Source organism: Mus musculus, chromosome 7, assembly GCF_000001635.26.
Source record: "Mus musculus strain C57BL/6J chromosome 7, GRCm38.p6 C57BL/6J".
Lineage (NCBI taxonomy): Eukaryota > Metazoa > Chordata > Mammalia > Rodentia > Muridae > Mus > Mus musculus.
In genome coordinates, this window is record NC_000073.6 from 73572976 (window position 1) to 73645064 (window position 72089).

Sequence of the window (72089 nt, forward strand, 5' to 3'; positions counted from 1 at the left end):
GCAACACAGAGAAATTCTGCCTTGAAAAACAAACAAAAGCTGGGCAGTGGTGGTGCATGCCTTTTAATCACAGCACTTGGGAGGCAGAGGTAGGTGAATTTCAGAGTTCAAGGCCAGCCTGGTCTGCAGAGTGAGTTCTAGGAAAGCCAGGCCTATACAGAGAAACCCTGTCTCAAAAAACCGAAAAACCAACCAACCAACCAACAAACAACCAGGATGAACAGCCTCGGGAACAGAAATACACAACTTAATTGGGCTAGAGAGATAGGTCAGTCAGTGGAGTGCTTGCTGCTCATACATGACAGACCCGGGTTTGGATTTAGCACTCTGGTAGCAACAACAACAAAACAACACACACACACACACACACACACACACACACACAGAGGGAGAGAGAGGAGCTTTTCAAGCCACCAGGTACATAGGCAGACAAGACAATTACACACATAAAATAATAAATAAATCTAAATTAAGTAAAAAAATTTTTTTTAAGTAACAATCTCTCTCTACTAAAGAGATGAAACCATGAGTTGTGGCCCATACCTGAAATCTCAGCATTCAGGAGTAAGGACTAGACAATGAATGCTAGCCCTGGCTAACTACTGAGTTTGAGGCCAGCCTGGGATACTTGAGACACTAAGAAATTAACAGAAAACAAAAACAATACATGTGTATATCATATCACCTAGCCCCTACCTTATGTTCATATGTTTGTCAATTATACCTAGATGAGATTTAACAGAAACAATAATAGAGACTGGGGCTGAAGCTAGAGCTGGATCCTGCTGGGAGCAAGCAGAAGGGGCATCCTCTCAGAACTACCGGTTCATTTGCAGAGTTCATTTAATCACAGGGAGAAACTAAACTCGGGGTCCCAGGCCCGAGGGAAGCTGGGGACTTCCTTACAGCTGAAGAGCTTCTGTTATAAACAGCTGTTGGGGTCCAGACATCTCAGGGACAACTTGTAAGGAGACAGTTATTTGAGTCCAGCCATCTCAAGAACAAGTTTTCCATCTTGCTGGCAGGATCAAACAAGTTCATGTAACCAGACCTAGGAATGAACACCTATCCCACTTCTCCCAGTATTTTCTTAATTGTTTGCTAACTGGTAAGGAATATAGAAACTGCTGCTATCTAAAGCAAGGCACATAAGTTATAAAAATGTATAACCATTTGCCTGCTATGCCTTAATTGACTACATGCAGCTTGCCCGTTCCTTTGTTCCCTTATCATTCTAAAATTCCAGGCCAGAGTCCAGGAGGGGACCTGGCTGCAAAAGCTGAGTTAGGACCTTGAAGCTAGGTGCCTGAATATGGCCCAGTCTCCAACAGGTACTCCCTTGCTGAACCCATAGTGTCAAAATAACATAACACTGCAGCCCCTTCCCCCTGCCTTGTGTTCCCATCCTTTAAAGATGTTGTGTAATCTCCCTTCGGGGACCTGTTTCAGATTGTTATGAAATATAATACCTCAAGGGGCAGGGGATGTTACCTGGCTAGGACCATGTCAAAATATACCCGTGAAAAATCACACCATGAAACAAATCTGCTATAAAGGAGATTTATTTGTGGGGAGGGAGGAGAGTGTGGGGAGGGAGGAGAGTGAGGGGAGAGTGTGGGGAGGGAGGAGAGTGTGGGGAGAGTGTGGGGAGGGAGGGGAGTGAGGGGAGAGTGTGGGGAGGGAGAAGAGTGAGGGGAGGGAGGAGAGTGTGGGGAGGGAGGAGAGTGTGGGGAGGGAGAAGAGTGAGGGGAGGGAGGAGAGTGTGGGGAGGGAGGAGAGTGTGGGGAGGGAGGAGAGTGTGGGGAGGGAGGAGAGTGTGGGGAGGGAGGAGAGTGTGGGGAGGGAGGAGAGTGAGGGCCTGGAGGAGGGGTAGGAGCAGACAGACAGATGGGAGCAGAGCCAAGAGGACAAAGAGAGGGGACAGAGGACAGGAAGGACAGACAGCCAGGAACACATTAGAAGAGGGAGAGTGAGTCAACTGGGGTGGAGAGTAGTCCTTTTATGCACCAGGCCACCTGCACCTGACGGTGCCAGGTAATGGTGGCATATGAGGACATAAGCCCTTGCTAGGAGTCTGGGAGGACCTTAGCCGAACCGCCTATAAACTGACGTTTCTCTCTCTCTCTCTCTCTCTCTCTCTCTCTCTCTCTCTCTCTCTCTCTCTCTCTCTCTCTCCTCTCTTTCTCTCTCTCTGGTTTTTCAAGACAGGGTTTCTCTGTATGGCCCTGGCATTCCTGGAACTCACTTTGTAGACCAGGCTGGCCTCGAATTCAGAAATCCACCTGAATCTGCCTCTCGAGTGCTGGGATTAAAGGCCTGCGCCACCACAACCGCCCGGCTCTCCCTTCTCTTTCAATGAAAAAGTGAGGAGCTAGGGAGGGGTGATGTGATGGTGGGGCAGGAGTGCGAGCACTGTGTTCTTCAGATTACTTCCTGCTGACAGGGGGGGTGGTGGTGATGTCATCAATGGGAACCCTGAGAAAGTTGGGAAGCTGGCCAAGACCTGGGAGAGCCAGCTGTTCATGCTGCCCAGGAGCTGTTGATTAGGAAGGTGCAAGCCCAGTTGGAGCATCTTCGAGGTTAGACCAGAGCACCTGTGAGTAGCCACCCTCCAGCTGCCCGGGATGCAGATTTCAAGCAAACAACTGGACTCGGCAGGATTCTGGAAAAGACATACATATAATATATAACTAAGAGCAGAAAATAAAGTTAAGTAGGATAGGGAGAAAATTGTTTTTTCCTTAGTTATACATCTAAACTTTTAGGCCAATGGTCTTGGTAGCTTGGGAGGGAGTTTGGGGAGGGGGGGTTCGTCCCCAAACTAGAGAACCGGAGAGGAATCTCACATTCTGGAATAGGCAATAAGTGAGAAACGTACGCTATTGATGGACAGGGGTACTTACCTGGAGTCCATTTGACCCGTAAGAGGTGGATCCAAGTGGATTTCCTGAAGCTTTTTAAGTTTACAAAATGATAAATTTGGGGCATATTAAATGTTTGTAGTCTGTACTGAAATCCATATTATAGAGAAAGGTGGTAGACGCCATAGTTGTGTCACAGTAGAGGCTTGGTAAACAGTTTTGGGTTAAAAGCACGAGCGCCCTTTAAGATGAGCTCAGGGGAGACAGAGAGCCTCTGTGGAGCAAAGCAGCTTCTTCTCTATGCAGAGGGTTGGCTCTATGCAGAGTTAGCACAATGAGAAATGCCCTTAAGTTTATGCTTAAAAGACAGCCAAAGGAAGCTTACAATTTTGACCCTGTGACTATGAGAATGGAGAGCGCGGTGGGATGTTGTACCAGAGTTAGACAAATAACATATCAGAACTCCATCGATCAATGTTAGACCTCCGACCTTTCTGAGTCTCTAATACAACGGTCGCAGAGCGAGGGGAAGAAATCAGAAGCATTTCTCATTCCTTGTGCGTGCCTTAAATCAGTTTCTTATCACCAGTTAGGCTTTCACTTGCATTTACCAACCTTGAAACACATCCTTAGACCCTAAGACTCTTTCTTAGCTCCTCACAGAGTGCGCTTTCACACCCGCAGACCTTACAGAAACTTTACATCTTTTTTCCTATCCAATTATTCACCGTGAGTGAATGGGTGGTTGACCAATGGGGGCAGTCCCTGTAGAGCACGTTCCTTTAGATAAAGGAATAGTAAAAGTTACATCTGAAACCTGTTTGACATGAAGCCCGTGAGCCAGGCAAACCTGCTTGCTTTTCTAATAAGAGACCTGGCAGTTTTAACTAGCTAATGAATTAATTAATGATTGACATGGTGGTAGACTACCTTAGGGTAACGGGCTACTTGCCTGTTGTTCTCTAGCTGTCAAGCTATGGCTAGCTTAGCCCTCAATGTGATCAGAGACCTGAGCATAAACCTTTTACTTTTTTTAAGCTTCTGTCTCTGTCGTGAGTTTTCTTGGCTTCTACCCCGAAGCCAACAGATCCCCCAGGCTCTGGGAAGCTCTCATGTGCAGGAACTCTGGGTCATAGCATTGCAGATGATATTGAACTTTTGATCCTTCTGCCTTCTTTTCTCTCCCCCCTTGCACCTCCCCCCCCCCTTCCCCTTCCCTTCCTCCTCCCCTTCTCTGAGACAAGGTCTACTCTGCACCCCTGGCTAGCCTGGAGCTTGCCTCAATTATCCCAGCTCTGCCTCCCAGATCTGGGAGTAAGGGTGTACACCCTGTGCCATGCCCAACTACAAGTTTCTCTTATAGAACTCTGCAACCGGTTTTTAGGAAGAGACTTCTGAATCAAAAGGAGACCGTACATGTGATTTTGCTCAGTCTTGCCAAATTCCCCTCCAAAGAGCTGTGCCTTGCCATACTCCCACTGGTGTCTCCTGACTGTGTTTGTTTTTACATACATATGGTACTCATGCATACATTCAGATAAAACACTCATACACATACAAAATAAATAAATAAATAAAATAAATCATCATTGTGGCCCTTCTGTCCTCTGAAGTATACATCAAGCAGATGTAGTAATCTTTTTTGTTTATTTGGAGTGGGAGAGGTTCCTTTTGATTTTTAAAGACAGGGTCTCGCCAGGCGGTGGTGGCGCACGCCTTTAATCCCAGTACTTGGGAGGCAGAGGCAGGCAGATTTCTGAGTTCAAGGCCAGCCTGGTCTACAAAGTGAGTTCCAGGACAGCCAGGGCTATACAGAGAAACCCTGTCTCGAAAAACCAAAAAAAAAAAAAAAAAAAAAAAATCAGGGTCTCATGTTGCTCAAAATGTTGCTCCAATTTGCTATGTAAGAAGGTCATAAATTCAAAGTCATTCTTAGCTACTTAGCAAGCTCAAGGCTGACCTATGAGATAGGAGAATCTGAAACGATTAAAAAGTTACTCTCAGGAGCTAAAGAGTGAGCTCTCTTAGCAGATAAGCTGAGAGGTGAACAGGTCCAACGCTGTTTCTTCTCCCAGACAAGAAGCAGAAATAGGACAGAGGTGGCAGCACACACCTTTGACCCCAGCACCACAGAGGCAGAGACAGGCTGGTCTGTCACTAAGTCCAAGGCCTGCCTGGCTTACAGAAGTTCCAGGGCAGCCAGAACCAAATAATGAGACTGTCTCAAAAAACAAAACAAACAACAAAACTGAAAATAGATTCGACCCCTCCCTGACAGTCCTTGCCAATGGAGAATGGACCTCTCTCTTACTCATCCACAACTCAATGTTTATATAAAGTATACTCCATTGCCAAAGAAGAGCATGATGCTCGCCTCTCTCCTCCAGCACCTGGCCAATTGCCACTGTGGAGCCTCACGTCTGATTTAGTGCCACCCGGCTAACTAAAACCCCCAGCCCTGCCCTTTCCTCCAAGCAGTGGGTGTTCAGCCACAGTCACACGTCCTACATCTGAAACTCTCCCTGTAAAGACAGTCAAAGCCATACATAGTACACTTCTAATTCCTAGAGTGGAATTCACTGCCATCCAAGGGTTAGAGCAAAGGTATTTGTAAACTAGCCTCAGGAACATTCTAGCAGTGGCTGCGCTCATACGTGAGTACTATCAACCTATTATATTTACTAAAACCCAGTAAGTTGTCTCCTCACAGAGGAGGGTCTCTAAAGCACAAGGTAGGGGTCTTTTAGGAGAAGAATAGGAAACTTCAGATATGAGGGAAGAATGCCAATTCAAGGGGAAGACGAGGAAAAGACTCATTTCAATACCTGTGGAGGTGTTTTGTAATTATGATTAATATTTATTTTTTCTTTCCTTTTATTTTTTTTTGTTTGTATGTTTTAGTTTTTCCAGACAGCATTTCTCTTTGTAACCCTGATTGTCTTGGAACACTGTAGTCCAGGCTGGCCTTGAACTCATAGAGTTCCTCCTGCCTCTGCCACCATGGCCCAGCTGTGATTAATATTTCACTTTTGACAATTGACTGGTTCTAAGTTAAAATCATCCTCAGTAAGTGACATGATGTTGCATGGACTCAGCTGAAAGCTGAGAGCCTTAAAGCAAAACCTGAGGTTTCCTTAGAAGGGAATCTGCTTCATGATTAATGTGGAAATTCTGCCGGGGGGGGGGGGGGTTCTAGTTTGCCCTCTACTTCGTATATTATCATTTGTTGATGTTTTTAATGTTTTTGCTTGCTTTTTTCTTTTGAGACAGGATTTTATTTACTCTAGACTGGACTCAAATTTGCTTGATAACAAAAAAGATAGATCTTACTGCTTTCACCTCCCAAACGCTGGAGTTATAGGCATGGGTCACAGTGCTTCCGGTTTTCGATTGGTGGGTGGTCTTGGTTGAGCCGGTGGGTGGTGTTTTTATTTTCAATGCTGGGAACCTGATGCTACTGACTGCAAAACCATACCACTTGATCTTACCAAACCTCACAACTACATAACTGATTTCTTACATAATCTCTCTCTCTCTCTCTCTCACACACACACACACACACACACACACACACACACACACACGCAAACGCACACACGCGCACACACACTGACTATTTTTCTTTGAAGAATCCTAACTAATATAGTCAGACTCATTCTTAAGCATGGTCAAGAGAACAGGATTTGTTTGCATAAGAGACTGCCAGTGAACTGACTTGTGAGCTATAAATAGCATCATTAGCAAGCCTCCTATCTGGCAGTAGGGTAAACAGAAAGATGGTGGCACCTGACAGCTGGAAAGGGTTTAGAAATTGCACTGATAAAGCAAAGGCCTTCTAAAGACATTTAAGGTGCTACTTTATAAATAAATAAATAAATAAATAAATAAATAAATAAATAAAATGTATGCACAAATACATATACACAATTGTGTGTGTGTTTATGTGTTTGTGTATTATTAGGGTGCATGTAAGTGCTGGTATTTATGTATAGTGCACATGTGGAGGTCAGAGAGTAATTTTCAGAGTTGTTTCTCTCCTTCCACAAAGTATTCTGGGGAACTTATATCATTGGGCTGTGTGGCAAAAGCTTTTACCCACTGAGCCATATTGATGTCCCTAAGATGCTTCTTAAAGCTATTAATACAGGCTGAAGATGTGGCTCAGTGGCTAAGAGCACTTTCATGCTCTTGTGGATGACCCAGATTCAATTCCCAGCATCCACATGGCAGCCTGCAAACAGCTCTAACTCTAGCCCAGCACCACAGTCTAGTCTCTGTGGGCACAAGACACGCATATGGTGAACAAACATACATGCTGTACATGTAAAATAATTTTTTAAAATATATAGTTCAGGGGCAGGGGTACAACTTAACAGTAAAGGACACACTTAGCTTGTACAATGCCCTGAGTTCAATCCCCAAACTAAAATAATAGATACATAGTAAGTAGAGCAATAATACCACAAAGCTCAGATCCAAAGATGGAAAAGAGTTTCAACTTGTCTTGACCAATAGCCTTTTAGGAGCCAGGCATACATACGAGCACATATGTCCAACCCTAGGGCTTAGGAGAATGGAGTAGAAGTTCGAAGCTAGCTGGGTTATTATGTTAGTGAAACCCTGACTCAAGAAAACAAAAGTGCTTAACATGACGGTGCACTAAAGCTTTCCAGTAGTCACAGGCAACTGAACTGATCATAACGGCAGGTGAGGAGCAGTTTGTGGATACTGATCAGATTGAAGAACTCTGCCAGGACTGTGTGATATGCTGAAGATATGGACCCTTAAGTAACAAAAAGAGGATTTGCTACACACACATTCAATTCAGTGTTTGGGGTTACTTATCAACTCAAAGAGTTAATCCTAAGGAACATGCTGTAAATTAAGAATTAAGAAAGGGTTGGAGAGATAGATGGTTCGTCAGTTAAGAGCACCGACTGTTTCTTCTTGAAGACCCAGGTTCAATTCACAGCATCCACATGGTAGCTCACAACTGTCTGTAACTCCAAGATCTGACACTGTCACACAGGCATGCACTTAGGTGCATATAAAAATAAATAAGTTTTACAACATTAGGAAGAATCAATCCACCTAAACAAAGTCAGAAAAATGGCAAACCAAAGGATTTCTGAGCTGGCTCATCAGGTAAGGGTGCTTGCCCCAAACTTTATGTCCTGAGTTCAATCCTTGTAACCTCTATGGTGTATGGAGATAAGCAACTACTGAAGATTGTTACACACACACACACACACACACACACACACACACACACACACATCAATTAATCAAACAAACAATGTATAGGAGAGAGGAAAGAGAAAAATAATAACAGAAAAGAACAAGGTAAACTAGATGAGAGAGGTACCGCCTCAAGACTTATAAAAACTATATTTTGAGCAGTGCACTGTATTCTCAGCAGGGCATTGGGGAGGGAAAGGCAGGAAGTCCAATAGTTCAAGGCCAGCTTCAGCTGTATTCCAGCCTGGAATGCATGATACCTTGTCAACTGTATTCTCTTTTATAATTTATATATGAAAGTATGCTTTAAATTTATAATGCTGAATATTTTCCTTGAGAAAGATTAAGTTGTCTTTATTGGTTTTCCTATAGCACACCAGTCTGTACTAGGCAGTGTGATATATTTTATATTCATAGTTTCTGATCTCTAATACAAGACACATCCTTACATAGGTCAATCCTGGAAGTACCATTTAATAAAAAATAAAAATAAAGCAACAAAAACAACAAAAACCCCTCTGTTTAAATGTTCTTTGCAAATAGTTGTAGTGTCTGTTTCTTTTGTAACAGATTTACTTTAAAAAAAAAAAAAAAAAAGTATGTGTCTTGAGTGTTTTGCCTGCATGTACGTCTGCTTTGAGCAAGCCTGGATTGTGAACTGAACATGGGTCCTCCGTAAGAGCAGCAAGCTTTCTTAACCACTAAGCCATCTCTCCAGCCTCCCCCCCCCCCACCCGCACCGTCTGTAGTGCTTTAAATGAATAATGATATCACGAAGTATACTATCTCTAGGCTGAAGCAATAAGTACCTCTGTTTGTAAGACATCAAGCATAAAATGACTCAAACAACCCATTTTGTCTGTATAATTAATTCAACATGTTTCCATGATTTTAGGAATTATTGCTTTCTGGGGACTCAAAGTATAAAATTAAAATGTTAAGGTTGTAATTTAATTCCTGGCCTATTGCCGTGATATCCCATTTAAAATAAGACATGCTCTCTCTCTCCTCTCTCTCTCCCTCCCTCTCTCCCTCTCTCTCCCCTCCCCCGTGTGTATGTGTGTGTGTGTGTGTTTGTGTATTGGGGGTCAGTGCAGACTCACATGCTGTCCCCCCTTTTCCACCCTGCTTTGGACAGGGTGTATTTGCTGTTTTCAACTGTGCATATCAGGCTAGCTGGCTGAGCGCTTTGGGAATTCTCCACTTTTCCTTTGCCCTTAGATTACAGGAGCTCACAGAACGCATTCAGCTTTTCTCGTGGGGTTTGGAGATTCAAATTCAGGTCCCCATAAATATATGTCAAGAGCTTTAACCCACTAAACTATCTTCCCAGACTCATATAAGCTTTTCTTGCTTTCTTTCTCTCTTCCTCTTTCTTTCTTTCTTTCTTTCTTTCTTTCTTTCTTTCTTTCTTTCTTTCTTTCTTTCCTTCTTCCTTCCTTCCTTCCTTTCTTTCTTTCTTTCTTTCTTTCTTTCAAACATCTATTTCTTTAGTCTGAGGAGGGGTGCATGCACACATGTGGAGGTCAGAGGACGATTTTATCTGAATCTGTTCTCTCTTTCCATACTCTGGGATTCAGGGATCAAATTCAGTCTTCATAGCAAGTACCCTTACCCCGAGAGCCATCCTGCTTACTATACCCCCCCCGCCCTGCCCCGCCCCCCCCCAGCCCCCATTAACTTTTAAGAGAAAACAAGGTTGTATATTGTAGCACTCAGGAGGCAGCAACAGTACCAAGGGCAGCCTGGTCTACAAAGCAAGTTCCAGGACAGCCAGGGCTACACAGAGACTCAAAACAAAAACAAAAACAAAAAAAGTCGTGAATGCAGACTTCCTTACCAGATCAGTGTCTCATCTGCCCCCCAACCCCACCCCCAACTTTTAATGGAAAATAAGGTACAATATTGATGGTTGAATTTTGGCCTGGTACTCTCTTAATAAAGTTATAGCCGTGCAGTTGTGTGGGAGCATTAAGCAACAATATCAACAGCAGCAACTACTTCAACAATCTCCAGCTGACTGACTGTAAGTAGAAAGTGAAGTTTGGTCTTTCTCAGATGGGTTCTTGAAAAGAAACTCTTAAGTAGGTTATCCCAATTTCAAAGGCAGGGAGATGAATTATGGATGAGTTGGGTGGATTGGAAATGATCAGATAAAAATGCAAAATTTCTAGGCCAAAACTAATCCAATTAAATCAAAGCTCAAAAGCTATGCAACACTAAAGAGCCCATTTATTAACAATACGAAATGGAATTAATAATCGTAATATCTGAAGAAATCATTACAGCCAGCAAGAGAAGATTCCACCGATAAGTATGTGAAGGGCTTGCACCAGTTATTTCTCAAGAAAAAGTTACATGCGTGGCTTCAAACATCTGAAAACAAACCCAGGCTCATCAGCTCCAGGGACGCAAACGACAGCAGCAGTGGGCTTCTATTCTCCACCTGTGGACTGAGCAAAGAGAGAGAAACAAAACCAGAATGACGAAAGTGGCTGTAGGAGCGAACGCTGGGTGGAAAACACTTAGCAAACCACACCAGACTCCGACCTAGCAGGACCATGTGACTCTCACAAGAGAAGACTTGGATCACAAGCACATGCTGTGTCATATCAGGCCTTTCATCCCAGCCTGGAGAGTTTGAGCCTGGAAGATCCTGAGTTCTAGACCAGACTGGGCTACATGAGACCCTACCTTCTAAACAAGTAATAAATTTGTAAAAATAATATCAATAGAATGAGAGAGAAATTGAAATGTCCTGTTAAGGCAGAAGCCAGGGGGTGGGGTAGAATGGGGAGAAGGCTCAAAACAAACAAGCAACAAAATTAAGTTGCTTCACTTGCAAGTTTATTACCTCTCTCTCTCTCCCTCTTTTCCTTCCCCCTTTCTCTCCCCCTTTCACTTGCCCTCTCTCTCCCCTCTTCTCTCTTACCCCCCCTCTCTCCCCTCTCCGCCCCACCCTTTTTAGCTGTGACATCTTTAATTCTTCAACAGTCAATGTGCCTTTATCTCTTTTTAGATCTTGAAGAAGGAAGGACATGTTTTGAAGCTGGCACCTGGCTTACTCTAGGTTTCCTTCGATGGCCAGTAGCCATTTCTTTTCGGTCATTTTCTACTGAAGAGGTTAGCTGGCGTGCTGCCAAGAGGAAGTGTACTACAGTTTTCAAATTTCAGCTTTTGTTTTCATATCTCGTTTGCTCTCTGCCAAGCTAGAGATTAAGAGGGATGCTGCCCCATCTGCTTTGGTTACTATAAAAGAGCTCAGGAATGTTCCAGAACGTAGAGCCACTAGTCACTATTGGATATAAAGAACAGAGTTGACAGGAGGTGGGGCACAGTGAAGGAACTACATAAAAGCTCTGTTTTCCTTTCTGAGAGAAGCAGGATGGATTTGTTTTGTGTTGATAGCAGGCCTGCGATGAAAAGGCCAGTCTAGACAGAAGTCTAAACAAGCCTGTTCCCGGTGGGGGCTGGCGCTTTGCCTCGGTGGCTAAAAGCACCCACAGCTCTCACAGAGGACAAGAGCTCCATTTCCAGCACATATATGGTAGCTTGTAGCCCACGATAACTCTATCTCCAGGGCATCTGATGCCTCCTGCACCGGATGCATTCTGACCTCTGAGGCCCGCTGCACATAGGGTGCATAGACACATACCTAGGTGTGCACATGCATGTGTGAGCACACATGCACACACACAAATTAAATGCAAAAGAAAAGTCTGTTCCTGACTAAAAATAACTACAAAGCTGCTCTAAGAAAGCCTTGTGATGGAATCTTTCCCAGCTTGGTTGGAGGTGTGGCTTGATAGAAAAGCCTTTGTTTGCTATGAAACCAGGGGGCCCAGGTTTCATCCCCAGCACTATGGCACACACACACACACACACACACACAGAGAGAGAGAGAGAGAGAGAGAGAGAGAGAGAGAGAGAGAGGGAGGGAGAGAGAGAGAGAGGGAGAGAGAGAGAGAGAGTTAACACTCCTATCTGGTTGAAGGAGACTTAAATACAAACATTTCTTTAAGGAAGAAATTCCACAGAGTTAATGAAAACAAAAGTTAGGCTAGCAGGATGGAAAAGGGAAACACGAATAAACTCAGAGTTGAGACGCAGTTAATAGTGAGTGAATGTAGATCCACATGTACCAACTGGGAAATTACAGACTCCCAGCTGCCAACCTGGGTCAAGAAATCCAGGAAGACAGCCAGGAAAAATCCAGAGGGTACTCGTAGCCGAGAGGGGGCATGCTTTGCAGTACTTATCTAGGCCTCAGTGTTGGTCCTTGGTTAGGAGGGGAGTGGGGGCAGGGAGAGGGTGCGGTGCGAAGGAAATGGAGGAGAAAGAAACATAAAGACTGAGGAGAGAACGCTCGCCGTACCATGTAGGCTTAACAAAAGTTTTAAAATAAATTAATTTAAGATGAGAGAAAAAGAAAAAACAACAACAACAGTTCCTAATAACTGAAGCACTGTGACTCGTGGTGGTGGTGGAGACAGGAGGATTGAGGTTCAACATCATCCTTGACCATATAGCAAGCTCAAGGGCAGTTTGGACTCTGTGATACCCTAGCTCACAAAGCAAAACCAGGGCTGGCAAAATGGCTCAGTGGTAAAGCGAAGTACAACGCTTACAGCTATTTTCAATTTCGCAGAAGCCACATGGTGGGGAGAACCAACCCCCAGAAGGTGTCTCTAATCTTCAGATGAAAAATGGTAGCCGGGCGTGGTGGCGCACGCCTTTAATAATTAAAAAAAATTATTATCGTGTATGTATGATATGTGCGTGGGGGCACACGTGCTTTTTTTTTTTTTTTTTTTTTTTTTTTTTTTTTCGAGACAGGGTTTCTCTGTGTAGCTCTGGCTGTCCTGGAACTCACTCTGTAGACTGGGTTGGCCTTGAACTCAGAAAATCCACTTGCCTCTGCCTCCCAAATGCTGGGATTAAAGGAGTGCGCTACCACTGCCCGGCTTACAATAATAATTTTTAAAAAGTCTTTTAAAAGGAGGAGGATTCTGTCCCAAAACACGAAAACAAACAATCCCAAAAAAATCCAAAAAACTGTAAGAGACATAAAAATGGTCCCGGTTAAAAGTACTTGACGAACTGACTTCGATCTCTGAAAACTATGATGAACTGACTTCAGAAAGTTGTCCTCTGACCACCCAAAGTGTGTGACTCCACGTGAAATGCACACCCGTGCACACTTACAGATCAGAGGAGGATATCAGGTGTCCTACTCTGCCTCTGCCTCATTCCCTTGGGAGGACACTCACCGCCCCTGAAACTAGGCTGGCGGGAGCAAGGCTCAACATTGCTCTCTGCACCGCACCCCACGGATGTTGTTGGCACAGGAATGTAGGCCACGCCCAACCTTTTCTGCGGGTACCTGGGATTCAGACTCAAGGCTTCATACTCTCACACTAGTTAAGCCAGCCCCGGTTGTTAGTCTTTATTTTGTAGAGGCGGTGGGTGTCTCACTGTAGCCCAGACTGACCTGGAATTCCCTCTGTAACCCAGGATGGCTTCGAGCTGAGGAAACTCTTCCTACCTTAGCCTCCGAGGTGATCCAACATGCCCCTCCTTAACCTTACTAAAACTGAAAAACACAGTTTTCTAAATTGTCTAAGACAGAAAATAGACCAGATCAACACTAGACTGTTGATGAGCTGATATTTAAATGTATCCGTGTATTTCAATTTTTATAAAATGTACATAACAAGATTTACCACTTTGACTGTTTTAATAATCATACAGTTCCCTGGGTGCTGAGCGCACTCCTATACGATGTAGTCATCACTTCAGCCGCCTCCACAATTCTTCACTGCAGCTATTTCCAAGTGAGAGGGCTGCTATTTTTCAAGTCTGGAAAGGGCACTCCATTATACAAGAAGGAAGAGAGCAAAGTCAGCCAGCCCTGTGTTGATCCATACAGAGGATTCTCCTAAGGCTGGGAGGGTGAGGACGCTACCTCGCTGCTTTCAGGGACTGCCCTAGTCTTGGGCTGCTTGTGCCAAGCTCAAGAAGTCCAGTACCAGAATGGAGCAGGCAAGCAAGGGGCCAGGCTTACCCTAAACCCAGCACCTATCGTCCTTTGGGTAGATGTTTGATTGGGTCAAAACAGTAGTAGGTTCAGTGTTCCTTTAACCAAAGTCATGTGGATTTCGGGTGTGGCTCTGTTAGTAGAGCAATTGTGTAGCATCATGAGGTCCTGGGTTCAACCTCCAGCCTTATTTAAAGCGGGAACGGTAGCCCAGGATTATAATCCCAGAATCCAGGTCAATACTGGTTCAAGGTCAGGGTGGACACAGAGTAGGGCTGCCAGCAATGGGCACCAGATTCCCCAATTCACACAGTCAGTCACCCACAGCTGCCTGAGAGGTTGTAGTGAGAGACCTCCACCCAGGTGAGACTGGCATTTGTGGGTTTTGATGAAGAAAGGGGCTTCAGGGCGAGCCAATGAGAAGTAGAGTTGGATTTTATAAGATACAGGAAGAAAGGTGATGCAAAAGGAGCGTTAAAAGATGTAGCAGCAGCCAGGTGTGGTGGCGCACGCCTTTAATCCCAGCACTCGGGAGGCAGAGGCAGGTGGATTTCTGAGTTCGAGGCCAGCCTGGTCTACAGAGTGAGTTCCAGGACAGCCAGAGCTACACAGAGAAACCCTGTCTTGGAAAAAAAAAAAAAAGACGTAGCAGCATGAATGTAGGCTTTTTCAGGGGAGAATTGCACACAAGCCTTTACAATGAGAGTATATAGGACTTTCGGGGCTCAGGACTCATAGGTCAAAGAAATGCTTCCACTGTCCCCCACCCCAACCCTGTTTCTTTTTAACATTGCTCAAAGAGTGTAGTTTATACCCAAGTTAAAGAATTCCCTTAGTAAACAAAGTTATACTGCCTCTGTGACAACTTTCAGGGGCGGTGTCTAGGTTTGGGAGAGAAGGGGAGTGTCTTTCTTTCTTTTTTCTTCCTTCCTTCCTTCCTCTCTTTCTTTCTTTCTTTCTTTCTTTCTTTCTTTCTTTCTTTCTTTCTTTCAAAAAACCCAAAACAGAAAAACAAAGGTAAACTAATAGATATTTAAGCCAAGCATCTATTTACTTTTCAAAATGTATTTATTTTTAGGTATATGCATATTTTCCCTACGTGTATTATGTCTGCCACATTCATGCTCATTGCCCTTGGAGCCGAAACAGAGCATTGGCTTCTGGAGTTACTGATGGTTGTGGGCATGCATCTGAGTGCCCACAACCCAATCTGGGTCCTTCTCCTAATAGCAAGTCTCCTCCAGCCACCCTCCCTCTTCTTTTCTTGAGACATGCTTTACTTAGCCCGGGCTTGCCTCCAACTCGTTACACGGCCAAGAATAACCTTGGCTCTCTGATTTATTTCATTTAAGAAGTGCTATATATGTGTAAGGATTGTGGTCACGGGAGTGCAGGTACCCACAGAGGTCGGAGACATCGGATCGCGTGGAGCTGTAAGTTACTGGAGGTTATGAGTCACTGTGCCATCTGACCTGGATACTGGGAACCAGACTTAGGTCCTCTGGAGGAAGAGTACACAGTATGTTCTCATCTAAACCAATGAGCTATCTCTAGTCCTGACTTTGAACTTCTGATCCTCTTTCATCCACCTCTTGAGTAACCCAGTAACCTCACACCCAGTTTTATGCAGTGCAAGGGGACCAAACCCAGGACTTTGTACATGCTGGGCAAACATTCTACCAACTGAACTGCTGATCCAGCTCATGAGTCAGGCTTTAAAAAAACCACAGACTCCAATGGCTTGGATAGATAGGTGTTGAGAGCACACCTAGCAACATTTTAACTGTAGACTCTGAAGGCTGTTCACTTCATAACTATTAACCTCTCTGTCTCTCTCAGTTCACTGTTGAGGTGTACAGAACTGACACACACCAGGGTCTCACTGTTAAAAAGGCTTCTGCTCTATCATGGCAGACAGCACTTAGGGGCTGGGCTCTCTTCTGTCCCTGAAACAAAGAATCCTTGAAGGTGTTCTTCCACAACTCCCCGACCCCTAAGACTGACAGCCAAAAGAAGACCCTCGCACAAAGCTAGGCAGAACCCAGCTCTCCACTGTGGCTTTTCTGAGAAAAATGGCTGCTTTCAGCACCAGCTTTGATGTCAGGGAGTTAATCTGAGCGGAGTTAAGCAACCCACAGTTTTACTCCACAAACAGCCGTGCAGGTAAGATTCTGAAAGCTGCCCCAACTCGTTTTCCACTTTGCTCTGGACTATAAAGCCAGGCCTTCCGCCGCATGAGTCACAGGACTGTCTGGTCTCTGGGACTGAAGGTCGTTTTGGAAAAGATGACAGTGGCGTCTTTGGCTAAGGATGCTGGGAAAAGCTCACCGCGTTGTCACTGCTGCAGCTGACAACCAGTTCAGCAGCCTTCTGGAGACATTTTTTTTTTTTTTTTTTTTCTGCGCTGTGTCTTGGCTTAGCTTAGGAATTCTCTTTTGACTGCAGTCCTAAGAGGAAAGGCCAGCAGTAATAGATGCTTTGCTGGCCTGAGAAAGGTGTGCATAAACTCACCTCCCCCATCCTGCATGACGTAAGAGTTCTTAGAGGAGCGTGTGTGGCTGCAGCAAAGACAGATGGATTTTGTTCGGCTTCGCAGAGCTTCAGATCTGAAACAACCTTAACAGCCAGCATGGGGGTGGGGGTGGAGGTGGAGATATAGGGACACAGACATGATGTCAGCACAAGGACAACGCAGTTCTATCAAGTGTACACATCACTGTAAAAAAAAAAAATGTGCAGCCCTTTAAGTAAAGCATGCATTAGGTATTGATGAAGAGTAACCTACAAGCTATAATGTTTATTAGGAATAAAAATGAAGATCAAAGCAAAACATTTAGTAGCTGCCTATTTGTGTTTTTTAATGTGTGTCTATGGTTATGTACGCAAGAATATTTTTGTTTGGATATGCAAGAATAAGGCTGGCTCAGAGATGGGTATGAGGGCAGAGATGCGATAAAGAAACATATGCAAGTCCTGGGGAGATGCCTTAGTAAAGTACTTGCCACATGAGTATGGAGATATGAGTTCGATTCCCATAACCCACATAAAAAGCTGAGTCTGAGCCGGGCAGTGGTGGCACACGTCTTTAATCCCAGCACTCGGGAGGCAGAGGCAGGTGGATTTCTGAGTTTGAGGCCAGCCTGGTCTACAAAGTGAGTTCCAGGACAGTCAGGGCTACACAGAGAAACCCTGTCTTGAAAAACCAAAAATAAATAAATAAATAAATAGCAAGCTGAGTCTACTATAACCCACTTGTAATCCTCGGGTAGGTAGGAAAAGGCAGAACTTTGGGACTTTAGTGGCTCAGCACCCTGGCCTAATTGGTAAGCACCTGGTCCCAGTGAGCGACTGTGTCTCAAAAACAAACAAAGTTAGTGGCAGGTAGGATGGCTTAGTAGGTAAAGGTGCCCATTGCCAAGTCTGAGGTGAATCCATGGAACCCACAGGGTAGATGAAGACAGAGAATTGATTCCCAAAATCTGTCCTCTGACCTTCACATACACACATACATGCACACACTCTCACATACACACTTGCACATATCACAAACATATACACATTCATACACTCATACATACTCAGCCTCAGGTATGCACACACATACATATATATTCATATATACAAACACATACACAAACATACACTAATACAAACATACACTCGTATGCACTTACACACACACACACACACACACACACTAAATAAATAGTGTAAATTGTAAGCTATTAAAAACCAAGAACAAACTACAAAGTAGTTCCTTTGAGCTGGCTCAGTACATAAAAGCAATTGCTGAGCCAGCCCAGTGGCCTGAGTTCAGGTTCCAGAGTTGATGGTGCAGTTGCCCCTTTGGTCCCAGCACTCAGGTGCACGCCCAACCTGGTCTACAGATCAAGTTCCAGGACAACAGCAGGACAGCCAGGGATACGCAGAGAACCCTATCTTGAAACACCCCCTTCAAAAAGATTGATATTTGTTAAATACTTAAAGCAGCACCTGACATATAGAAGTTTGGGGGCAGGGGCCGGGCATGGTGGTGCTCGCCTTTAGTCCCAGCACTTGGGAGGCAGAGGCAGGCGAATTACTGAGTTCGAGGCCAGCCTGGTCTACAGAGTGAGTTCCAGGACAGCCAGGGCTACACAGAGGAACCCTGTCTCAAAAAAAACCAAAAAAAACAAAAACAAACAAACAGAAAAAAAAAATTGGGGGGCAGGTAGTATGGCTCAGTAGGTGGAGGTGCCCACTGGGAAGCCTGAGGTGAAGCCATGGTGACCCACATAGTCGATGAAGAGAGAGAATGTGAGGCTGGGTAACGGGATAACCAAGCCATTTTTTCGTTCTTTATTTACAACTGAGACAAGGTGTTGTTACATCAGAGCTCAGACTGACCTTGAACACGCCACCTTCCTGTCTTAGCATTCCAAGGGCTTTGATTGCTGGACTCAACCACCATGTCCAGCTCCAATTATGTTATTTATTTGTTTATTTGTTTATTTATTTATTTATTTATTTGTTTGTTTATTTATTTAGACAGGGTCCCGTATGTAGTCCTGGCTGTCTAGAGCTCTCTGTGTGGATGAGACTGGCCATGAATTCACAGAGATCCTCCTGCCTCTGCCTCCCAAGCGCTAAGATTAAATGCCCAGCCTCAGCTTTTTTTATTGTTGTGTCTTGCATTGTGGATTGTTTATGTTTTGATTTTTGGTGTTTGTTTTGTTTTGAGATAAGGTTTCTCTGTGTGTCCGGGCTGTCCTGGAACTCACTTTGTAGAACTGAGGCTAGCCTCAAACTCAAAAGAGCTGCCTGCCTCTGCCTCTAGAGTGCTAGGACTAAAGGTGTGTGCTATTATGCTCCTGGCTATTGTTTTTTAGATTCTAGCCAAATTGGTTATGATGTAGTTTCATGTAATCTGTGGTGGTCTGAATATGAAGGACAGCTCCCTCCACCACCACCACCACCACCACCACCACCCGCCCAATAGCCCAATAGGCTCATATGTTTGAATGCTCTGCTCTTAGTTGGTGGAATTACTTGGAAAGGATTAGGAGGCATGGCCTTATTAGAGGAGATATGGCACTTCGGGTAGGCTTTGAGCTTTCAAAAGCCCATGCCCTTCCCATTTCGCTGTTTCTGGGTCGGATGTAAGGCCTCTGCTACTACTACCATGCCTGCCTGTTTCCTGCAGTGCTCCCTGCCATTCCGGACATAGACTCTAGCTCTCTAGAACCATTAGGCCCTAATTAAATGCTTCCTTTTACAAGATGCCTTGGTCATGATGTTTTATTATGGCAATTACAGTTTATTTTAAACCAAAGAAAGTGAGGCATACGCTCTCTATTAAAAGCAAAGAAAAGGTAGTTTTAGGAGTTAGAACTATGAACCGTGGTAGATAGGAAGGCTCCTAAGCTGAGAAATAATTCCTATTTTATTATTAATTCTTTTTTTGTGTGGGGAGGTTATTTGGGGAGTTGGGGAAGGGGAAATATGATATATATATATATTACACTTACATATATTACCCATATATGTGTATATAGAAACACAGATATAATATGTGTGTGCTTTGCCTGCATGTGTGTCTGTGTATCATGTGTGTGCAGTGCACACAGAGGCCAGAAACAATGCCGGAATCAGCTGGAAATGGGGTTACAGATGGTTGTGAGTTGCTATGTGGTTGCTGGGAATTGAACCAGGGCCTTCTGGGAAAGCAGCCAGTGCTGAGCCACTTCCCAGCTCTGAAAATAAAATAAAATAAAATAAAATAAAATAAAATAAAATAAAATAAAATAAAATAAAATGCAACTAGAGGGAAGTGTACAGGAGCACGTGCTTATAGCATGAGGTGGGGCTGAAGTCGGCTGAGCCCAAAGGGGACAATGGAGAGAGTGAAACGAGAAGGAGCTAGGAGACCAAGAAAAGCACAGCAACAGAAAATGACAAACCCCTGGAGCTTAAAAAAAAAAAAAAAAAGTCAATGAAAGTGATGAACTTCATTTTTTTGGTTTTGGTTTTGGTTTGTTTTGTTTTCCAAACAGGGTTTCTCGGTGTAGCCTTGGCTGTCCTGGAACTCACTCTGTGTAAACCAGGCTGGCCTCGAACTCTGAAATCCTTCTGCTCTGTTTGTGTCTGTCCTGAGTGCTGGGACATCACAATACAATAAACGTCTTTAAAAAAAAAAAAAAAAAGACAAGAAAAAAAAAGAGACAAGAAAAAAAAAAAAAAAAGAGGCGGGCAGCGGTGCCACACGCCTTTAATCCCAGCACTTGGGAGGCAGAGGCAGGCAGATTTCTGAGTTCGAGGCCAGCCTGGTCTACAAAGTGAGTTCCAGGACAGCCAGGGCTACACAGAGAAACCCTGTCTCGAAAAATCAAAAAAAGAAAAGAAGAGAAGAGAAGAGAAAAGAAAAGAAAAAGGAAAAAGAAAGAAAGAAGAAAAAAAAGAAAAACAACATTGGGGGCTGGGGGGGGGGGCGGCGCTGGTTCTGACAGCACACGACCTTAATCTTGTGCCTTGGAAGCAAGGCGTATCATTGTGAGTTTGACGCCAGCTTTGTCTACAGAGTGGTCCAGGTCAGCCAGAGCTGCATAGACACCCTGTCACAGAAAAATAAAACTAATTTTCTTCAATCTTGTCAAAAAGCCTATCGACTGTTTAACCCCGAGAATCCATAAGGTGAGAGGACAGCGCATATGACCTGCATGCACATGCGCAGAAACACAACATTCATACAGACACACAACATTCATACATACAGACACAAACGCATATACATACATATACACACCCAAATACAAACCACAGGCGCGCGCGCGCGCGCACACACACACACACACTGAAAAGTAAAATAAAAAGATACAAAATATAGGCCTACAATGGTCTCCAAGAGTAAGAAAACCTTGGACCACCCCACCCCAGCCCTACCCACCTTAGAGAAGAAGAGAGGACCCCAGCTGCTGTTGTCCCTAACTCAACCCCTCACACAATTTCCCCACACAATTTTCATCTCAGACTACCCCACCCCCACCCCGCCGCTGCTGGAAGTAGGGGACTACTTTAAGGAGCCTCTCTTAAATATCATCTATAAAGTTCACTGCACCTGGGGGGTGGGGTGGGGGGCTAACTTTGAATACAGCAGATTGCTCTCTATAATGTGGGTGGGTCTCATCCAAATTGTCAAAGAATTTTTTCTCATTCCCCGCACAGACCCTGAACCCCAGGGAAGAGGGAAGTTTTGAAATTCAGCTGTGGCCTTCTGATCTGAACTTGACTCCCCGCCCACCCCCCCACCCCCCCACCCCCCCCACCCCCGGTCTCCAGCGTGTTAGTTTACCCCCACAGTTTTGCATTTCTTGGACAATTTCTTGAAAACCAATCTCTGTAAAAATTTGAGCATTCTTTTGTTTTTCTGGAGATCCATTACTGGTCTAACCCTAGTTTACTAGTATGACCCAAACAACGAGATTCTAGAAGTTGAGATTCTAGAAGTTCCTGCTTTACATCTTAATCATAGTATCTCCAGAGACAGCATGTGCTAGCTGCCTGGAAAACCCTTCTGCAGGGTGGCCGACATCAGCCTAAGCCGTTAACCTCTAGGGAGTCATCTGTCAAAAAAGCTGCGCTCAACAGCGCAGAAATAAGCCTTTCAATTAGCGGAAAACGCCAGTCGGCTCAAGTGACAAGGGACTCTATCAGCTGATAAAACTTAATTATGCTTCTAACTACATAAATTAGTTCAAGTAAATACGTTCGAAAATACTCGATTTCCATCTTGAACCTAAAGAGGATTAATTGCAAGAAAGAAAAATTACTAGTGAGTTAAGAAAAAAAATAATTTCTTCACTGGGTCTCCCACAAAGATTAGTGCTTTGAGCGGTTATTTCATTTGCCAGTTCTGCAGGAAAATTACTATTTCCTTAATCAACACATCAGAAATTTCTGCACTTCCAGAATAAGAGGAAGAAAATCTACTGGGATTGGGGGGCGGGGAGGGGGCGGGAAATGGCCTAAGTCTCCCCAATATTCCCTACCATGGACACAAAAACACTAGGGGCTTAAGCGTTTCCCCAGCTGCGCTCAACTAAATATATCTTGGGCGGTGTTTTCATTTCTTCACTCCTCTCTTGAGCCAATCGGAAGACTAATAGCTCGGAGCCCCCTGGGAGGGCATGCGGACGTACCGCCTGCTTACAGGGCTCCTCCTGCTCTGACCAGGACGTCTGCAGGCTGGAAGCCCAGGCTGCGTGCGCACTGCGGCTCTGCCGAGTAGGGGCCTGCAGGGGTTAAAGTGGCTGCAGAGCTCATTCGTACGCCACCTGGGCCTCGGCATCAGTGACTCATTGTTTCCGCAGAGCCGGCCCAACTCTGCGTTATGGTGTCTGTAACCCAGGCAAAAGGGGGGGGGGTGTTCCTCCTTTCTACATAACGTTTTCTAAAGCTTAGTATAAAAGCAAAGAGGTAGAGTCTTTCTTCCGCGGCAACTGTAGCCAAGGTTATTTGCTCCCTTTGAGTTGAACAGTAGGGTACAAAGGTTTAAATCTACTGTCTACAAATGAAAAGGGCCAGAAGCCAGTGTTCCCTTAGTTGATGGCTGGGATGTGATTATAGAAAAGGAAGCAAGCATAGTGGATTTTAGTGACATTACCTACAATTCGTATAAATAAACAAGTTGGCCAATAAATTTGCTATGTCTAAATATAAGATCTGTACCAAATATGGATTTTCTTCATCTCCATTTCTTTGATTTGTGTGTGTGTGTGTGTGTGTGTGTGTGTGTGTGTGCCCCACGGTGTCCTTATAGAGATCAGAGGACAGCTTTTGGAAGTCAAGTTTCTCCGTCTACCTTGTGAGTTTCAGAAATAGAAACCAGATGGTCCAGCCTGTCTGCAGGGACCTACTCCTGCCCGTCCATCTCGGAGGCTCTGCGTTCCTGGTTTTGACGGAGCATGTTGTCACTAACCTCCAAAGCCAACCTTCCTTGCTCCGGCCTAGTTTCATGCTATTTGGGACAAGAGAGACGCAGGAGCTCAGGGAATGGAGTATCTTCGCCTGGCTAAGCACACCTCAGCTCCAAAGGTTTCTGGCACAACTTTGAAGACATTTTGCTATCTTTCTGTAGACTCTGCAGAGATACTGCCTCTACAGAGCAGAGTAATGTGTACATTCTCAAATCTTCTTATTTGGCCTCATTCTATTTATCTGCATTTTCAGTGTTTAAAAATAAAATGAGGAAGAGGAGGGAGAAGAGGAGGAAGAAGAGAAGGAGGGGACAGGGCATGCAGCTCAGGGGTAGAGCACTTGCCTAATATTTACAAGACTGGATTCTACCTCAATACTGGTAACACAGCAAACAGATGAAAAATATTCAAATGGAAAAGAGAAATAAATTCAGGGTGGTGGGGATGAGGTTCAATTAGGAGAGTGCTTTCTTAGTACACAAGAAGCCCTGGGTGGGATTCCCCCAGCACCTCTTACAGGAAGGACCTAGGGCATGACTGCAGTCTTAGCATGTGTGAAGTAGGAGCAGGAGGATTCAGGCTAAGGTCAGCCTCTGCTACAAAGGGAAGTCCAGGCCAGCCTCAAAGGACAAGAAGAAAACAAATGAGAAGAGAGAAGGAGGAGTAAGAGGAGGAGAAGGGAAGAAGGAGGGGAGGAAGGACAGGGGAAGGAAGAGGAGGAACGGGGAGAAAGGGAAGGAAGACAGGACGAGTCCTGTGTAGATCTGGGTGGTAGATTCTAAGTCAAACCCTAAGACCAGGATGCCACCAGGCACTCTCTTCATGAAGTAACAACCTCGAATGAATTCCAAAACACTCTGACTCTTAATAAAAACCAAAGACAGAAGAGACTGGAAAAGAAAGGGTGGACATAGGGCAGGGAGATTAAGTATGGAGCCCAATAAAATCCCAGGAGATGCCATTGTTACCGTGTGAGTGAGCTGCTGCAGCCACTTTATTCCCACAGTAACAGGAGATTTGTCCCGCCTTGGCTAGTTTCCTGTGACATGTCTACTCTATCCTGTGAATGGGGACTCATTTTGGGTCTGAATCAGAAAGAATCGAAATAAAAGAGATTATGTCTTTCAGATCCATGCTATCATTCAGCAATGTGGGTGTTTTCCTTTGCTTGCCAGAATCCTTAAAGGCAGGTATCAAAATATTTGCTTCACCTTTTCTGGAAACTTAATGAAGGTTCTACTTGTTTTTGTAGGCAGGGCACTATTATTGCAGCATGCCTGCAGAAACGGTGCCAGTTTAAATACCCAGGTGTCTCACATCTAACCAGATGTAGGAGTGGTTCTCTGAGCCTTTTTATATTACAGACAGGAAATCTGTGTGAAAAGAGCCTCATCAACTAGTAACAGGTTTGTGGTGTTTGTAGCAACGACACAACTGTTAGGTCCAAAGGGAACCCCCAAACTATCCAAAATGGCAGTGCCACTGACTGTGTCCCAGAATGGCACTGGGCTCATCTCAGGCTGAATTCTGACAGGGTAAACAGAAGGATTGCTGGAAGGGATAGAAGCGCCTCCATTCAGCATTCCTCAGGAACCTGTGAAACACGTTTCCATCTGTCAGGAAGAGTTAAATGCTTCTTATCTCTCCCTGAAGGCTTCCATGCAAATGGTTCTCCATTAGCATATACATGTAATAGGCACGAAAGCAACACAGGACCTCCAGGCTCCTTAGGGCCATATCAACACTAATAGCGTACACCTGCGATGGATATGAAAGCCACCAGGCTCTTTTGACCTGTACACTTTCTCCTCCCCTCTACCATAAACTTCTGCTTGCTCCAGATTCCAAGCCCTCCCTACACACCTTTCTCTTTAAAAACAGCAAATCCTGCCCACCCTCCAACCCCTAACGGAGAGCCTTGGCAGCTTTCGACTCTCTAAAATGTCTATGGCTAGTCTCTATTGCCTGGAGAGATGGCCACATGGGAGATTCACATTTACAATAACCTGCCTGAGAGTGATCCAGTTCAGTGGTTACACTGTGCCCCACTTACAATAACCAAGCAAGGTGGTTAATCTATCAGAGGTCTGTGTCGAGCCAAACAGGATGAACACAGCCCTACCACATATAGCTGAGGAAGATGGTCCCACGCATACTAAAATTAAATTTCTGAGGCAGCTGCTAAAGTTCATAGAGGTGCCTTATTTCCATTTCCTGGTCAGTATATCCTAAATGAGGGGACAGTGCCGAATTGTCACCCTCAGCAGCCTGAGAACTTCTAATCTTTTAGAGACTTCAACTCAGGCCAAGCCAGGATTCCTATACCAGAAAAAAATTTCAGACATAACTGGCTTGAAGCAGGGTTGGAAATTATATTAAATGTTTTTCAACATAGGCTTGAAGTGTTCAAAAAGACAAGTGCCCAGGAAGAAACATGTACTGGGTGTATGCTACCCAGGAGAGAGTGATGGCTTATTGTCCCAGCCTTATGTATCATTTTGGTGGCTCTTAGGTTACATTTCAAAAGTTTGCCAAGAAACTGTTCTTTTTCCTTCTCTTTCTTCCCCTCCCCTCACTCTGAGAATATAGGGTGGTCCCAAAGATGTCTTAGAGGAGATTATGATCCAAAAAAGCAAAAATTGGAAGCCACTAAGATTGCCCAAGGGAGATCCAGTGTGGTGACAAACACCTTCAAAACCAGCACTTGAGAGGCAGAGGCAGGGGGATCTCTGATTTCAAAGCCAGCCTGGCCTACACAGTGAGTTCCAGGACAGCCAGGGCTATAAAGAGAAACCCTGTCTCAAAAAACAAAGCAAAGCAAAACAAAACAAAACAAAACAAAACAAAACAAAACAAAACAAAAACAAAAAAGAAGAAGAAAGAAAAGGAAAGGAAAGGAAAGGAAAGGAAAGGAAAGGAAAGGAAAGGAAAGAGAAAGAAAGAAAGAAAGAAAATCCTGGCTATGGTGGTACATGCCTTTAATCCCAGCACTTGGGAGGCAGAAGCAGGTGGATTTCAAGGCCAGCCTGGTCTACAAAGTGAGTTCCAGGACAGCCAGGGCTATACAGAGAAAACCTGTCTCAAAAAAAGAAGAAGAAGAAGAAGAAGAAGAAGAAGAAGAAGAAGAAGAAGAAGAAGAAGGAGAAGAAGAAGAAGAAGAAGAAGAAAGGAAAGAAATATACTGGGAAAGTGAAGGTAACATGATTGATCAGGGGACAGGAATCCTTATCAAGGTATCTAGTTGAAGCCACTTGCCAGCAGAAAAGCAAGAATTCCAGAAAAGTTAGCAACTTCTTAGCCCCTTCTCCCTGCCCAACCATAAACCTATTTGTTCTACAGATCTCACGAGAAAAACTGTTATAAGGACAGGACATGTTCTAAGGCCTTCCAGCCACTCTACTAGCTTCTGGTTTGACTTTATCTGTGTAATTCCATCTGAGGCACCTCGACAGCTACCCTATAAAGTCGCTTATCAAAGGAAAGATGGAAGGCTGGAGAGGTGGCTCAGCAGTTAAGAGCACTGACTATATATCTCCAGAAGACTCAAACTCAATACCCAGCACGCACACGGGAGCTTACAACAACTGTCTGTAACTCCAGTTCTAAGGGATCCTACACCCTCCCAAGGACATATATACAGGCAAACACACCAATGAGCGTAAAATAAAAATAAATAAGTCATTTTTAAAAAGAAGGAAAGAAAGACAGGTCCAGAGAGAGGAAGGAGTTGGTGGTTCAGAGCACTTGCTTTTCTTGCAGAGGACCCTGGCTCAGTTCCAGCGCGCACAGGGCAGCTCGAAACCACCCACAACCCCAGCTACAGATCCAGGGTTCCAGTGCCTTTTCTGTCTCCCTTAGGTACCTGTAGGAGACCAGACTGTGGGAAACCAGACCTTCAACAGCTCCCACCCTGAGAATCAATTGACCCTTTGTTGGGAGCCAAGCCACCCCTCCTTCACACAAGGCTGATCAGCTGATCATGAGAACCAACTGACCCTTGTCCTGGCCAGACACCTGGGGCTGTTTGGGTGGATCCAGCATCCAAAGATAAGCCACAAAATGTTTCAAGCCTGCACTCAGCATCTGCCCCAGATGTTGGTCCCTCTCTCTGTGCTTTGATCATTCCCCCTCAGCCCCTCCCTATTTCCTCTCACTGTGTGCTTATAATCAGGCTTTCAGCTTCCATTAAAGTAGACCTTGACAACCCTTTGCTTGGTCTTGCTCCCTTTTCTCACCCGTTTCTCTTTCAGGCTTGGTCCCCTTTGATCCCCTGAATAACTAGGCCCCGCGGGTTGGGATAGGTACCTAACACACACACACACACACACACACACACACACACACATCCACGTACACTCGCACACATACCATCTCATTGTACCTGCCTCTGGTGTACCTACCAATGCATTTTAAACTTGCTTTGATTTATGACTTTCTATAAAAACCCTATAAAACTGTTCCCATGTTGGGACACTGAATTTGGGGGAACATAAATCTGTGTTCCCTGGCCATTTTCATTCAAATCGGTTCTAGCATAAATTATTACTTACTCCCTGTAAGATGAGAGTTGTAGTTTTTATGTCAACAACTTCTATCCTTATGAACTGAGCAATGATCAGACTCGTGGCCTTTCCATTAGGAGACAGCCATTATTGGACTAGCTGGACCACATTCTGTAAACCATCCTTAAAAAAATCTTTTATAACAGATTAATATAAACAGATTAATTTTATCATTTATGTTCCTCTGAACCCTCACTAATACTACTTTCTCCACCTCCTCCTTTTAAATAATGTATCAAATCCAATTAGTGTGTCTCTCTGTGCATGGGTATGGGGGCATCTACACAAGTGAATGTAAGCAACCTACTAGTATCTATATTCCGGAAGAAAAGTTACTTCTCTGCTAGAAGCTGATAAGTTATCTCTCTGCTGGTGAAACAAGCCAATGTAAACCAGATTAGAGTCTATTAAATGCAGGCCTATTGGAAATCTGCTGTTGGGCAAGTTCACTGACCCTAAGGACCTAGGCCAGGGAAGTTACCATGGGGAGGGGGTGGGGAACAGGGTAGAGAGAAAGCATGTGCAGAGAGAAAAAGAGGAGAGAAAAGAGAAGGGCGGCAGACCAAAATGTCTGAATTATATAAGGGAGAGTCTCTGAAGAAGGGCAGCCCAGCTCCTGGGCTGGAAAGTTCAGGGTTGGGGCTTTATGCTAAGTAGGGACTGAAGGATACTGGGAGAACATGGGGGTCAGGTCTCCTTTGATACTTAAATATGCACCTCAGCTCCTTGTCCTGGGGTCTGAAACCAACCAGAAACCATTAACTGCGACTGGCTAATAGAGTGAAGCCTCAGAAGTTCCTCCCTGTTCTGTCTTGGAATGGCTTGAACTCGTGCAGGTAGCCATAGATGCTGTGAGCCCAGGAATGCCACAGCCAGATGGTGTCATGTTCAGAAGACAGTAATTACAACACTCCTCCCCATTCACTGGCTCCTAACATCCTCCTGCTTTTCTTGGGGAAAAGCCTGCTATGTAAAAAGGGGATTTGGTTTGGTTTGGTTTGGTTTGGTTTGGTTTGGTTTGGTTTGGTTTGGTTTGGTTTGGTTTTTGGTTTTTGAGACAGGGTTTCTCTGTATAGCCCTAGCTGTCCTGGAATTCACTTTGTAGACCAGGCTGACCTTGAACGCATAAATCTGCCTGCCTCTGCCTCCCAAGTGCTGGCATTAAAGGCGTGTGCCATCACGCCTGGCAAAAAGGGACTTTTGAAACACAATCTAACCTTCGGTTTTGCATGAAGCAGAGCACCAGCATCTCCCCTGCATACAAGCATTGGGATGTGTGCCTCACACTGATGATAAAGAAGGAAGGCGGTGTTTACAGAGACACCCACTTTAAGCTGACAGTAACAGACGTAACATGGTTTTCCTTTGCAAGTGTTGCAAAAGCATGCTTGTTTGGTCTACAAAACTGTCCACTGTATGTAGAGTGCTGTGGAAAACACTCTGAAAAGCTAATTGCCTGAATGAGTAAACTTACTTTTTAAAGACTTGGTTTGCCAGGCAGTGGTGGCGCACGCCTTTAATCCCAGCATTTGGGAGGCAGAGGCAGGCGGATTTCTGAGTTGGAGGCCAGCCTGGTCTACAGTGAGTTCCAGTACAGCCAGGGCTACACAGAGAAATTCTGTCTCGAAAAAAAATATGTGATTAAGTTCGAGGCCAACCTGGTCTACAAGGTGAGTTCCAGGATAGCCAGGGCTACACAGAGAAACCCTGTCTTGAAAAAAAAAATGTAATTAAAATTTACTTCCAAGCCAGTCAAGCAGTTGTGGAACACGCTTTTAATCCCAGCATTTGGGAGGTAGAGGCAGGTGGATTTCTAAGTTTGAGGCCAGCCTGGTCTACAGAGTGAGTTCCAGAACAGCCAGGGCTATACAGAGAAACCCTGTCTGGAAAGTGCCCCCCCCCCAACAAAACAAACAAACAAAAATGCCTCCAAGGAACATATTTGTGCAGACTGCAATATAAATGATACCTCATATTTAGTCTTGGTGTGGGACAGTAGGAAGTGGTGTCGGAAGTAGAAATTTCATGTCCTACCTAAAGTGGCAGCTGCCTCTTTATACCTGAATCCCTCTGTGGTCTGGTCCAAGATTGCAGTTACCTGTTTACCAAGAGGAGTAAGCAGAAGCTGGGCGTGGCCGTGGCGATGCTGATGTGGAAGAAACCTGGAAGTAACAATGTAGAAGGAACTCAACGTGACAAAGGATTTGCTTAGGAGACATGAAGTCACACAAAGAAGAATTTAGCTAAAGAAGCGCTGCCTCCAAAAACGTCCCCAACATAAGTAATCTGCTAACCAGGTAGGTCTGTGATAGCCAAGCAAACTTTGGGATGCTAGAAAGTGAATGTTTACTTGCTGAATTGACCAGCCATTTGGCTTCATTCTCATGACAAAGGAGGAAACCCTGACTTACAATAAGCCATTAGGTTCATCTTCATTTCAAAGAACATACCTCTAACCAGAACCACTCAGGGTGGCTTTCCAGGGTCACAACCAGCTTACTTCCTGGCCTACCATAAAGTCCCCAGTTCTCTTCTCCAGACAGTATAAATTCTGCTAAGTAGACCAGATAGATGACTCTGGGTAACAACCATTTGAAAAAAACAACACCAGTCTACTTAAAATAACTCTGGCAGTATCTTTCTTTGCTGTGTGGATCTCCCAACTGCCTAAGTGGCCAGACTTGCAGTCTCCTGTCTCTGTCAAATTGTTCAAAGTGTAAGCTGGGGCCAGGCCCAAAAGGAGTCAAGGATGACTGCCCACACAGAACGAGTAAAACCTAGGGCATATGTAAGTTAGTGAAATCTTATATTCATGGCTGGCTCCTCTTTGAGAATTAGTCAGGGCTGCACTTGAATTATTATGAAAGAACATTTTCTTTATTAATTCTTAAGTGTGTAAGGTTCTTTTCATTGAAAAGGCATAATTATTTCTGTAGCAATGTGTACCTATAATACTAGCGTTGAGGAGACTGAGGCACTGAGGCCGGTAGATCTTGAGTTGGAGGTAGATCTGGACTATGTAGGCCTGTTTGAGCTTCACAGTGACTTCCTAACTTAAAAACAGAGGGAGAGTAGGAAGGAGAAGGAAGGGTGTGTGTATGTGTTGGTGTGTCTGTAAAACACACTCATAAACCCACAGAAGTTATGATAACCTTCACAAGATGATATTGGAAAACTGCTAAGGTTGAAAAAAGCTGCTAAGGTTGAAGTTCTATTACCAGAAGTCCTGAGCTTGGTGCAAAATGGCAGACTCCCTTTGTCAGCTGGGCCTTCCCTTCTCTACCTAGGAAATCCCAGACCCCAACACCTATCTGAGGACACCTGAAAACTATCATGGAGCCCTGCACCTGAGATTCTTGGAATGGCTCCCCATTCGGTACCTTAGCCTTCAACCAAGGGCATTTGCCCACCCCTCCCCCCAAAACTATGCAACCCTTAGTTCACCCGGGATACAAGATCACCCCAAATAAATATGTACAAGCTAAGATGGTCTCAGAGAACTATTTTATTGAAGATAGTCAGAGAAAGTCTTCACTTAAAAGCTGTAATACTAAGATCCCAGGAGAAGGCCTTCTTCCCGCCCTCCCAGCCCCCTTCACTCCCAGATAAATGGGAATCCTGCAGAACTCCATGGTTTCAGGCTCTGCTTCAGCCTTCCAGCCTGGTGTGCACAGGCTTCCAGACACCTGAAGAGGAGGAAGGAGAGGAGCAGAGGAAGAGGAACCACAGCTGGACCCCCAAACATATACCATGGATGAAGCCAGTCAAAATTCCAGCATAGGGGGACTTATGATGTCCACCCATAGATGAGGAACTCTTAGTAATTGATGTCTGCTGGAAGAAAAGGGGGTTATTTTTCTTGATGGCTATGCCTGATTACACATGCTGTAGTAGATGGCCCACAGGCAGGCAGAACTAATTTAACTTAGTGAGTTTACTAAAAACAAACACAAGCTGGGGGCGGGGGGGGGGGGATGGTGCACTTTAAATTCAGCACTTGGGAAGTAGATGCAAGCGAATCTCCCTGAGTTCCAGGCCAGCCAGTGTTAGCAATCGTTCTATGCTCTACCCAACAGTTGCCTGGGTAGGCCTGACCTCCAATAAAAGGGGTTGTTTGGCCCCTCCTCACCCTCTTACTCTCTTACTCTCTATGCCTCTTCTCTCTGCCTCTTTTCCCTCCCTGTCCCCTCCCTGCCTCTCTCCAGGTGTCCCTGGCTGACCTGACCTGACCTGACCTCTCCTCCCCTCCCCTCCTCTCCCCTCTCCTCCCCTTCTCCTCCTCCCCTCCCCTCCCCTCCCCTCCCCTCCCCTCCCCTCCCCTCCCCTCCCCTCCTCTTCCCTCCCCTCTCCTCTCCTCTCCCCTCCCCTCTCCTCTCCTCTCCTCTCCTCTCCTTTTTCTCCTCTCCTCTCTCCAGCCTTCCACTCCCCTTTCCATGCACTAAATAAACTATAACCTTTGTATGGCTGGTACCTCTGGGGGAAGGGATGTTTCAGCATGGGCCCGCCGAGGCGAGGCACCCCTCTCACCTCACCATACCTGGCATGCGCTCTCTCTCTCTCTCTCTCTCTCTCTCTCTAAAACACAACAGCCAGGGTTAAATAGTTAGACTGTGTCTCAAACAAACAAACAGCATACATACATATACATGTACATACGTGAGACTGTCAAAGAATAAATAAAAAATATTTTTGAAAAAAGGAAGCTATAACAGAAATAAAGGTTATGGTTGAGCCATTAGTTGAGGAGAAATAGTTGGAAGAGCTGGTATCAGGCCTGTGTCAAGATCAAATCTGATAAATACCCTTAACATTTAAAGAGAAAAAGGAAAATCTTTCTCAGTGACCCACAGAGCCCTCTTGCTTTGAAATGTAATCACCACAGAAGGTAATCTATTACCCAGTTTCTGTGGGCGCCCTGCTCTAAGTTACAAACCCAACTCTTGTTACCAAAAAATAAATTTTAAAAGGAAATAAATGGTTTATTTCTTGTGAGTACAGCTAACAGATTATCGGCTACCAATAACCAGATTAACTTGGCCTGCTTATAAAGTCCTGTCTTGTCAGGACCTGGTGTTTGTAAGACTGTTTATGCAATACTGAAGCAGTTTTTTCCCCTCTCCACTTTGTGAACAGGATGGAGGGTGACAGAAGATTGCTTGTATGTAACGATAGTTTTTTCAGTGCCTGCTACCAAGGTTTTCTAGGTTTGGGCCTTCTGCTCCAAGGTAAAAATTGCTCTGAGCATTAATACCCAATACAAAGGTGGCAATTCTGAGTCAGACTTTCCCACGGCTCCCAGAGACTGTTGCATGTACATTCCCAGCTCACCTGCAGCACGCAGGAGTGCAGGCTAGAACAAGCTAGCCTCACCTAGGCTCCTTCTGGATATTTTAGTGCAGGCTCCACCAGCAGCAGCATTTTAGGCGGTAACAATTTCCTTTTGTCTTACTTTCTAAATCTGTAAAACATTCCTAGCTTGCTTGCAGTTTGCAGAGGGAGTGCAGGACTGAAGGAGGTAGCCTGACACCAGCTCCTAAAACTGGTCTTAGCATAGCACTTGGCAGAGTTGAGTTTCAGGAGCTGTAATTGGTATTATTTAGCAAGGCACAAAAGTTCTGAGATACACAGCAAAGTTCATATCCCTAAAGAAACTTTCACTCCAATACGGATTTTCTTTTTTTTGGTTTTTTCGAGACAGGGTTTCTCTGTGTAGCCCTGGCTGTCCTGGAACTCACTTTGTAGACCAGGCTGGCCTCGAACTCAGAAATCCGCCTGCCTCTGCCTCCCGAGTGCTGGGATTAAAGGCGTGCGCCACCACGCCCGGCCTCCAATACAGATTTTCATAGCACCATCTGACCCTATCTGGGCAGAAACTAAATTTTAAATAGAAAAATGGGCAGGTATTTTAAACGAGGGAATTGTATCACTTCCCCAAGTGAACATGTTCCTAGAGTTAACCATCCCTGCACAGTTTAAATCTCCTTCTGAGCTACATTAACATGAAACAAATTCAACAAATTTTATCCAAAGAACGTGGGGGATTGCACCAGTTTTGAGGCCTCCATTCCTATCCTGGAAACCATAGCTCATGTCTTGAGGCACGCCCCAGGCTTTTCTCCCATCTAGAACACTTGTGGGAAGGGAGCTTTGTGCAGTTGTGATAGTAAACATTCCACACTCTAGAGACCGACATACAACTCTCTCTGCTGAGCTCAGGCTGGGCCACTGGCTTTGTTCTCCGCACACATAAATATAAGTTTTGGAGGCCATCTTGGAAACAGGAGAACTCTGGGCGCCTCAGCAGGGGGGCTGACCGTAACTAAGCAACGGAGGCGCACCCAGTGCCGCGCAGCCGCAGAGCGCCGCGCACGAACGCCCCGCTGCGTGGGCGGAACTGATGGGGGAGGGCGGCGGCGGAAAATTACCTTAGGTTCTTCTTAAAGGCACAGAGGCCTTACCTGCTAAAGGTCCAATCGCCAGCCGATCTAGGGTGCATGTTTTACAAAGCCTATTTGTAATGCAGTCGACCTTATATTTCTCTGTGAATACGAATTTTATTTATCTTCTCAGAGAAATAGAATCCAATCCCAAATTAACTTCCCCGTGTAAACTTCAGTCACTAAGTAAGCAAATAGTGGAATAAACAGGCTTCTTCAAAATCAAGTTAACGGGCATGGGGAGGGGAGAGCAAATCAAACAAAACAGCCACCAAATTAACCCTAAAATGTCGAATGGCGAAGAAAGAGAGCTAATGAAGTCAGGAAGGGGATGAAGTGAGCACCCAGGAATAAAGTCACGACTGTGTAGCAGCTTTAAAAATGTACAGATTCTGAAGCAAGGAAAATTTATTCTTGACAGATGGATTGGCAGATTATAGTATATACTAAAAATTAACAGAAAAACAAGATGTCTGTTAAGTAAAGCGGGATCAGAAAACTCTCCGCATAGGTCACTTTTTTACAGCAAATAAAACCATAAGACTTTTTGCTCTTCTTTTTAGAAAAAGAAATGCAGTTTTTAAAAGTGTTTGGTGGCACACGGGTGCTGATGGCGGTGCAGTTATACCACAGTACGCTTGTGGAGGTCGGAGGACCTTGCAGGGAGTTTGTTCTCCCATGTATGTTCGGAGGATTGAATTCAGGTCTTCAGACTTAGCAATAATCACTTTTACCCTCCGAGCCTTATCTCCAGCCTCCACCTCGCTTCTTATCAAAGACATTTCCTTCGATCTAGCAGTTTCTATGATTTACAAGTTAAGGAATAATTCATAATGGTCCTACTTATGTGAAAGAATAAACGCAGGGTCTGGTTCAATGGAAATCTGCAGGGGATAATGTGCTGCTCTGCAAGTCTCTACAATTAATCTCCTTACTAAAAGCCTTCCTTGAAAACAACAACAAAACAAAACAAAACAAAACAAACAACGGAAGAAAAAGAAGAAGAAAAGAAAAGAAAAGTAGGAAAGAAAAGAAAAGGAAAAGGAAAAAAACGTGTCCTCTCTGAAATAAAGCCATTCCCACATTCCGAATCTCCATTTCCAACGACAGAAGATCTTTTGCACTCCTCAGATGGTTTGCTTGTTATAAATGATTTCTCTTCCAAACTGCCATTAGGTGTACCCTAATAAACAGCACCATACATCCTCGGAAGCACCTGGGGCTCTCACCACAAATGGGGGGATGTTCCAGTCCTATCACGGCCCTAACAAACCAATTGTCAATCCCAGAATCGACCATTTCTTCCCATGCTTCTCAGCCATTTTAAACCTAATTTTCACATCTACTTTAAATCCCTACAAATCTTCCCCCTTGTCCCTACTGTAAAGTCTTTACAATGTCAATGTTTACTTAGTAATTTGTAAAGGGTACCGTGTTCCTTTCAGAATATGGAACCGTGTGATCTTGATACTAAGAAAATGTTTTGCAATGGTTTAGTGTGCAGCTTGTTAAGTTTCAATTTGGCTATTAAAGAAAGGACCACACTAACTTTCTAGAAGCACAGGGAGATAAGTCCTTTAGATTAACAAAACAAAACAAAACAAAAAACCAAAACTGTGTGGTGCAGAAGAGGTGCCACCACCACCTTGAGGGGAAAGATTTAATGTCTAAGAACTGTGTCTTGGAAATAAAAATACACACACTTGCAGCTGGTGGGGCCATGTCCTTAATTGCCTTCATGTTTCATTACCACAGCTAAAGAACAGAAGCCTTGGGGGGGGGGGGGTATGGGGGACTTTTGGGATAGCATTTGAAATGTAAATGAAGAAAATACCTAATTTTTACAAAAAAAAAAAAAAAAAAAAAAAAAGGGAACAGAAGTCTGAAACGGCTGCTTTGTAGCCGAGACGGTGTTTCTAACGCTTGCAGAAAGTATGGTGTGGGATGACAGATGATGCCGGCTAGACAAGGCAAGTTCTCATGTCCTTACCACCTTTCTTCCAGAGGTCTGTTTTCTAGCACAGACTGTTCTGTATAATTCCTAGTAATCTAGGATAGTCCCCAGAATAAACAGAGAGAAAGGCCAAGAGGAGAGCAACTAGAACACAGAGAACAGAGACAGAATGTAGATGGAAAGTCACCAGACTCCTCCCTCTTAAATTCTCTATATAAAGTGGGTCAAATTACTAAGAGATCAAATTATGATAAATTAGAATCCAATTCTCTTTAAGCCATAATGAAATGATTTTTAAAATTTTATCTATTTTATGTGCATGAGTATCTTGCCTGCATGTCTTTATACCATGTGTCTGCTTGGTGCCTGAAAACTTAAGAAGACATGGTGAATGCTCTGGGGCTGGAGTTAGGGAATTGTAAATCACTATGTAAAAACTGGGAACTGAAAAAAAAAAAAAATGGCGGGCAGTGGTGGCGCACGTCTTTAATCCCAGCACTTGAGAGGCAGAAGCAGGTGGATTTCTTAGTTTGAGGCCAGCTTGGTCTACAAAAAAAAAAAAAAGAAAGCTGGGAACTGAACCTGGGTCCTCTGCAACAGCAATAAGTTCTCTTAACCACTGAGTCATCTTTCTAGATCCTGAAAAAAGATTTTTTGTTCTTAAGAAAAGCAAAATGTAAGCCGGGCGTGGTGGCGCACGCCTTTAATCCCAGCACTCGGGAGGCAGAGGCAGGCGGATTTCTGAGTTCGAGGCCAGCCTGGTCTACAAAGTGAGTTCCAGGACAACCAGGGCTATACAGAGAAACCCTGTCTCGAACCCCCCCCCCCCCCCAAAGAAAAGCAAAATGTTTAAACATTTGTTAAAAGGTTTTAGTAGTTTTTGCATGGTGGCAAATGACTATAATCCCTGCATTTGGGAGGCAGAGACTGTTCTGCAAATTTGAGGCCAAATAGATCAACTTAGTGAGTTACAGGTTAGTCAAGACTACAGAATGAAACCCTGTCTCAAAACACAAAACAGCAAAAATTTAGCAGATACAGTCAGGTGCCTTGAGTTGTCCATATTTAATAAAAAGAAAATAAAGTATACTGTTTAGAAAATTCTAAGAATTAGTGCGTCATGAAAAAAATCAAAAAACAAAAATCAGCCAGGCAGTGGTGGCACACACCTTTAATCCCAGCACTTGGGAGTCAGAGGCAGGCGGATTTCTGAGTTCCAGGCCAGCCTGGTCTACAGAGTGAGTTCCAGGACAGCCAGGGCTACACAGAGAAACCCTGTCTCGAAAAACAAAACAAAACAAAAAACTAAAACTAAAAAAAAAAAAAAAAAAAAAAAAAAAGAATTACTGCGTCAGAATGTAGGAAGTCAATGTATTGTCATAACCATCAGTAAAATATTTTGCTTATTGTAATGGTTATAGTTATCAGCTTGGCAGGTAGTCCTATCGGCACACCAGTAAGGAATTGTTTAGATTTTAGCCAGCCTGTGGTCACGATTGTGAGTGATGATCTTGATTAGATGAATTTTAGGTGGGAAGACTCTGTGGGAATGTGGGCAGCACCATTCTTTACGCTTGGTTCCTGAAGACCCAAAAACTGGAATATGGACCATCTGGTAAATGCATTGTAGCAAAAATCTTAATAGCCATGGAAATAAAGATGGAAGGAAAGAATCCACCTCCAGAGTTGTCTTTTGATGTCCAGAAGTTTCCAGAAATGGTACATCCACCTGCACATATAACACACACATACACACATAACAAATACATACATACATACATACATACATACATACATACATACATACATGCAAAAATGAAAGTTAGCTAGGCACAAGTGTCCATTGTCCTCTTCTTAACCTTGGATGCATTCTGAGAAGCTATTTCAAACTCAGGCTGCTTGCCTTCCTTTCTTCAAAGGACTGTATCTTGAATGGTGAGTAAAAATAACCCTTTTATACTTTACTTTGTGGGAGCATTGTATCACAGCAACAGAGAAGGCAACTAACTCCTAACACACACATTGAATTCCTGATACACTGGGGGCAAGATTTAAAATGTGCCTAGGGTGGTAGTTACTTTTCTTTTTCTTTCTTTCTTTCTTTCTTTCTTTCTTTCTTTCTTTCTTTCTTTCTTTCTTTCTCTCTTCTTGGTTTTTCGAGACAGGGTTTCTCTGTGTAGCCCTGGCTGTCCTGGAACTCACTTTGTAGACCAGGCTGACCTCGAACTCAGAAATCCACCCGCCTCTGCCTCCCGAGTGCTGGGATTAAAGGCGTGTGCCACCACCGCCTGGAGGTAGTTATATTTCTATGTCTGTGACAAAACACCATGAACAAGGCAACTTATAGAAGACAGATTTTATTTGGGACTTATAGTTCCAGAGGATTAAGGTCCATAATGAGAGCCAATTGACATCCTGGGGTAGACCGGGATGCTACTGCTAGAAGCTGAAAGGTGAGAACTCTCACAGCTTGAACTACAAGCAAGAAGCAAAGAGAAAACTAGGAATGGCTTGTGGCTTTTGAACCCTCAAACCTGTTCTGAGTGACAGACCTCCCCCATCAGTGGTACCTCTCCTAAACACACCCCAACAGTGCCACTAACTAGGGAACAAGTGTTCAACCATTCAAGCCTATGAGGCACATTCTCATTTAGATCACCACAGCTAGTGTTTGAGATTCACTCACATGAAAACCCACTACTTCTTTTGTTTACCTGAAATCCAAATTTACCTGAGTAAGGTGTGTTAAAAAAAAAAAAAAGTAAGTGTATGCTTGTCTGATTGTATGTATGTACACCATACTATGTAGGCATCGAATTATCTGGATAAATGGATTCAAAGAGTTGTGAGCTGACATGTGGTTGCTGGGAATCAAACCTGGGTCCTCTAGAGGAGATTAAGTGCTCTTAACCTCTGAGCCATCTCTCTTTAGCCCAGTGTGTCTTGTTTTTATTTTCTAAATTCAGCAGTTTTAACCTGAAGGTTTCTGGAAGGCAGGGGTGATTAGATCTCTCTGTGTTAGACCGACAACCACCAACAAGCTCTCAGTTCAAGACGTACATATGACACTCAGCATACAGTTGAGTCACTCTGACAGGTCACCGAGGACTTCTATGAATGGTTAGAATTAGTTTGTCCTTGTGCCCATCCACCGCGCAGCAAATATTTATAAAGTGTCTGTTATGTGCAAGACATACAGGCTGGGAGGAGCGTGCTGTATCGAAAAACAAAACAAAACAAAACAAAAATTATTTACAGGTGTATTTAATGTATATGAGTGTTTTGCCTGCCTGCATATATGTATTTGCAGTATAAGCACTAGAGTTACAGCTGTTTGTAAAACAGCCATGTGGAGCTGGAAACATGACTGGTTATTGTGATCTAAGTTCACTTCTCAGGACTCACGTGTGACTCACAACCATCTATAACTCAGTTCAGACAGATCCAACACCCTCCTTTGACCTCCACAGGCACTAGGCACACACGTGGCACATATATTATACCATGCAGGCAAAACACACAAATGCATAAAATTTCTTAAAAACTATAAACAAGCCAGGCGTGATGCCACACACCTTTAGTCTTATTCCTCTGGAGGCAGAGGCAGGTGGATCGCTGCAAGTTTGTGGACCAGCCTGCTCTACAGAGTGAGTTTCAGGACGATCAGGGTTGCACAGAGAAACCTTGTCTTTACAAAAACCAAAACAAAATAAAAAAAAAAAAAAAAAACCAAACCAACCAACCAACCAACCAAAGACAGTGAACCTTGGCAAAAGATCTCAATTCAGATGGTAAGTGCAGATAAGGCTGAAAAATAAATATTGCTGTGCATCTCTGTGGGATCAGATCTTTAAGAAGGTTTTCAGACTTTGAAACTGCAAGTACTATATTGTTCAAGAGGTAAATTTCTGCCCTGGAATACGGCCAACTAAAGGAAAACTATTGTAGAAAAATAATGCTTACCATATGTGTAGATCTAAAAGCTATCCCCCACTCACACACACACACGTGTACCATAAGTATTTAACTCAGGGCCTCACGAATGCTACACAAACCTTTTAGAACCATTACTGGGGATTGAGCCTGGGATTCTATGTTCCTGCTAGGCAATGCCCCACCATTTAGCTAAACTTCCAGCCCTTAAGTAAATAGACTTAACAAACCCAGTTTTGCATCCTTGCGGAATACAGGTTCGTTAGATGATAGATGGTGCCCCATGCTTGTACCCCTTTCGAGGTAGGGGCAGGAATATGGCTGCAATTCAAAGCCACCCTGTCTTACATAAGGAATTTCAGGTCAGACAGAAGGTTGTGAGACATTCATTTAAAACTTGTTGAATGATGGACCAGGGAGATGGCTGAGTTAAACCTTCTGCTGCCAAGTCTGGAGACCTGATCTCCAGAGCTCCCGTGGTGGAAGAAAAGAATCTACTCCTGCTAACTGTCCCCGGGCCTCCACATGCATGCCGTGGTAAGCACATACCTTCCCCCAACACACACTCAAAATAAAATTCATGAGGGGATTGGAGAGATGGCTCAGCAGTTAAGAGCACTGGCTGCTCTTGCAGAGGACCCAGTTTTGATTCCCAGCATCCACATGGTGGTCCACAATCATCTGTAATTCCAGTTCCAGGGGATCCAATGACCTCTTCTGATTCCTGCAAGCACTATGCAGACACACATATGCAAGCAAAAACATTCATATACATAAAATAAATAAATAAACCTTATTTAAAAAAATGAATGACAAGGGCTGGAGAGATGGTTCAGTGGTTAAGAGCACTGACTGCTCTTTCAGAGGACCTGGGTTCAATTCCCAGGACCCATATGACAGCTCACAACTGTCTATGATGCCAGGGGATTCTACACCCTAATGTAGACATGAGAGAGAGAGAGAGAGAGAGAGAGAGAGAGAGAGAGCAAGCAAGCAAGCAAGCAAGCTAGGCAGTGGTCACAGTATGAGAAGCAGAGGCTGGCAAATCTCTAAGTTTGATGTTAGCCTGGACTACAGCGTGAGTTCCACGACAGCCAATACAGAGAAAATCCTGTCTCAACAACAACAAAAAATCATTAAAATAATAAAATGGAAAAAATGAACAAATAAATACTCCACCCATTTAAAAAGAGTGATCAGGGGGCTGCAGAGATGGCTCAGAGATTAAGAAGAGTACTGGCTGCTCTTTCAGAGGTCCCAGGTTCAATTCCCAGCACCCACATTGCAGCTCACAACTGTCTATAATACTTGTTCCAGGGACTCTGACTCTCTCACACATGCAAGCAAAACACCAATTTACTTAAAATAAAAATAAAAATAAAAAAATTATAAAATAACTGGTCAGAATTGATATTTTCCAAGGAAAAGAGAGAGCATTGTATTCCCCAAATAGATTTTAAATGACCACATATCGGCTCCTAATTGGTACTTTCTTATTCATGCCTTTGTTTTGTTCTTTGATAGCTCTGTGTTCTCTGAATCATTTTTAGAGCGCAAAGGAGATCTTGGCAAGCACCATAAACATGTGCCTAGTGGGAAAACCTCAGAACTACACAGGTCTTTATCTTTGAAGACAGCCATCTTTCCTGCCCTGTGAACAATAAGACAACTTAACATCATAACTGAAAATTGCTACCGAAATGATGGTAAATGGTGGTTAGAGGCTTTCAGCCTTAAAAACAAAGGAAAGGACTCCATATAGCGAATCCCAGAATTCATTTACACTTTGACAATTTTAGAAAACTGCAAAGCTTATCACTTTTCTCCGCATTGGAAACTGCAGCGGCAAAGACTGTCTTTTATACACATCCATACATAGAAATAAACCATGCAGAGAAATGACAGGAAAAGGAGTCTCCAAGTGGTTTGCAAGGTGACAGTGCACAGTCCTTTCAAAACATTCAGTTTGAAGTTAACATCCCCAGCCGTATTTCTTGGGCACACATCTACATAAAAGGATAACAGTTCACGACTTGCACTTGGTGAAGAAGAGAACAGAATGCACAGGGAAGCATCTCACAGGCGGATAAAGCAAGGTCAGAGCTAAGATTTGGCCTAGGTGAGTGGCTGGCAACACGGTCCAAGAACGGAGTCCTGGGAGGGGAACCCTGAGTGCTTGTGAGAAAACTCCAAGAAAACAGAAAGGTTTGTGACCTCAGTTTCTTCAAAACCACGGAATTGCTCTTGGAATGTGTTTTTCTGTCCGGCCAGGTACAGTGGATAGGAGAGGGTTTACTTCAGAGTATTCACTACCCTGGCTATTGTTTATCTGCCTCTAAGGATTAGCATGCTTTGGCAATGTGCAGCTTGTCTTTGTGATTCTACACTTTACTCAGGCGATTTCTCTTAGCCCTCAGAAGAATAAACTGTCTAATGCTCTGAATAACATTGGCTAGTGCATGAGACTCTAGTCCCTCCCCTTTTTAGGCTTTATTCTCCCAGGTCTTACTGCCTTTAGAGCAGGAAACAATGGGTTAATGATATACTGTAACTAGAAGGTTCTAGATGCAACAGAATTAACTATACCATTTGGAATTAAAATGTTTTAGAGTTTTCAAAAAAAAAAAAGTCAGATACATTGTAAACTGTGTTTTATATAGAAACAATAACAAAAAGTTTCTTTGTGTCTAGTGTGGTGGGTTAAGCCTGCAATCCTAGCACTAGGGAGGCAGAGGCAGGCAGGTTACTGTCAGTTCAAGAACAGCCTGGCCTATATAGGAAAATCTATAGAGGCCAACCGGGGCTTCCCAATGAGACTTTTTTTTTTTTTCCTCAAAATAAACAAAACAAACCCACGAAACCATCAACAAAACACTTTTTTTGACCGAAGTATCCACATCTATTTGAGAAGTGCGTCAGAGTCAGCAAACTGGGCAGGGGATGGATGTAGCTCAGTGTAGAATACTGCCACACACACACAAAAATTAAAGTCAGCATCCATTCATGAAAGAATGGCTAATAGTTAATTATATTTATCTGTTTTAACACTATGTAGATTCTAAAATGTTTAAGAATAAAACAAACATTTTTCTTTAATTGTTATGTGACTAAGTGAGCAGGAGGGGTCAGCAAGAGCGTGGAGGTCAGAGATTATACCGCAGGCAAGTATAAACTTTTCTCCCACCCACGTGTTCTTTGAGATGGAACGCAGGTAAACCGGCTTGCAGCCAGCAAGGACTTTACCAGCGGATCCCTCACCCCTTTAAAGACGGATTCTATAATGAAGCCCAGACTAACCTCCAACTCCTGCATTTCTCCTGCTCTCGCCTCCCAAGTGTCGGTTGGGATTGTGTGTGCATGCCACCAATCCCGACCATAAATCTTGAAGAGTCTTACTAACAAGAAAATTGTACATTTGTACTGTAGTGCAAAATGTCGACAACAAAGCTATATGTGCATCATGTAATCAACGACACAATTTGTCTTACAGTGGTAATTCTTGCGAATGGGATTCTGGGTGATATTTTTCATTATAGTTTTCATGTGTTTTGTTTTGTTTTTATTCAGCATTTGAAATAAAACTTTCTGAGAGACGGGTGATGTGGGGGCCTCAGGATCCTAAGGTCACATTTAGCCACATCTCCTAGCTCCTGAAAAAAAGCATTTTAAAATAAAGGTAGTAAAAGGAGGTAGCAGATTCCACATGCAGTGTTCATCTTCCACAGAAAACTAATCTATGCGGAGGGCTAAAAGTATTTGAGCTATTTCTTGGAAGATGGCATCTTCACATTTTCTTAAATTCCTTTTAAGTTTGTTATAATACTTCATTAAAAAGTCAGAGATACGTTTTATATCAGGAAGTCTGCGCTAATGAAATTCTGGAGACAACATTTTAAAACCCTAGGAACGTTCATGTGTGACAACTGTAAAAAGAGTTGCAGGCGACTGAGTCTGAACCATTCCTATGAAGGAGAAAGCAAGGAAACCCGGAAAAATATAGGAAGTCGGCCATTATGCTGCTGGTCGAGGAACTGCTACAGACAAAGCTGTATTCTTTCCTTAGGCCTAGGAGAGGAAAGATTAGAGCCCTTTGTGTTTCGGAATTCCATTCCTTAACTCTGCGGCCCCTGGCACTAATGGTGACTGGGAGTCGTTACGCAGTGTTTTGGTTCCTCAGAGGGCTCAAGTGCTTTCGGGAATGCCTGCCAATACAATTCACAAGAACACAAAACCTAAGGAGTGGGGTGAAGTAGGTCCCCAAATCCCTTCGTCAAAAATGCACATTTAAGCTTGGGCTCCGCCCACCCCCCAGTCATTGATGTCACTGTCTCACTTGTAGTTTACCACTTAATATCGATGCTGTTTTGATCACGAGCTTGGAGATTTGTCTTAAGCTACTCTCCTCCCTCCCTCCCAACTAACACCGTAATAGTTCCGCATTTTATCCAAAATATTTATTAATTAAACTTCTAAGGTCCTTGGGAGCCAGGTGCTATTTAGAGGGGAGGGGTCTTATTATTTTGAGATAGGCCAAAGGCCTCATAAATCGCAAATATGGGAAAGAATTTGAAACCTATTCTAAAAGGCTTTCAAATCCCAAGGCGACAAATGTCTTATTCTAAATATACCATCACATTCAGAGTAACGTGTGTTAACTTATTTAAAAAGATATAAAACCCAACAAAACCTCACATCTGCGATCCTCAGGCCCATCTAAAATAAATTCCACCGGTCAGGAATGTCTACGGGGTGGGGCAAGTAGAGTTACACGGATTTGGGCAGGAAGGGGAGGCTTCAGGCTTTCGCAGCAATTCCAGGATACTAGACAATTATGCCTAATTTCCTACGTTTTAATACATACAAAACCAGATTTCCCTTTCTTTCTTTTCTTTTTTTTTTTTTTTTTTTTGCTTTTTTTCACAAAAGCCAAACAGACAAGCTTGGATTCTGCCACACTGGCCGCCCCTACAGTGAGGAGGTCCCGAAGCGCCCCGGGGTGGATAGGGGTGGGGTGTGGTCCACCTCCCAGCAGGTTCCATCTCTACCATTGCTGACCCCGGCGGGGTCCACGGTCAGCATTTTTCCTGCTCTTGCTCGCTGTTGGCCTCGCCCTGATCTAATCGCTCCCCTAGGAGGTCGACAACGCTCAGAGGACAAATGCAAAGCGGACAAAGCAAATTAAGGAAAGGCGCCGCGAAGGCCCAAAGGGAGTCCTGGATCCCGGCCAGGGGTCTCGTGATGGGCGCGCTGGCGACCGCACCCTGGGCCTGTCCAAGCGGCCTCCCAAGCTGGCGGAAGCCGGCTACGCCCCGCAGGCTGGGCCCCGACCGGCCCTTCCACTCCGCCCTTCGGGACGCTCCGGGTTCCGAGGGCGCAGGCAAGGCGCCCATCCCCCGCGGCGCCATCTTGTTGTTTTCGTGCATTCCTCCTCCTCCTCCTCCTCGCCCCATCCCCACCCCACCCCACCCCATCCCGGCCACGTGGCGCGCGGCTGCGGAAGAGAAGGCCCCAGCCCAACTTCCGGCCAGACCGGTTCCAGCCGGTTGCGGGACTCAGACGCGCGGCTGCCCCCTGGTGGCCGGACGCGGCGCAGCGGGCCACGCCTTGCCTCCTCCGCCATTTGCTGCGCGGCGCGAGGCACGTCCACACTCTGCCGCCGCCGTCGTCATCCGCCGCCATCCCGAGGGTGCGCGGGTTGCGAGGGGGAGGATGACCCGCGTCAGGCGTGGGAACGCCTCTCTTCCGGAGTGATCAGAAGGTCGCTGCGGCAGAGACGGGCGCTTGGTGTAAAAACTTTACTCGTGCCGCCCGTCTGCCCACCGCAGCCTGTCCTGGGTATTCTGCTTTCTATGTGGATTTCTCGTTAGCGTTTCATTCCAGACTAGCATTTCTCGGGTGTGTGCTGTGGGCGGGGCCCGTGCGGTCTCTTACTTAGACATCCTAGGTGGCTCCCAGGATCACAGTGGTCACACCCGGGGTCACAGACCACTAAGGCGCGGGACGAGGAGCCTGCATCGGAATCTAGGGCAGCGGATGCTTTACTGTGAGGTTCTCTTGGTCAGCATCTTCAGGGACCTCCTTGGAGGTCTCCCCACACTCACCTAAACTGAAAGCTTTGGAGTGAAGGAGACCTGACAGACGTTTAACACGCTCCAAGGGCATTTTGAGACTTACTGAAGACCCTTTATGTACCTGGCAGCCCTTCTAATAATGACGATGCCTTGGGGTGGGGGTGCTAACGCCCGAGCCAGACTTTAATATGGGCAATTCATGTACTTTTCGCCTTGTACTCTCCCTGGCTCACTGCTTTGTCAGAGAGGAAGCTGGTTCCCATTTCCATGGACCGTGCTAGAGTTTTTGAAACAATCCAAATTGTACACGCATTCGCTTGTACGGTATATACATAAAAACGAAGCAAAGGCAACCAAGTTTCAACATGGTTCACCTCCAATAAAGGAGGTAGGTTGCCAGGGCGGACGGGAAAGGTTTGTTTTGTTTTTGTTTTTGTTTTTGTTTTTTTTTTTTGGGTAAGTGTAACTTTCCAACTTGAACTATTTCAGCATTTATTCCAAAGAAAATAAGGAGTTATATTCAGAACGGTGTTAGAGTTAAAACTAGAATCCAATCCAAATGGCTCCAGATTCCCTGCATTCTGTTGACTATAATATAAAAATCTACTTTAGCCGGGCGTGGTGGCGCACGCCTTTAATCCCAGCTCTCAGGAGGCAGAGGCAGGCGGATTTCTGAGTTCCAGGCCAGCATGGTCTACAAAGTGAGTTCCAGGACAGCCCAGGCTACACAGAGAAACCCTGTCTCGAAAAGCTGGGCGGTGGTGGCGCATGCCTTTAATCCCAGCACTTGGGAGGCAGAGGCAGGCGGATTTCTGAGTTTGAGGCCAGCCTGGTCTACAGAGTGAGTTCCAGGACAGCCAGGGCTATACAGAGAAACCCTGTCTTGAAAAACCAAAAAAAAAAAAAAAAAAAAAAAAAAAGAAAAAAGAAAACAAAAATCTACTTTAAACATAAAATGTTCAATAGACTTGTATTTCCAACAATAATAAGATTTATTTAAACATTTAGACTTCTGAACAAACCTCCCCTAACTGTGCTAGTTGTAATAGCACATTGTATGATAAAATAAAAGAAAATGAACCCAAAGCTTTTAATGATAACACTTTGCTCTCTGCCACCCTGTGTCAGGCTGGCCACAAGTTTCAACTCTATAGTAGTCGAAGAGCCCGACCCTGCTTGTCTCTACCTCCTAAATGCTGGGATCATGGGCCTGTGTTACCTCACCTAGCCTTTGTTTTGTTGGTTTTTGTGTTTTAGACAGGGTCTTACTCTGTAATACAGACTGGCCTGGAACTCAGGCCTGGCCTTAGTCTCTAGGTAGCTCCCATGCCTCACCCTCAAAAGTGCTTGAGTTACAGGCGTGAGCCACCATGCCCAATTTAGAAAATAAATTTGTTAATACTGTTGCTGACAGAGACAAGCTGCGGGTGGCATCCAGACTGGCAGCCTCTTGGCCCCCAAGCTGCTAAGTGTGGAATATAGGCATGTGCCACCACATCTGTTTTCTTGCTTTTTCTCTTTCTCTTTCTCTTTTCCTTTTTTTTTTTTTTTTTTTTTTTTTTTTCCCGTCTGTGTAGCCCTATAGCCCTGGCCATCCTCGAACTCACTATGCAGATCAGGCTAGTCTCGAACTCACCTCACCGATGCCCGGCTCTATTTTGCCACTCTTCACGAGGAGTTTGAAAGCAATGCAAGCCGTGTGATTTTGACTATGTTACTTAACCTCTCATGGCTTCAGAAGTTTAAATACTTGCCTCACTGGCTTGTGAGGATGAATTGAGTTAATGTACACGTAGATGGAGCTGAGGATTCAGCCAATAGTGGGTCAAAACTAACGGAAACATGCGTGTACAAACAAGCACAGATTGTTCTCCTTGTCACGGTCCCTAAGCAATATGATTTAACAGCTACTTACACACATACATTTGCATTGTATTAGGTAGTTATAAATAATTTAGAAATGATGTAAGGGGCTGTGGTAGATGTTTATAGGTTGCATTTTATATTAGGAACTGGAGCATCCTTGAATTTTCGTACCCATGGCATGGGTGTGTGTAAGTGTTGAGGTCTGCCCTCCCCCAGCATAGCTGAGGCCATTTTGATCCATGCCTACCAGTCACTGACACACAAAAAAAAGCTTGCCGGGCACTGGTGGCACATGCCTTTAATCTCAGCACTTGGGTGGAAGAGTCAGGCGGATTTCTGAGTTCGAGGCCAGCCTGGTCTACAGAGTGAGTTCCAGGACAGCCAGGGCTACACAGAGAAACCCTGTCTCGAAAAAACTAAAAAAAAAAAAGTATTGTGTTTAGTTGGCCTAAGTCAGGCTGACCACCCGGCACACTGCACATGAACTCATTATAGTTTTTGTGGGTTTTTTTCTTTTTTTTTTTTATTAAAGATTTATTTTATTTTATTTTATTTTATGTATATGAGTACACTGTAGCTGAACAGATGATTGTGAGTCTTCATGAGGTTGGTGGGAATAGAATTTTTAGGATCTCTGCTTGCTCTGGTCAACTGCTCACTCAGTCCCTGCTCACTCCAGCCCAAAGATTTATTTATTATTATACATAAGTACATTGTAGCTGTCTTCAGACACACCAGAAGAGGGCGTCAGATCTCATTACGGGTGGTTGTGAGCCACCATGTGGTTGCTGGGATTTGAACTCAAGACCTCTGAAAGAGCAGTCAAGTGCTCTTACCCGCTGAGTCATCTCCCCAGCCCCCGTGGTTTTTTGTTTGTTTGTTTGTCTGTTAGTTTTGTTTTTGTTTTGTTGTTGTTGTTGTTGTTTGGGTTTTTTTTTTTTTGGTTTTTCAAGACAGGGTTTCTCTGTATAGCCCTGGCTGTCCTGGAACTCACTCTGTAGATCAGGCTGGCCTCAAACTCAGAAATCCACCTGCCTCTGCCTCCCAAGTGTGTGCCACCACACCGGGCTGTTTTTGTTTTTTGTTTTTTTTTGTTTTTCTTTTTTTCTTAATAAGCTGGCCCTGAGACGTGTTTGAGGTCCAGCCTCAGCTCCCAAGTGTAGGCTGTGATCCTGAGTGATCAGTCTTGTGATGTGTGTCCAATGAACCAACCCCATTTAACTGAGACCAGAGTCTGAGTGGTTTCTGTGGCAATTCCTGAACCTTAACAATAAGGAATATTTCTCCAGGAATGTCTATAATCTTGGAATTGCCAAAGGACCGGAAGTTCAAGGGTATCTTCAGGTACATAGTGAGTCCAAGGCTAGGCTAGGAGACTTGAGAGTTTGTCTCATCAAGATATAAAACCAAACGGACTTTCTAGGCATGATTAAGTTAAGGGTCTTAGGAGAGACTCTCAGCGCCACTATCGTTATTTGTAGACAAGAAGGTTTAGATGCACATATTAGGGATGGCCAAGCCATTGCAGACAGAGAGACTGGAGTCTCTGTAAGTCACAGAAAGCCTGGCTCTACCCAACAACACAAAGGGTTGTGTCCCAGCACCCATCCTCCCCTAGAGACTTCAGAAATATGAGTCCTTACCATCTTGACTGTATTCCAGGCCTCCACATCTACAAGCCAGGGCTTCCCCTCTGCCTGGGCTTCTGCTTGCTACAGTTTTACCTAAGGTTAACCACTGCCTGCAAGAGTGGGAAGTTCCCTTAATCACCTCAAGTCTCCAGCACATTCCTGTGTCAGGTCACAGAAGGTCTTCCTGTGACTAGTTAACCCTTTCCCTACCTGTCCCGAGCCCAGGAATCTGTCCTCTGACATAAGAACAAGAACCACTAAGGAGGCTGAAGCAAGATGGTAGAAGCGAGGAGTTTGAGGCCAATCTGGGTTACAGGGTGAGAGCCTGCCTCAGCCTACCCCCTTCTCTGAATAAAACAAATCAAAACAGACCTCCCCACCCCCAAACAGCAACTAATCTTCATGTGATCTGGTGTATCATCCTCTGTAAATCTCTTCATCTGCTTGCGCTATGCACTAACATTCTATGATTTTACACACACACACACACTCACACACACTCACACACACACACACACACTCACACACTCACACACACACACACTCACACACACACTCACACACACACACAGAGTAAAAGAAAATGTAATTTTGTCTAGGTGGTGGTAATATACACCTTTAATTCCAACACTCAGGACTTAGAGGCAGGTGGATCTCTGTGAATTCAAGGCCAGTCTACCAAGTGGTTCCAGGACGGCCAGGCCCTGTACACTGAGAAACCCTGTCTAGAAAAAAACAAAAATAAAACTGAAAGTTTCTGGGCTGGCCTCCCAGCACTCAGGAGGCAGAGGCAGGTGGATCCCTGTGAGTTCAAGTCCAGCCTGGAGTAGTTACATACTGAGTTTCAGGTTAGCCAGGACTACAGATGAAGAATCAATCTAGTGTCAACTTTTTTCCCCCCTTTACTATGCTGTGTTGTTCACGCTACCTTTAATTTTCTGAAAATTTTTCCTGCCTCAGCTTTATGAGTGTTGGGATTATCAGCATGCACCACTGTCCTTGGCTTCTTGTTAATTTTTAATAAATACTTGTTGAATGGTTTCTTCATGTAGGACACAGACACCATTTCCCTTAAAACCGTTCTAAGGGGACAGACATGGAGACATACACCTAATTCTAACACTTGAGAGGCTGAGGCAGAGGCAGGCAGATCTCTTGTTGGTTTGAGGCCTACCGGGTTTACATAGCAAGTTCCGGGCAGAGGCTACACTGTGAGGCTCTGTCTCAAAACAACACAACAAAAACAAAAGCAGCAGCTGCAGCAACAACAACAAGAGCAGAACACTCTTAAGAGGAAGGTAATGGCCTATTTTAAAAATGAGACACCACTGACACAGAAGTTAAAGAATTCCTGGGGCTTGCTACTTTCTCAGGGATGGCACCGCCCATAGGGGGCTAGGCTAGCACACACTAATCAGCAAACATGAATCACATCACAGATGTACCCACAGACCAGTCAGATGGACGCAATTCCTCAACTGAGGTTCCCTCTTCCCAGGTGATTAGTTTGTGTCAAGTTGACAAACACAAATCAGCATCTCACTAAATGGAGGGAGGAGCCCACGTGGTTAGACAGCATTCCAGAAGAGATCTCTTTTCTTTGCTCAGAAAAGAAGGTAGAGTTGCTAGGCTGGGCAGCTGCAGGAAGAAGCTGGCTGTAGCTCTGTGAGGATGGATGATGGGAGCCAGGGGGCGAGGGATATAGGCCAAGACAGCAAAGAAAAGCAGGGTAGGGGAGCCAGGGTAGGAGGGTCTCAGCCCAGGTGCTGCAGGCTCTCACTCAGCAGCCTGGAGGAAGCAGTCAGGAAAGCTTGCTGGTTTGGCCAGAGTAATGTCTAGGTTCCTATGTTAGGCTCCCAGCATTCCTGTGGTTTTCTAGGTGTTAGCATTAAAGTGTCTGCTTTCTGGAAGGGTGCTCCATGGCTCTCAGGCTCTTGAAGGAATTGTAAAACGCTTATTAGTCATCAGCAGTTTCTGACAGTTTAAACGAGAGAGAAAGGGGGAAAAAACCCAAAAACCTTGCACCTCACACCTGTCAGTATGTGGGAGAAACTGCACTGGAACCTCTAACTGCTAAAACAGACTCTCAACCTGTAGGTCTTGTGTGTGTGTGTGTAGAATGACATTTTCAGAGGGGTAGCCTAAGACCACTGGAAAACACAGGTATTTACATTACTTTTTTTTTTTGTTTTTGTTTGTTTTTTTCCAGACAGGGTTTCTCTGTGTAGCCCTGGCTGTCCTGGCACTCACTCTGTAGACCAGGCTGGCTTCGAACTCAGAAATCTGCCTGCCTCTGCCTCCTGAGTGCTGGGAGTAAAGGCGTGGGCCACCACTGCCCGGCTACATTACTATTAATAACAGTAGCAACATTAGTTATGTAATGTAACTGTAATATGCAATGAAAATTATTGTATAGTTGGGAGGGTCACCTCAACATGAGGAACTGTATTAAAGGGTGCCAACATTAAGAAAGTTAAGAACTTCTGCTCTAAGACATAAGAGCTAAAGAAAGTAGGTGGGAAGAGATTATGAAAAAGACTTTGCGTGCCGGGGGTGGTGGCACACGCCTTTGTAGTGAGTTCCAGGACAGCCAAGGCTACACAGAGAAACCCTGTCTCGAAAAAAAAAAAAAAAAAAAAAAAAAGACTTTGCTAAACAAACAAGGGAACTGGGTTCTGTTACTTGATAGCCATCTAGCTTGGAAAAAAAAAAAAGCTGTCTACAGAGGTCAGAAACATAACAAACTTCTCAAAACTCCTCCGTGTACTCATCCAACTTTAATGAGTATCCGCTCATAGCCAATCCTGTTTAATGTATTCTCACACCCAGACCCTTACCTGATTAATTATAGAAGTAGAGACACTCTGTTAAGGACAAGAAAGCACTCTCTAGAATAGGAGTGGGCTGAAGGAAAAAGCCCCCAAACCTCGGTTTGTTTGTTGACATAGAAAAATATCAAGACCATTTAAAAGATTTAAGAGCAAAGTCTGGGTGTGGTGGGGCAGGCCTTTAATTCCAGTACTCAGGAGGCAGAGGCCAGCCAGATCGATGCAGTGAATTTCAGGACAGCCAGGGCCACTAGAGAGACCCAGTCTCAAAAACAAGCAAGCAAGCAAACAAACAAGAGTCTCCAGGCTGACCACTGATTATCATTTTACTGCCTTAGCATGCTGACTGTTGGATTTGAAGGACCAGTCTACCTCCATTTTAGGCTTAAGAGCCAAACAAACTAGGTTCATTCTTGTTTATGAGTAACCCTCAGTTTCTCATGGATTGAACTATGGCCCACCTGTAACCTTAACTACAAATAGTTCTGTATTGCCTGATCCAGGAATGGCAATCATGTCTTTGTTTCAAAAGTTAATAACAAGTCTTGCAACCCTACCTTTGCTTCAAAAGGGTTGTTATGGCTACCTGTTGTTAAGGTCACCTTACAATCATGTCTCAGGAGGTCATTAGGACTTGCTGTGCTTATGTTCTGCTCCTGTAACCTCCATTCTGCCCTCCAAATCCCAATTTGGAAATTCCCCTCCCTTGAGCTATAAAAGCCTTGTCTTAGCCTGGAAACGGTGTTGCACACACACACACACACACACACACACACACACACACACACACACACACACCATTGTCTTCCTCACCTCCAATGCTGACCTCTCAAATCCTACCTTAGGGGGAAGCAGCCCATGTACAGGAATAGAAAAGCTTACTTTAATTAATTTGGCTATGATGATTTGGGTTGTAGTCTTTCTCCTCCCGTCTCTGGGATTAACAGCTGTGTCGCTGTGAATGACTACCACCTTTAATACTAGTCACAATGTGCCTCAGTGAGAGAGCCAGGCCATCAGACAGTGGAGCTGATGCGGCATGATACGTCTTACGAATTGCTGGACTGCCTCCCGGAGAAGGGAACGCAGCAGCCCTGAGAAGACTAGTTTGGGTTTTATAGGGTCGTTTAAATTTTTGGCCAGTGCTGCCAGAGAGTGTTAAGGAAAAGGGCACTATCAGGAGGCCAATGGAACTGCAGTAAGCAAAATTTTACAAGGTGGTGGGTGGGCTCTGGCTTTGGGAAAGCAAGAGGCTGTGGTCAAGCTGTTTGCTGAGACAAGGAGTCAGCCTACTCCTGACATAGGTAGAAAGTTCAGTTTCCATTTCCCAACAGGGCTGGGTCCCACACTGGTCATATGTCTGGGCCAGCCCAACAATGAATACTATGAACGTATTTCTCTTTACTATTTTAGGTCTATCCGTTCCTTTATCTCTACTGACCTTTCCCCGATCTGTGACTCCTCCTTTCTCTCTGGTCTCCAGTAACTCCTGTTTGTTTGTTTTTTCCCTTTAACTATTTTTTGTTTGTTTTTAAATCCACCTGCCTCTGCCTCCCGAGTGCTGGGATTAAAGGCGTGCGCCACCATGCCCGGCTCTTTAACTAATTTTTAAAAGACCTTTTTTTTCTTTTTCTTTTCTTTTCTTTTTTTTTTTTTTGGTTAATTTGTGTGTGTCTGTGGGTGCTAATGTGTGTTGGAGTGTTGACAGAGGCCAGGAATCAGAGTTGGATGTCCTGATCCTGGAGTTAGAGAAGATGGTGAGCCACCATGTGGGTGCTGGGAGCTGAATCCGGGTTCTCTGCCAGAGCCGCAAGCAGTCCCTTGCTTTGCTCTTAAAAATGTATTTATTTGCTGGGTGGTGGTGGCACACGCCTTTAATCCCAGCACTCAGGAGGCAGAGGTGGGTGGATTTCTGAGTTCGAGGCCAGCCTGGTCTACAGAGTGAGTTCCAGGACAACCAGAGCTACACGGAGAAACCCTGTCTTGAAAAACAAACAAACGAAAATGTATTTATTTTTGCATATATATGTGTACTGTGTGTGTGCCCGAGCATGCGTGCACACTCACACATGTGGAAGTCAGAGGACAGGTTTTGGGAGTCGGTTCCTGCCTTCCACCTTACCTTAAACGGCTGTCTCTCTTGGTCGTACTTACGTACATGCGTAGCCTTGTACAACAGACTAGTGGCCCAGAGGTGTTTTTAGGTGTCCTGATCCTCCTGTCTCAGCTCCCACTTTGCCACAGGAGACTGGGTGACTGACCAGCCATCTGCCTTTCCCTCAGCTGGCTTCGGGGATCACTGTTACTTGTCCTTGGCCCTTGCTTGTTTTGTTTTTGAGACTGAGCCTTACTCTGTACTCCAGGGCAGCTTGGGACTCACAGCAACCCTCTTTCCTCTGCTACCCAAGTCTCTGTAACCCATCGGCACCCTCAGGCATTCAAACCTTCCAGTTAAGTGCAAACTAGCTCTTGTTCAGTACAACCTTACCAAACAGCAAATATCCAGTTGTCACGGCCTCCGCCCTCAGTGATTTCCATATTTTCAGAGTCTCCTTCAGGACCAAGACTCCCCCAAAGCCCGGCCCTGCTCCAGGGACCACCACCCTCCACTGTCTATCAGGGAAGTCTACTCCTTGGCTCTCCCTTTCTGTCTCTCACCTCCTACTTTCCTCCTGGGCTCCTTCACCTTGTGCTCACCTTTTTTTTTTTTCCTCCAGCATGCCATCAGTTCTTCTGCACATTGAGTCACCAGCACTTGCCTAATCATGGAAGGGTGGTATTTCATGTGTGCACACATTGTTAATTTCTCTGCTTAGACTATAGGGTTTGTGGGGGCAGGGGTTGCCTCTTCTTCCATTAACCTGTTTATCCCAACTGCTCCCTCTGGTGCGGGGTACCTGGTAGGCACTGAATACACGCGTTGATGGAAAGAATACTAGTGCCTAAGAAGGCTTCATAGCCAATTACTGTATTGAGCGCTATCACTGCCATCTAGCGGTAATACAGTGTTATATGCTGCAGCCTTCTGGACGAGCTGGCAATCACTGGGTATAATAAATAGACTTGCCTTGTCTGGGGTGACCTATCAGGTATTTATGCCACTACCTGCTTGAAACATGAATGAGCTGCCTTTGGAAGTCACAAACAAAGGAGGCTTTATTCAGGCTCTATGGCCATTTTATACTGTCTCTCCTTATTTGAGCCATGTATTAGTGAAACCCAACCCCCCCAAAAAAAAAAAAAACAACCTGAAAACAAAACAAACAAACAAAGAAACAGCAGCAAAAATCCACTGGAATTTATTGAATTGCAGAGGTCCAGAACAAAACTCTCGATGGTGGCAAGAAATGCATCTTTGTGAATAGGCTTTGTAAATGGCGTGTCCCTTTTCAGTAAGTTTACACATTCAGTCATACAATTGGTAGCAGGAGAGGAGAGTATGTGCGGGGAGTATGTGCTCTTGTATCGAGAAGATCCCAGGACAACTTGGTGTGCAGTATCTATGCACAGCTCAAGAGCAATATCTCTTGGCATATACTTCCTAATTGTTTGACTTTGTGGCTTGATTGTCTGGCCTTCATGCCCCTACAAAGTTGCATATCTTCTGTAGATTCAATATTAAAGTGTATTTGATCCAGGTTATGGTGGCTCATGCCTGTAAGTCCAACATTACACAGTAAAGGGGAATGCTACCAGTTTGGGGCCAGTCTGAGCTCCAGAGGAGATTTCAGTTCAGCGTGGATGGAGGCTGAGTCAGGAAGACCACAAGTTCAGGGCCTGCACTGGTCACAGACTGTGTTCAAGGCCCATTTGGGGGAACTGAGTGAGGCATGTATCAAAAGAGGAGGAGGAGGAAGAGGAAGAGGAGGAAGAGGAGGAGGAAAAGGAAGAGGAGGAGGAGGGAGAGGAGGAGGAAAAGGAAGAGTGGAATCTTTAGTGGGGTTGACTATAATCCTTACTGTAACCTACCTGGCAGAAAAGAAGATACTCTTAATAGACACCATTGTCCCTCAATCAGATTAGCAGACTACTGTAACAATGAACTCCAAAGAAATGGAAAAGTCTCCAGGAATCTCATGCTGAGAGAAGAAAGGGCTTCAGGCAGAGGGGAAACCTGTGTCCTAGAAAGAGATTTCAAACAGTTGTAATAATTTGTTCGAGCACTTTATACAACGACACTGAAATCCAGATAATAGTGGGCTGGTAGGCAGGACCATACCTTGACCAGGAACACTTAGATGTTTTACCCTCTATCACGCCTTTGATCCTAGAACTCGGGAGGCAGAGGCAGGCAGATCTCTGAGTTCGAGGCCAGCCTGGTCTACAGAGAGAGTTCCAGGACATCCAGGGCTACACAGAGAAACCCTGTCCCGAAAAACCAAAACTTTGATCTCACTTCAGGACCCAGGAGACTGACTTGAGGGACTTGATGGATCACTTCATGTCTCTTCCCAATGTGGCCATACCGAATAAAGCTTCTTTTTCTGATTTCCTCTTTTACTTTGGGAGTTTTAGTTGGCTTGTTGAGGACGAGTGGCTAGACCTGATTGGGGGCACAGACACAAACACGTACAAATATGTACAGAGACAGACAGACAGACAGACAGACAGACACACACACACACACACACACACACACAGAGGCTAGGAGAGTATTCCAGCAGAATTCTTGCTTAGCATCTGTGACTTTGAGTTCTATGGTGGCTACTTGCAGAGGTTTTCTTTTCTTCTCTGAGACAAGGTCTCTTGTAGCTCAGGCTGGCTTGAGTTCTCTGTGTACCCAGGGATGGCCTTAAACTTCTGGTCTCCATGCTCCACATTGGAGCCATTACAAGTGTGCTGCCATACCTGGTTCAGGCTGTGTTGGGGGAGCAAACCTAGGATTTCGAGCAGGTTAGGCCAGCACTGTACCAACCGAGTCACATCACCAGCTCTGGACTCTCTTGATAGATTACAAAAAAAGGATGCACACTCACAGATGTGGTTGTCTGTCATGTGTGCCCTTTAATGTCTTATTTTATGCCAGATGTTTTTGAAAATAATTGAACAACCACCCAGAGAAAGAAATGAATGGTATTCTCCAGCTCTTATCTGGAGGGGATGTTTGCCAATAAATGTTAAACTAGGAAGATCCAGGTGTGGTGGCGTATGCTTGCAATCCCAGTACTCCAGAGGCTAAGGCAGGAGGATCATCGGTTCAAGGACAAATTCCTGTCTTTAAACAAAAAAAAACAAACGATTTGGCATTAAGGTGAAAAAAAGAAAGCTAAAGTAAATTAAACTTGGTTAGTTGACTTTCTTGATTCTCAGTAAATATAAACCATTGACCCCCCCACGGGGATTTTGGTAGTAGTTAAATCATAGCAACACGACAGAGATTCTATCTTTCCATTATTCAGGGGTTGAATTCAAAGTGCTTCATCTAAACGACTCGAAGGCTAACCCTGGACTGTGCCCCCCCTTACCCCATCTCAGCAGGTGCTTTAGTGCATGCTTCCGGGTTCCATCCCCTCTAAGCTATCCATAGCAACAAGGAACACGCAGAAGATGAACTCGACGGCTTCTTCTGAATTAGTGCTTATGTCAGACCCAGAGGCCCAGCTGAAGGGCTGATGGGACCCCCTTTGTGCAGAGTGAATGCTGCCTGATTGCTGAGGCAGCTCAGCTGTCAGAGCAAATCACTCTCATTTGTTCGACAGCCTCTCCAGGGCCCAGCACTTCTGCGGTATCTGCTCCTCTTTTGGCCAGGGTATGAGAGGGTCAGATTTTTCTTCTTCCCCTTCCTTAGACGCCTGAGAACACATAACACTGTGATAGACAGGTGAGTGAGTCATGTGTGTCCTAGATGTGTGTCATTTTTCTTTCTTTTTTATTTATTTATTTATTTTTTTTTTCTTTCGAGACAGGGTTTCTCTGTATAGCCCTGGCTGTCCTGGAACTCACTTTGTAGACCAGGCTGGCCTCAAACTCTGAAATCCACCTGCTTCTGCCTCTCGAGTGCTGGGATTAAAGGCATGTGCCACCACACCCAGCTTCTCCTTCTTCTTCTTCTTCTTCGGTTTACTTATTTATTTTGTGTATATGAGTACAATTATAGCTGTCTTCAGACACACCAGTAGAGGGCATCAGATCCCATTACAGATGATTGTGAGCCACCATGTGGTTGCTGGGAATTGAACTCCGGACCTCTGAAAGAGCAGTCAATGGTCTTAACTACTGAGCCATCTCTCCAGCCCCATTTTTCTGTTTTAAATAATCCACTTAATTTATTTATTAAAAATTTCCTAGCCGGTCGTGGTGGCGCACGCCTTTAATCCGAGTACTTGGGAGGCAGAGGCAGGCAGATTTCTGAGTTCAAGCCCAGCCTGGTCTACAAAGTGAAAAAAGAAAGAAAGAAAGAAAGAAAAAACAAAAAAAAAAAAACCAAAACAAACAAACAAACAAAAATTTCCTGGGGTTTGGAGCGGTGGCTCAGCAGCTAAGAGCTCTGATTGCTCTTCCAGAGGTCCTGAGTTCAATTCCCAGCAACCACATGGTGGCTCACAACCACCTATAATGGGATCTGAGGCCCTCTTCTGGTATATTAGAAGACAGTGATGGTACTCATATACATAAAATAAGTAAATTTTTTTGGTTTTGTTTTTTGAGACAGGGTTTCTCTGTATAGCCCTGGATGTCCTGGAACTCACTTTGTAGACCAGACTGACCTCGAACTCAGAAATCTGCCTGCCTCTGCCTCCCGAGTGCTGGGATTAAAGGTGTGCGCCACCACGCCCGGCTCTAAATTTTTTTTAAAGATTTATTTATTTACTACATGTAAGCACACTGTAGTTGTCTTCAGACACACCAGAAAAGGGCGTCAGATCTCGTTACAGATGGTTGTGAGCTACCATGTGGTTACTGGGACTTGAACTCAGGACCTCTGGAAGAGCAACCAGTGCTCTTAACCCCTGAGCCATCTCACCAGCCCCTTTAAATTTTATTTTTTTAATTTATTTTTTATTTTTTAAATGTTTTTAGGGGCTGGAGAGATGACTCAGTGGTGAAGAGTGCTTGTTGCTCTTCGGAGGACCCCAGTTCCATTCCCAGCACCCACATAGTAGCTCAGAGCCGAACTTCAGTTCCAGGAGATCTGATGCCCACTTCTGACTTCCTGGAGCATCAAGAATACACTTGGCGATCACACATACATGCAGGCTATCTCAGCTAGGGTTTTTATTGCTGTGAAGAGGCACCATGACCACAGCAACTCTGAGAAAGGAAAGCATTTATTTGGGACTGGCTTACAGTCAGAGGTTCAGTCCATTGTCATCATGGCAGGACACAGGCAGACATGGTGCTAGAGAGGTAGCTGAGAGCTCTACATCTAGATCAGCGGGCAGCAGGAAGAGAGTACCACATTAGGCCTGGCTTGAGCATTTGAGACCTCAAAGCCTGCCCACAGTGACACACTTTCTCCTACGACCTCACGTCTACTCCATCAAGGCCACACCTCCTAATAATGCCACTGCCTATGAGCCTATGGGGGCCCATTTTTATGCAAACCACCACACAGGCAAAACATTTGTACATATAAATAAAGTAGAGATAAAAGATATTAAAATTATGTATGGGGCGTGTGAGCCCTAAGCCATCATGTGCATGTGGAGGTCATTGGACAACTTTTGGAAATTTGTTCTCTCCTTCCACCGGGTGGGGATCTTAACTAGATGGTCAGCACGCAGCACCTTTACCACTGAGCCATCTCGGTGACTCTCAATTACTCCAGTGCAATAAAAAGGTGACATTCTCATTACATCTTGGCAAGTCTATCATATAATCACAGGGACTGCCAAACTAAGGCAGGAACATAGCTAAAGCTCCCATGGTGCCTTCTCGGTCACTCCTGCTGTTCTCAACCTCCTGACAGCAGGCACTGTGGGATTCAGAAATCTAGGCCTATCCCATCTCTTTGTTCTGGTTAGAGTTAGGGTTCTCCCTCTCTCTTTCCAGAGGCTTATCATGTAGCCCTTGCAGTGTTCCTCCTGCTTCCACCTGTATACCATCGCACTCAGCGAGAGTGTCTTGAATTCTTAAAAACAACGTGCAGGGCGGTGGTGGTGCACACCTTTAATCCCAGCACTCGGGAGGCAGAGGCAGGCAGATTTCTGAGTTCGACACCAGCCTGGTCTACAAAGTGAGTTCCAGGACAGCCAGGGCCACACAGAGAAACCCTGTCTTGAAAAACCAAACAAAGAAAAGTGCTGTCCACACTTGCTGGATGGTGCCCTGAGCCATGTGTTCTCAGTGATGATGGGATCGTCTGGGCCTTGCAATATTTGTCAGCTACATGCAGTCATTACAGAGGAAGGAGTACCTGAATCTGTCACTGTATCATTAAGATTCATCAGGCTTTCCTTGCCGAGTCACTTTACATGCATGCATGCTAAGTGCATACAAAGCTAAATTCATTCTTTTCTTTTTTATGCATTTATTTATTTTTATCTTTTAAATATTATTTTATTGTTTCATGAGTGTGGATGTTTTGCCTGGACTTATGTCTGTGTACCACTTTCACCCCTGGTGCCCTCTGAGGTCAGAAGATGTGGATCCCCAAATGAAGTAAGAGATAATGCTGGGAATTCAATTCAGCACCTCTGAAAGAGCAATCAGTGCTCTTAACCTCTGAGCCATCTCTTCAGCCCCCAAACCATTTAAATTTTTATTTTATTTTTTATCTATGGTATGTGTGTAGTTTTGTGAATGGGTTGTACATGTGAGAGTGGTGCCCGTGAAGGCGAAGGGCTGGAGTTGGAGGCAGCTGTGAGCTGCCTAGCGTGGGTGCTGGGAACCTAACTTGAGACTATTGCAAGAACAGTAAATGCGCTTAACCACTGAACTGTCTCTCTGGTCACTCTTTTTCGAGACAGGGTTTCTCTGTGTAGCCCTGGCTGTCCTGGAACTCACTTTGTAGACCAGGATGGCCTCGAACTCAGAAATCCACCTGCTTCTGCCTCTCAAGTGCTGGAATTAAAGGTGTGTGCTACTACGCCCAGCCCTCTCTGGTCATTCTTGTTTTTTGTTTTGGTTTTTCGAGACAGGTTATTTTCTGTGTAGTCCTCGGCTGTCCTGGAACTCAGTCTGTAGACCAGGCTGGCCTCAAACTCAGAAATCTGCCTGCCTCTGCCTCCCAAGTGCTGGGATTAAAGGCATGAGCCACAACGCCTGGCCCTCTCCGGTCACTCTTAAAAACATTTTTTTAAAAAAAAAATCTATTTATCTTATGTGCATGAGTGATTTGTCTACAGTACATCTATGTTCTATTTGTATCTGTCTATATTCAGCCTCCTGAAAATCTGGGATTACAGGCCTGTGCTGCCAGACCTGTCCTTTTGTCTTCCTTCCTTCCTTCCTTCCTTCCTTCCTTCCTTCCTTCCTTCCTTCCTTCCTGAGAATTTGAAAGCAACCCGAGATAGGAATGGACTCAGTATCCAAAGCAAGCAACCCTGAACCAGACTGAAGGAGAAAACGGTGTTATTGACTAAAGGTTCGTAACGAAGCATTTGTAAGGCAGTTTCCAATTATTCAAATACTTTTGATGTTAGAGCACACTGTGATTGAACTCCAGAGTTCAAATAATTGAGTACTGGGGCTGGAGAGATGGCTCAACAGTTAAGAGCACTGACTGCTCTTCCAGAGCTCCTGAGTTCGATTCCCAGCAAGCACATGGTGCCTCACAACCACCTGTAATGGGATCTGGTGCCTTCTTCTGGTGTGTCTGGAGACAGCTATAGTATACTCATATAAAGAAAATAAATAAATCATAAAAAAAAACATATGAGTACCGTGGCTTTGACAGATCTCTTCTTCATCCTAAAAAAAAAAAAAAGATTTATTTTAGATCAGGGTATGGCAGGACATGCCTTTAATCTCAGTATTCAGGAGGCAGAACACGTAGTTCTCTGAATTCCAGGCTAGCCTGGTCTACATAGTGATTGGTCCACATCATCCAAGGCTACATAGTGAGACCCTGTCTCAAGAAAACAAAGCAAAAACCAAAAACGACACACAAAAACTACGTGTGGCTGGGCAGTGGTGGCGCACGCCTTTAATCTCAGCACTCGGGAGGCAGAGGCAGGTCAGACTGGTCTAGAGAGTGAGTTCCAGGACAGCCAGGGCTACCCAGAGAAACCCAGTCTTGAAAAACCAAAACCAAACCAAAACCCCAAAGCCAACTATGTGTGTATGTCCGTGGGACTGTATGCCATGTTTGTAGTGATCCCCAAGGAGGCCGGAAGAGGGCACCTGACGCCTTGGAACTGGAGTTTGTAAGCTGTCTGAGAGGGAGCTGGGACTTGGATACTGAAAACTAAACTCTAGAAAAGCAGTAAATCTTAAGCACCGAGCCATCTCTCCAGCCACCAAACTTCACGTCTTCAGGACATATTTTACTCTTCCACGGAGGGCTAAAGGACCCAGAGGAAAGGTAAAACAGGTAAAAACGTATGTGGCTATCTTCTGTAGTTTTGATTGTTTGTATGTCTTTTGTTTGTTTGTTTGTTTCAAGACAGGGTTTCACCTGTAGCCCTGGCTGTCCTGGAGCTCTGTAGATCAGGCTGGCCTCAAACACAGAGAGTCTCCTGCCTCTGCTCTGGAGTTCTGGGGTTAAAGGCGTGTGCCCACTGATTGGCAACCAGCCTTTTTTTTTATTTTAAACAAAACAAAACAAAATAGTGTTTTTAGAAAGCTCATAAAACAGGCAGGTGTGGTGGCGCACGCCTTTTATCCCAGCACTTGGGAGGCAGAAGCAGGTGGATCTCTGATTTCAAGACTAGTTTGGTCTACAGAGCGAGTTTCAGGACATTCAGGGCTACACAGAGCAACCCTGTCTCAGCCCCACCCTCCAAACAATTCTTTGACCATATAATTCTCAGATTGCCTTAATATCCTTGTTTCCAGAAATAAAATCTGCTTTAAAACAGCTTTGAATGGATCGCAGCCAAGATACAAACCCTGCAGATGTGTCAGACAGCTGCCTATTTTGAGGATACTGTCAAACTTGCACCAACGGGGGCCATCATCAGTAAACTACAGCACCAGAAACCCATGGGGGGGCCTCGTGATGCTTCCGGAAGCTGAGCACTAGGATTGATGTTAGAATGGCAAGCTGCTTTTGTTGCGACTATGACTCTAAATCATGTATCATCCTTTTTATGAAGGCCAGAAGCGGATTGATGGGACTTGGGCATACAGAAGCAGTGATCTAAGCACAGGGCATCTCCCTCCATCACAGCACATCTCCCTCCATCTTCCCTGCCCATCCCCAGCACAAGCCAGAGGGCTCAGAAGAGCATAAGTCACCTACTTGGATGTTCCAAGAGTGTGCCCCAGGTCAGAGCAACAGCTAAGGCTTCTCCCCTTTGCTTTCTTCCAGGTTGTATTTCCATAGCAGGACAAGGGTGGCCTGAACTGTGTCTTAGCAAGGGTTTTACTGCTGTGAACAGACACCAGGACCAAGGCAACTGTGAAAAGGACTACATTTAATTGGGGCTGGCTTACAGGTTCAGAGGTTCAGTCCATTATCATCAAGGCAGGAACATGGCCGGATCCAGGCAGACTGGTACAGGAAGAGCTGAGAGTTCTACATCTTCCTCTGAAGGTTGCTGGCAGACTACTCCCTTCCAGGTAGCTAGGATGAAGGTCTTATAGCCCACACCCACAGTGGCACACCTACTCCAACAAGGCCACACCTCCTAATAGTGCCACTCCCTGGGCCGAGCATATACAAACCACTACAACCTCTAAGAGAGCCCATGCAATGGGATTCTATGAAGGCAGGGGAGATCATAATGTGTTTGAGTGTGGGTGGGCCAGATAGAGCCATGAAATTCAGGAGTTCAGGGGTCATGAGAGCCATTAGGGAGCTTGTCTTTCAGTAGCCAGTCCTGGGCTTCCAAGACTGAGTCACTTTTCACTGACCTTTGACAGACACAGGAAGTCTATTCTTTTCACCAGCTATGTGGGTAACATGAAACTCAGTGTCATCTTTCAAACAACTTAAATATTTCATAACTGGCCCCGGGCAGGAGGATCTATGAGAGGTGATTCTGAATCCCTGTCTTTTGTCCAGCAGAGCGACTCTACGCCATGCAAACTTGTGTTTTTTTCCAGGTGAATGTGAGGCTATCTATATTGGGCTACTTTTTCTTTTCTATTGAGCTAGAAGGGGAAGCTGTGGCGTCTACTCCTATTTGTCTTTGAAGAGGAGGTAAGGATAAGGAGGAGAGGCTGCCCGTCTTTAATTGGAGCATGGCAGGTGGTTTTCAAGAGCAAATGGCACCCTTTCCTTGAATGGCACCAGGCACACAATTCATGGGCTTGCCAGGTTTGATGGAAGGATATGCAAATCTGACTCAATTCACAGCCTCACTTAACAGTTCAGTTGTAATTGCATCTAATTGAGGCTTATTCATAAATGTCATTGATGTAAAAAAAACTGCGTTGATGTAGAGGAGTCCACCTCAAAGAAGGATGATTACTTCACAGCGGAAACCCCACTGAAGAACATCACTGTTGCTAAGACAACCGAGAGTGAAGCTGGTTGCCCACGGTTACCCATGTACCAAATGTCATTGGTGGATGAGTGTTAGCTTTGAATGGGCCTCAGGAGCACAATGAGGAAGGGCAATGGGAACTGCCTAAGTGAGTGTGAAGAGACATGTCCTTGCACCCTCCCCTCCCCTCAGGCATTTCAGAGCCCCCCCCCCCCCCCCCACTTCCCAGCCTTTGTCAACTCACTGAAGAATCTGTCTCATTAAAGGCCCATTTGGTCAGAACCTAAAGGTCCTCAAACAGCGCTTCCTTCAAAAGTCATTTTTTGGGGGTGGAGCAGGGTAGGTTCTTTCTCTTTAAAAATTTGTTAAGGGGCTGGAGAGATGGCTGATTCAGTAGCAGAGAGTGCATACCTGCTCTTCCTGAAGAGCTAAATTCAGTTCTCAGTACCTGGGTTGGAGAGCTTATAACCACTTGTAAATTCAGTTCTAAGGAATCCAACACCCTCTTCTGGCCTCCTGGGGCATCGGCACACACATAACATTCACATTCATGCACACACATGGAAATATGTATATATGTGTGTGTATTTATATATGTGTATGTGTATACACACATATACAAATACATATATATGTATATCTTTATATGTGAAAAATATATATTTAGACAGGCTTTCTCTGTATAGCCCTGGTTATCCTGGAACTAGCTCTGTAGATCAAGCTAGCTGTGAATTCAGAGATCTGCCTGCCTCTCTCTTCTGAATGCTGGGATTAAAAGTGTTCACTGCACCCAACTATGTAGAAATAATTAAAAAGGGCTGGAGAGATGGCTCAGTGGTTAAGAGCACCGACTGCTCTTCCAAAGGTCCTGAGTTCAAATCCCAGCAGCCACGTGGTGGCTCACAACCATCCGTAATGAGATCTGACATCCTCTTCTGGTGCAACTGAAGACAGCTCATAAATATCTTTGTCAGGTGTGGTGGTGCACGCCTTTAATCCCAGCACTCAGGAGGCAGAGGCAGGTGGATCTCTGAGTTTGAGGCCAGCCTGGTCTACAGAGTGAGTTCCAGGAGAGCCAGGGCTATACAGAGAAACCCTGTCTCAAAAACAAAAACAAAAACAAAAACAAACAACAAAAAAAGAAATAATTAAAACTTTTTTTTTTTTTTTGGTATGTGAGTGAACTATCTGTGTAATATGTAGGCTTCAAGATGTAGAATTTCTGGGCTGATTTGTGTAGATTTGTAATTCTAACTTGCTTTCCACAGATTCTGTACTGATCTGCATTATCAGGAGCAGAGTACGTGAGAATTCTGCATGGTTTAAAGGCTGCAATCTCCTTGATGCGCTTTGTCCCACGGGGGAACGTACATATTTCAGTTTCTCCAAATGCTGTGAAGATTGCCCGTTACTGCCTTCTTTCTCTGCTTCTAGAAAAAGCTCCAAAGAGACCTGAGCAGTTTTCAACAATCTATCCACCACTTCCAGTGCCCTCCAGATAGGAAAAAGGCATTATCTCTCTGTGCTCACAGATGGACCTGAGCCCTGGGCGTATGCCTTGGATGTTTTTCAAGAATACTCAGGGTCTCACGGCATAACAAAATGTCACACACCGATTTAGGAACACAGGGTGGAGTTTGCTGAGTGTGGAAGAACTAAATATCCCCAAAGCCCAAATCTAGATTTCAGGTCCCTTCTCTCTTCTTTCATTTCTGCCATCTGTTGTTCTTTTTTAAAAACAGGATCTTACTCCATAACCCTGGCTGTCCCAACTTCTGGCAACAAGGGCCTGTGCCCTGGAAGGGTAAGATGAGCTAAAGCCCTTTCCTCACCGAAGCTGCTGCTGGTCCTGGTGTTTATCACAGCAACAGATCCCTCTTCTCCTCAAACCCTCCATTTTTCACAAACCTCTTCTCATATCTTTTTCTTTTTGCTGCTTTTCTGTAACCTACCAAGGTTACAATTAGGGCTGCTTGCATGTGCATGAATGGGGTGGTATTCACTGGAGCACCGGCAAGTCACTAGCTGCTGTAACACTGCATTCAATGCTACCCTCGCTCAGAAACCAGAACTGCCACTCGGCTCTCAGGGAGGGCTACAGGTTCAGGAGTTCCTCTCTCCATCTTAAAAAAAATGTATTTTAATTTTTTTACTTTTAGAGAGATAGGGTTTTGTGAGTGTGTGTGTGTGTGTGTGTGTGTGTGTGTGTGTGTGTGGCCCTGGCTGTCCTGGAACTCACTCTGTAGACCAGGCTGGCCTTGAACTCAGAGATCCACCTGCCTCTGCCTCCTGAGTTCGGGGATTAAAGGTGTGCGCCATAATCACCTGGTTTGATGGTCCTTGTTTTATCTGTAACACTAGAGGTGGAATTCAGGGCCTGATGTGTGCTAGCCAACTGTTTAATCCCTGAAAACATCTTGGCTCTTATTATTTTTTCCTTCCTTCCCTCTTTCTTCCTCCTCTTCCTCTTCCTCTTGAGATAGGAGATGAGGTTTTGTTATGAGGAAGTAGGGAAGGGCATTAGGCTCAGGAGGTTTACAAGGCCATGAAAGGTACAAGGCTCCTCCTCTAGCAGTAACCAATGGCTGGGGAGAAGAGACTCTGGGGGAGCTGCCTGCAGGTTCAAAGATGCAGCTTCCACGAGTCCTCATCACTGCTGTGGCGGGCCTTTTGATGACATAACTGCCTTTAACTAGCCATGCTCCTGCAAGGCACCCCACTGAAGATGGGCCGTGGTGACCCACACTTTTAGACCCAGCACTGGAGACTCAAAGGTCAGTCTCTGAGTTCAAGGCCAGTCTGGTCTACAGAGTGAGTTCCAGGATAGGCAGGGCTACGCCGAGAAGCACTGTCACAAACAAAACAAAAAACAGAAATACAAGCAGCAGCAGCAGCAGCAGCAGCAGTAACAGCAGCAGCAACAAGAAAACCCCCAAACAAACAAACAAACAAGAAACCTCCATGACATGACCAGTTCACCAAGTTAGATGTGAGTGGAATCAATTTATCCATCTGTTTGGGTGTCCAGTCTAGGCAGGTCTGTTCATAGCTACCCAGGAAATGTCGCAAAGCGAGTTGCTAAATTCCCTTCACAAGAGATTTCTGATTTCTTTCTAATTTCCAGAGATTGTAATCCTCTTCCCCTCAGCTTTGCATGTAGTTGGAATTGCGGGTGTGGACCACTATTGTTGGTATTATGTCTGGACTCCACCCCCACAGTTACCTGGCAGCAGCCCCAGTTACCAGGCAACGGCCAGGTAGGCCTGGACCACTTAAAAGGGGCTGCTTGGCTCCTCCTCCTCTCTCTCTTGTCTCTCTTGTACTCTTGTCTCTCTCTCTTGCTCCCTTATTCCCCCTCTCTTTCCCCCTCTCACCACGTGGTCATGGCCGGCCTCTACTTCTCTATTCTCTCTGCCTTTCTCTGCCTCTGCTACCCTCTTAACTCCCCTCCCCATGCCCTGAATAAACTCTATTCTATACTATACAGGTGTGTGGCTGGTCTCTCAGGGTGAAGGGATGCCTTGGCATGGGCCTGCCGAGCCACCCCCTTCCCCACACCCTGCCAGAACATATCTTAATAGCTCTCTCTTTTTATGATCACAACAACTAGGCTGGTTAAACTAAAGATGTGGAAGCCGGGTGTGGTATCGCACGTCTTTAATCCCAGCACTCGGGATGCAGAGGCAGGCGGATTTCTGAGTTCGAGGCCAGCCTGGTCTACAAAGTGAGTTCCAGGACAGCCAGGGCTATACAGAGAAACCCTGTCTCGAAAAACCAAAATAAATAAATAAATAAATAAATAAATAAATAAATAAATAAATAAAAGATGTGGAGATGACATTTGTAGTTCAGGGTTTGTAGTGAACTTCTTTGAGTCCTTGTCAGTAGAGGAGATGGCACACAGTGACACACAGGGAGGGCATGTGACCATAGTGGCAGTGACTGTGTTTTGCAGCCAAGACAGAAGAGGCCAAGAGTTTCTGGGAGTCACCAGCGACAGGAAGAGAAGTGAGACATTGCTTCTCCCCAGAGCCTCCAGGGGACTCATCCTTCTACGCTGATTTCATTTTGCTCAAAACCATCTGATTTTTGTTTATTTTGGTCACTTGTTAGAGTAGTGCCTAGAGAATAACACACTCCCCCTTCCCTAGCAACCTTGTGAATATTATCATGTCCTCTAATGATTTATTCTCAAACTTCCCAGTGATGAGAACACATTACAGTTACTAGAGATAGGGGTCTTACTCTGTTGCCCAGGCTGGTCTTGGACTTCTTGGCTGAAGTGAGCTTCCTACTTTTGCCTCACAGAGAATAGCTGGGACTATATGTGTATCCCTCTGAACATGACTGTGTTGTATATCCAACTATCTGTTAATTATCATCTCTCATCATTATCTATCATCTGTCTTCAATCAAGCAATCATCTATTTATTGTCTATCATCTTTCTATCACCTATCTATCTTGTGCCTATGTTTGTAGGTATGTACAAATTTGCATGCACATATGCATGTGAAGACCACAGGTCAACTTCAGATGTCTTTCTTTCTTTTTCTTTTTTCTTTTTTCCGAGACAGGGTTTCTCTGTATTGCCCTGGCTGTCCTGGAACTCACTCTGTAGACCAGGCTGGCCTCGAACTCAGAAATCCATGTGCCTCTGCCTCCCAAGTGCTGGGATTAAAGGCGTGCGCCACCACGCCTGACTTCTTTCTTTTTTTCTTTTCTTCTTCTTCTTCTTCTTCTTCTTCTTCTTCTTCTTCTTCTTCTTCTTCTTCTTCTTCTTCTTCTTCTTCTTCTTCTTCTTTTCTTCTTCTTCCTCCTCCCCCTCCTCCACCTCTTCCTTCTTCTTCTCCTCCTCCTTCTTTTTTAAAAAAAGATTTCATTTATTATATATGTTATGACGAGTACACTGAGTAGCTGTCTTCAGACAGACCAGAAGAGGGCATCAGATCCCATTACAGATTTGTAATGTTGTGAGCCACCATGTAGTTGCTGGGAATTGAACTCATGACCTCTAGAAGAGCAGTCACTGCTCTTAACCGCTGAGGCATCTCTCCAGCCCCAGATGTCTTTCTTAATTGTTCTTTGCCCTGTTTTAAATTCTTATTTATTTATTTATTTATTTATTTATTTATTTATTTATTTATTTATTTATTTAGTGTTTTGAGCTAGGGTTTCTTTTTGTAGTGTGGGTTGTCTTGGACCTGTATAAACTAGGCTACTCTCGACTTCACAGAGGTTTGCTTGTCTCTGCCTTCTGAGCACTTGAATTAAAGGTGTGCTTCACCAGGCCCTGGGTGTTGCCTTATTTTTGAGACTCACTGAACCTGTAGCTCATCAAGTTGATTAGGGTGACTGACTAATGAGCTCCCTGGATTTGCCTGTGTCCTGTGCTCCTCACTCTCAGTGCCGAGGTGTCAGACGCACACTGCTGGACCGGCTTTCGCTCGCTCTTCGGGCACATGCAGCAGACACTGACTGGGCCATCTCCCCAGCTCTGAATTACAGATGTATAATGGAAGAAAACAAGCTCTTTGACAGGAAAGGGGGGTGGGTGCTGTAAAAATACAGCATCGGGAGGAGATGGAGGCCACTAGAGTCTGGCTGAGGTGGGGCGTGCGGTCGATAATGCGCCTGTGTCTCAACATTCAGGCATAGAGACTACAAGCACCCGTGTCAACACTATTTCAGCAAATCCTTAGCCAGAAATGCCTCAGCGTTTGCACTGGAGACTTCGGAAAACATATTATTTAAATAGGGTTGCTGGTATAGACAGAGAGCCTGCTCTCAAAACAATTGGCCACTTACCTGAGGGAAAGAGGCATGCATGGGAACCAAGAGACCAAGACAGAAGCCATCCAGAGCCAAGAGAGGGCGTGGCTCAAAATGGCTGAGCTATATAGGGAATAGGGACCAGAAGATGGGAGAAAGGATGCCGGGCCAGCACCTAGGTCGGGGAGGTCTAAGGTGGGGGCGGGGTGAGAAGAGCTAGGAGGAGCCATAGGAACTGAAATGAAAGCCAAGCAAGCGAGACAAGGTTGCTGTTCTGCAACCTTAACCTAGAAGTTATTTCCGTTTCTCAGACGGGGGTGGGGGTGGGGGTGAGGGATGGAGGGGCGATGACGACAAGAAGATAAGAACGGTCAGGAAGACTAGAGTGTCGGGAAAAAGGGAAGTAGGCTAAAGTGAACAGGAATGCAGATGCGTTAGCAGACTGGGACCGAGAACGTCGCAGACCCAGGGTGGCTCCTGCTCTTGGGCTGGGCTTCTCTGGCCAGCTCGAGAGGGACAGTGCACCTGGACTGGCTGGCTTTTATAAGTATTTCTTAATTCTTTCCTTCAGACTCCCCCTTATGAATATCCACTTTGACCAACCTGTCCCCTATCCCCAGTGGAAAATTTCTCTGTAAAACGTTGAGTTTGGGTAAAGTTTTACTTCATTTAAAATAAGTAGCTGTAGTTATTAAAAGTATCCAGGAGTGAGAGATTAGGCCAATTGTATTCAACATACTGGGCCAAATGTTTGGCTTCCTGGATGTCAGCAGCAAGGGAGAAATCTACTCCTTAATGAGGAATTTTACCAACTAGGGATTGGTATGCAAATGTATGCAAATAACAATTCCTCTTGGGGCCTCTTGAGACGGGGATTTGCTCTTAACAGGATTACCTCACTGGGCCAATTCAGTTGGGTAGAAAAAGCCAGTGCAAATGGGATTTTCATATTAATAAGAACTGCTGTGGATTGAGTATCAGGTCTTGATGTATCTATTTATAACTCTCTTAACATGGCAGCGATTAAACAGCAGACAGAGCTTTGTAGTTGGAAATCAGGCTTGCTTACGATGCCAAGGTATTCAAAAGCCAGAATCTATCTTTTTTTTTTTTTTTTTTTTCTTCCTGTTTGCTTTTTAAAGACAGGTTCTTATATAGCCCAGACTGGGCTCAAATTCAACATGTAACCAAGGATAGCCTTCAACTGGTCTTCCTGCCTCACCCTCCCCAGTGCTGGAATTGTACGCCTGTGCTGTCAGGTTCAGTTGAGTCAAATCTTAGATAAGATAATGCTCTCCCTTTACCTCAAAAGGAAGCCACCATTCACTCTAAAGGCTATCTTCAAATAATGAAGTATAAACATTAGTGTCTTGATTTTAATTCTAGGCAGTTTACAGAGTATATGGTAGGACTCTTT

The 72089-nt window shown here is 44.8% G+C and overlaps 2 long non-coding RNA genes across 4 annotated transcripts; one reads left to right on the forward strand and one right to left on the reverse strand.

Annotated features, from left to right (window-relative positions):
* Positions 1 to 10309: 10309 nt before the first annotated feature.
* On the reverse strand, positions 10310 to 35765 carry Gm30149. 3 transcript variants are annotated; one of them, XR_391618.1, is made up of 4 exons: positions 34108 to 35765; positions 29684 to 29811; positions 16648 to 16852; positions 10310 to 10552 (listed from the first exon to the last, which is right to left on the reverse strand). It is a non-coding gene; the product is annotated as a predicted gene, 30149 (long non-coding RNA). The 3 variants fall into 3 exon arrangements; XR_882228.2 differs by lacking the exon at positions 34108 to 35765 and adding an exon at positions 30100 to 30389; XR_882229.2 differs by lacking the exons at positions 29684 to 29811; positions 34108 to 35765 and adding an exon at positions 22311 to 27528.
* Gm39036 lies at positions 29778 to 31134 on the forward strand. The gene is made up of 2 exons (XR_882227.2): positions 29778 to 29946; positions 30937 to 31134. It is a non-coding gene; the product is annotated as a predicted gene, 39036 (long non-coding RNA).
* Positions 35766 to 72089: the final 36324 nt, after the last annotated feature.